The following is a 61,707-nucleotide window of genomic DNA, read 5'->3' as shown; positions in this document are numbered from 1 at the left end:
GAACCTGGGTTACTGGCCATACACACACACTCCAAGAGGTGCTCAGCCTGGATGATTCTGAGAGTCTCTATCTCCTATATAAGAGTTTCTCCCTTCTTCCCTAAGGTAGACAATGGCAGGGGAGAATGGCCTGCCCCTCACATGACACACATTACTGGAAGAATCACGAATTTCTTTTATTTGACTGTCCAGCTGAACCACAAAAGGAGAAAAGGTCTTTAAACAGACTAAGGAATAAGGAAAAATCATACCTCATGTAAGCCTTTTTTATAAAAAAAAAAAAAACAATTAAAATAGGCATTTTTCTGGACCAAAATTGAAGTGGTTCTCAGGTTTGTGTGAGAGTTTAAAATATTAGCAAAATGGTTGTATCCTTGTTATAAAAATGATTGTGGGACCTCCCTGGTGGTGTAGGGGTTAATAATATGCCTGACAGTGCAGGGGACATGGGTTCGAGCCCTGGTCCAGGAAGATCTCACGTGCCCCGGAGCAATGAAGCCCGAGTACCACAACTACTGAGCCTGCGCTCTAGAGCCTGTGAGCCACAACTACTGAAGCCTGTATGCCTGGAGCTGCAAAAGAAAAGCAAGAAAAGCCACCGCAGTAAGACCACACACCACAGGGAAGAGTAGCCCCCGCTCGCCACAACTAGAGAAGAGAGAGCCTGCGTGCAGCAACGAAGACCCAATGCAGCCAAAAATAAATGAATAAATTTACATTAAAAAAAGATTGTGTTGGTCCAATGTCTGCAGGTGGGATGTGAGGCCCAGCAGGTACACACGTTGCCTGGCCATCGCTTTTTTAACATTTATTTATTTTATTTTGGCTGCATTGGGTCTTCGTTGCTGCACACGGGCTATCTCTAATTGCGGCTACTCTCCGTTGCAGTGTGTGGGCTTCTCATAGCGGTGGCTGCTCTTGTTGTGGAGCACAAGCTCTAGGTGTGTGGGCTTCAGTAGTTGTGGCATGTGGGCTCAGCAGTTGTGGCTCGCGGGCTCTACAGCGCAGCCTCAGTAGTTGTGGTGCACGGGCTTCATTGCTCTGCAGAGTGTGGGATCTTCCCGGATCAGGGCTCGAACCCATGTGCCCTGCATTGGCAGGCGGATCCTTAACCACTGCACCACCAGGGAAGTCCCCACCACTAGCTTTTATTCGTAAGGAAGCGTGGGGAAGCAAACTGAGGAAAGGGAAGTGGAGGGGTAGAGAACAGGTAAATGTTTGGGGTGATATGGGAACAAAGAGCAAGCCACATCCAGGACTTTGAACTACACTGAGACCCAGAGGAGATGGCGCGGAGGTGGAGGAAGCAGGCACCTGGCACATGGGCAGGAGCAAGAGGCAAGCATGTGTTACAGTTCTGAGAAGCAGTGGGGCTGCCGAGCAGGCATGAGCACACAGCTGGTGTGACTTAAGAGGGCCGGAACTGCTCCGGTGTATCTAGTCAGGGCACTGAGCTTTAGACAAAAACCCTGCGTGAGAGGCAGGAGACGGGGTTTGCTGTTCTCAGGGCCTTTCTGGACTGGAACAGCGTAAGCTAACAGTGACACTAAATGCAGTGCATAGCTCACCACTTTTACCCCTGCCTGAAATGTCCCCCTGCCTATTCCCAGGCCCCTTTACTTCTTTGAGTCCTATTCTTCCTCCAAACCATCCTCATCCAGGAAGCTTTCCTGGATCATCCAAATTCTCAATTATTTCTCCCCCATCTCAATTCTCATAATACTTACCGTCCACATCATTCATTTGGCATCTATCACGTATTACTTTAGGAAATATAAATATATCCCATACGTGTACATGTAGATATGGATATATTTATATATATCCATATCTACATATACATAAGATATATGTGCACATAGATATATACACACATACATACATATATACTTTTTTTTCTTTTTTTTTTGTGGTACACAGGCCTCTCACTGTTGTGGCCTCTCCCGTTGCGGAGCACAGGCTCCGGACGCGCAGGCTCAGCCCCCATGGCTCACGGGCCCAGCCGCTCCGCGGCACGTGGGATCTTCCCGGACCGGGGCACGAACCTGTGTCCCCTGCATCGGCAGGCGGACTCTCAACCACTGCGCCACCAGGGAAGCCCCATACGTATATACTTTTATCTGCAAGAGACAAGAGACTGTGAGTGATTTGCTAACCACTGTAACCCATTCCTTCGAGCCCAATGCATGTGCTGGGAACCAAAGAGGTGAACACACACAGAATTCAAAGCTAGAACTCCTGCGTTTTAGCCCTAGTACCGCAGTTCACTAGAGGTCTAATTCCAACAAGGCACAAGTCACTTAATTAACCTCTCTAGGCCTCACTTCCTCCTCAGAAAAAGCGGCTAAAAATACTAACACCTCCTCACACAGTTCTCAAAAGCAACAAATTAAATCATGGATGTGGAAGCACCTTGTAAATCACTCTTCGGATTTAGGATAATATTATTATGCTGTTCTGAGTTTTAATCTGGACTCCTCCACTTCATGACGGGGTAACCTTGGGTAAATTCTTCAGCCCCTAAAATCCTTCACTTCCTCACCTGTAAAACAGGAAAGATAACGCCCAACTTGCAGAGTTGTTGTAAGAATTAAATGAAATCACATATATAACGTGGCTAGCACGACACACAGCACCCAGCACTCACTCAGAAGTCATGGTTCCTTCCCTCGTCTCACCAAGTGTGTCCTGTTTAGCCTTCTGTATCGTGTCCCTGACAGTACCTTGCACACAGCAGAAGTCCGAGGACTATTTACTCTTCTTGATGAAGCTGCTAATAATAGATAACATCTATCGACTATCGGTGAAGATGACTTAATGGTCATCCAACGCCCAGCAAGCCTGACTTTTAAATTGGAACGCACCCCTAGAGCAGCGTGCTTTCTCCCCCTCTCCTTTATGACCTGTGGGGTGAGGGTGGGAGGAGGCCTCCTGTCTAGCAGAGGCCCCTTTAAAGCTGTACCCGGGCTCCCCCTCTGCCAGCCAACTTGCTAAAAATACTACTACAGCAAAAGCTGGAATATTTGCCGAGAAAACTGAATTTCCTGCCACCCTCACCCCCTCCGCTCAAATGAGTAAAATCCTGACCTAAGAAGCCCCCAAATCAGCTCCACCAAAGGCACAGCCTCCTACTTCCCACCCTCGTCTTATCATGGAGTCCCTCTGTGGGCTTGAGCCAGGATGTTATGTTCAGAAAGTGCCCACTCCCGGGAGGGGAAGCCGCAAGAATTGGCAAATAGCTTGCCATGTGGTTTGGCTTTTCTCTCTGCTCACAAGGACCAACTCTCTCCAAATCCCCCTCCATCTGTCCCAAGAAGGATCTGTATCGGACCCCAGAAGCTTCCCACTAATCCATCTTTTATCCTCTCTTTTTTTGAACCATCTCCTCCTCTGCCAGCCTTGCCTTCTATTCTGTGCCCTCCTCCTCCACGCTCCATGCTGGGTCCAGACCCTGCACCCACACGTCCCAGCTCCCTCTCTAACCGAGCCCTTCCGGAGTTCTTCTCCTGTCCAGGCCTGCAGTCCTTCTCCTTCAATAGCTGGGGTGGGGGTGGGGGGGGCAAAGATAGAGGAGAGTTTTTGAAATCTCGAGACTCAAGGAGGATAACTCTAGGGCCCAAGCCCAGCAGGTTACTAGGTAACACTCCAAAGGCTGACCTTGGCCCCAGGCGAGACGCAGGGTGAGGCAGCCTGCTCCTTAAACCAGCCAGACCCGGCATTCCACACTGCTCCTGTCCCCTTTCCTTCTCATTGGTTCGAGAATCAGAGGCTCAGAGTTCTACCCAGCCGGACTAGCTGACAAACTCTGGCCACTTAGTCCAGATGAGGAACCCCTTACCAGGGGAAGTGCATGCCCTTGATGTGTGCTGGTGAAGGGGTCCACTTCCGTGCGTGTCTTTGGATGTGAGTGTGTGGCAAGGTGCCCACAGTATGTGTCTCTGTGGATGTGTGGACCCTGTGTGTGTCTGCGTGTAGGTGTCATTAAATAGGGCCATCCGTGTTGCTGCTCCTGCCTCTGGATATTTCAGTCTGTGGGTGTCTGTCTTCCTATCCCAGTCTCTGCCTTCCTGTCTGTCTACCTTTTCCTCACCTCGGGGCCTGCCCATCCCCCAGGACAAGCACTGCGGCCAGTTCTGCGTAGGCGCCTCAAGTGGGCTGTCGCTGAAATGGCTGTTTTGCCCATGGAACTGATAAGCGCGTGTACCTGTTCTCCCTTGGGCCCACTGGTGTTCAGAGACACCCTCACCCCACACAAAGGTGTCTTTTAGGAAGACGAAAGGGCTGTGCTACGTGTGAGGGGGTTTGCTGGGGGGGGGGGGGGCACATTTTAAAGATAGCCCCTCTTCAGCTCTGACCAGCAGGAAGAAGGGCCTAGAGGCAGTGCAGCCTGCAGAGGGATGTTGCCTAGCAACTTGGGAGACTTTACAGCAAACTCACTAAATCCTGAATTCCTCAGCTCTAATTTGGGAAGAGAAAAGCACGGAGTCCAAGCCTGATATCCAGTCTGCCCCCAGTGTCCTCCTTCCCTCTCTCCTCTGGAATCTGGAGTTGAAATCCAACGGGAACTGGCACAAACCAAGGCCCTAGATGTGCGCATCATTTAGGCAAGGGCTCGAGTTCCCAGGACATCCTGTCACTTGGTGGAGGTGGGGGGATGGAGGATGTGCCAGAGACAGATTGGGGAACAGATTTTCAGTTACAAGGGTGGGTGGGTCCCAAACATGCTGGGAGAGACACCCCTACACCCCAAGCTCTGGAATCCCAGCCAGCATCCAGCTCAGCTTGGGGCCCCAAGCTGGCTAAACCTGTCCCCAGCCAGAGTGGCCACTGGAATTTCCCTTCCGCTCACCTTCCCTTTGGCAAGCAAAGCCCGTGGCCCAAATATTCAGGTAAGAAGGAAGCGTGTGACAGCCATGCTAGGACTGGCCAGGGGCTGTTGGTTCACAGCAGTGCTGTTGCAGGATCTCCTGTCCCGACCAGAGCCACAGGGCATTTTCCCCCTCCTCCCTCTGCTTCAGTCAACAGGCCTGAAGGGCAGGCTTCCTTTCTTCCTTCCCTCCTCTGGGACCTCAGCTGAGAAAGGCTTTCTAGTTTTCTCAGAGGCGGCCCACTCTCTTCACTAACATGCCACACTGCCAGCTCTTGTACCCTGACTGGTCTGGGGAGGCTGGCGACCATGAAAGTGGCAGGCTGCTCCTCCACGAAGATCCTCCCCTATCTCCCCTTCCCAGGTCTCTCACAAAGCCCACATCCTTCCTCCATCATGGACCAAATATCCATCTGGATCAAATATCCATCTGATATTTTCCTATACGGGGTTGAGAGTATTTTTTTCCTCCCAGGGGCAAGGGTGAGAGTGGTCAGTTTTTGTCGTATTCAGAAACAGTAGATTAAGAGGTTAGGGAGAGTGTGGTTCAGTGAGTGGGAAGGAAGAGTGTCCATATCCACATATAAATACATCCATTGGGTGTTGTGCATGTATGACTTTGTCTGTTTAGTGCAGGGCATTTAGATGGATGGACGGATAGATAGATATGCAATGCAGACACTTCAGGTAGTGTGACTGCCTGTGGATATGTGTGCGTGTGTGTGCACATAACAGGGAGTCTGCATGTACCTGCTCAGTGTGTGTACAAGGTCTGTGTAGTTATTTTTGCAGGCTGTGTCTGTAGTGTCTGAATGTTGAAGAAATGCACGTTTTAGTGAGCCTGGGGAGTATCATATATGGGCATGTGGGGCTCAGGCGTGAGCTTTTGTGTTTATGTGTGCCCACCTTCTCCATTCCACAGCACAGTGATGACGATACCTTTAAACCGCACGTCTTAGGGGGCATTTCTTTGAGGACTGAGGGGGAGGGAAGGTAGAGGGAGCCATATTTGGGACTCTAGCTAGGTTGTGGAAGTGTGGGGAGGTGGGTGAGGGGTGCATGCTTTTCTCTATGTGGGTGGGAGGGGTGCTGTGCACAGATGCGAGTGTATTCGTGCCCGGGAGGTCGGGGTCCTCCTTCTGCCTGCGCCAGCATACATCTGCCTGGCAGTCTGCCGCCTCGGCAGCAGGGGCGGTGAGTTTGGGAGGATGGGGTGTGTAGGAGGAATGGATGGAAGTGTGTAGGCAGAGGGGTTGGGGCAGGAGGGGGAGCGAGCCGGAGGGAGCCGAGAGGGGGCGTGGTCCCCCTCCAATCTCCCCGCCCACCCTGCCGAAGGCTTCTCCTGATTGGCTTCTCGACCGCAGGGCTCAGGTTACTTTCTCCCGCAGGGCCGAGCGCGGGAGAGAGGACCCAAGAGCTGAGCGGCTGGTTTGGCCCCGGTCGGCTGCCTCCCCACTGCCCGAGTCCCCACCCGGCACCGCACCGACACCCTGCGCCAGCCTCCGTCCCAGACAAGGGCCCCCAACACCAGCATGGACTGCTGCACCGTAAGTTAGAGGGTCTGGGGGACGGGCACTCAGCTTGGCCTGGGGGAAGGGGCACCCGAGAAGCCCCTGGAGGGCGAGTGAGGGATGGAAGTGGGTGCAGAAGACCTAGCAGCAATAAGGGTGCCTGCTGAGACGTGGGTGGTGGGTGGTGGAAGGCGCCCGCCTGACTTGAAAGCCCTAGGAAGAATGTCCCTCAACTCGTGGGGGCGTCTGGGCGCGCATCCGCCAGGCAGTCTAGGTTGGTCTGGGAGCTCGGCAAGGCTCTGCAACAGGGACGCTGCAGGTTAGACGAGAAGAGGAACTTCCCCCAGAGTGACGCTGGAAACCGTCGCCTAGCGAAGCTACCGCGACTCCTTTCCCCTGGCTTTCGTCCCCCACCCCATTCCCCATCCCACTGCCACCGCCGTCGGTGGGCTGACAGGTTGACTCTCGTGACCCTCGCGCCCTGTACAGCGCCGGTGAGATAGTCAATTATTATTGGTTAGCTTAGTAGCGATGATGGGTTGCAAAGAGCCTAGTCCGTGTGGTTCTAGGGAGGGACTGGCCAGACCTCCAATGCCTTCTAGCCCTGGAGGGGGCTGGGTGAAGTGACCGCGAGAGAGCCCTGCTGGCGAGGGAAGGAAGTGTCTGCAATTGTCAGCGCCCACACGGAGACCTAATGCCAAAGCGGGTTGCTGTTAAAGTACTCTGGTATGAAAGCGCCTGGTACAGGACCAGGCTGCTGGCACAGTCGAGGAGTGCAGTGATCATGCATGTATACAATTTATTTGTTCATTTATTTGATATTTTAATTTATTTATTTTTTAGCCCCTACATATGGAGAAAGTCCTACTCCAAAGTCTTGTATCCTCAGCCTTTTGGTCAACCCAGCTAATGATACAAGAGGTTATCACTTTGCCTGCTTAGAAAAGTGAAAAAAGTGAGGTTTGGAAGGAAAGAATAGACCAGTTTAGAAGAGGTGCGACTTCCCTATGTCTGGGTACCAAGAGGCAGAAAGAACTTAGGGACAAGTGGTTGTGGTTGTTGTTATGATGTTTAACTCTTATTAATACAAATAATAGTTGTCAGTTTGTGAACGCTTACCACATACCTAACATTTTATGTTTAATCATCACAACAGCCCTGTGGAGTAGATATTTTCCCCATTTCACAGATGTGCAAACTGATGTTTAGAAAGATTAAATGATTTGCCCAAGGAGGCACTGCTTCTAAGTGTGGAGGTGGGACGCTAGCCTTGTCTGATTCCAATAGCTGTAATTTAACCTCTCCTATAAACATTTACTATATTTCCTCATTATAAAGGTAATATGGTCATAACAAAAAAATTTAAAAACTAAAGAAAAGTATAAAAAAGAAACATACCAATCATCTACAATCCCACCCCCTGGAGAAAGCTCTAATAACATATTTTCTTCCAGGCTTTCTCCTCTGTTTGTTACTCCCCAGGAAGCAGTTTTTGGTTGTGAAAGGAGGAATGGGCTCTTAATGGAGGTTCCTGGGCTCCTCACCCCCAGCAGTATTTTACAAAACAGAGAAAATAAATGGATGGTGGGATCTGGATACATATGTAAGGGAGAGGAAATACTGCCAAGATGGTAAGAATGATGGGGAAGGGAAGGTAGGAAGAATGGTCAGTGGAAGGAGGTGAGAGAGCAAAGACTCCAAGAAGCCAGGGAAGGAATGTAAATTGTCTCCCCTGGTACCTGCAGGACTAATTAGAGTAGGATGTCGTGTCCCTGCCTGTAGGCTCTGGTCTGCCCTGGACCATGCTCCTGGGTGCCCACAAGGCCATACTGAGGGATTGGTAGACGTGGTTGGAATAAGTGTCCCCTAAAAAAAGGAGAAGCTGCCCACCCAAACAGCACAGAAGAGGCAAATGCACAATTATCCCAGTGGCCCAGCACCCTGGGTCACCTCCTCCAGCACATTCTCTACACAGGAGCCTTCCCCTTTCAGGCCCTGTCCTGGGTCTGCAGGGCTAAAGAACTGAGCAAGAGACAGCACCATTGTCAGGCTGTGGGGGGGTGGGGAGGGGTGGCGTGGTGGCCAAGAAGAGGTAATGGGACAGAGCATAGGGGCAGGGCTGGCACTGAGCATCTTCCTACCCAACCCCATTCTGTGGAGGGCTCGGCTCAATGCTGGGAAGCAGCTGGGACATGCATAGAGAGCAGAGCACATCTGGGGGGTGGGGACCGGTCCCTCTTCACCTTCCATTCTGGGGCTGTCCTTGCTGACCATCCAGCCTGGTGTCCTGCTTTATTTTCTTCTTTCTCCTTTGTAAGGAGGGTCAAACAGAAATGAGAAGAAGAAAACAGATCCGCTTTTTTTTAATAAGAGCAAGAGCTATTGATTCAGATGTATCAGTTGCCAATTTACATAGTCTGACTTTATATCTGACTTTCCTGAATTCACTTAATATAAAAAGGCAAAGAAACATTTTTTTGGACCCATTTTTTGCTTGGTCTAGTTGACTTGGTCCAGCTGAACTCATAGGAATAATTACCTGCCCTGAGGTAGTGGTTAACAGCACAGGTTTCTGAATCCCATCACTATTTGTCAGCTCTGTGACCTTGGGTAAGTTACAAAATGTCTCCGAGGATGTGTCTTTACCTGTAAAATGGGAATTAAATGAGGTAATGTGTGCAAAGCGCTTAACACAGGGCCCAGCATATAACAAGTAGTAGGCAGGGATCGTTCTTAAAGCTTTTAGGATTTGGGGGCTGAAGGAGACTTTATTCATCTAGGCCAAGTTCTAGTTGTGGCTGAAGATATTGAGACCCTCAGAGGTGAAGTGATGGGACCATTTGGGACCAGAAGCCATGGCTCGTGTTTTGCCCACCTTTGTCCCCCTCCCCCTCCTACAAACCCCCCAGTTCATGCAGAGCTCTCAGGCACACACCACCAGATCTTGGCTTTGGAAGACACCAACCCAGGCACCATGACCCTTCCCAGATTCCTTTTACTGTCCCTCCATTTCTGTCCCTCCAGCTCTGCCCTGAGAATTCAGCTGGAGGGAGAGGGGGCTGATTCCGGGGAGGAGCAGCGTGCTGAGGGTGGCTCTGTCTGTTGTTCCATCCTGGATCCAGCTGGGGTGGGTGGTGGCCGCAGGTGGGCCTTAGCATGTTTGGGGGAAGGTACCCCTTCCTCCGCTCAACCTCTACAGCTGCTGGCCCAGGAGAGGGGCTCAGGAATGTTTTCTTGATCACCGTCCTCTTTTGAGAAGAAGCATCCCTATTCCCTGAGACATCCCAAGAAAGGCTTGAGCTCTGAGAATCAAGGATCCAAAAAGGGTTGTTTCTGTTTCTAAGTGGGGGATAAGATGTCGGGGGGCGAGCACTAGACCCAGAAAAGACAAAAAGAGTGTGTCAGACCCCTCCACAACCACACCGGCCCTTGATAACTCCTTTTAACCGAAGCTGAATCAATTGTGGACATCTTGAGCACAAACGGAGGAACTCTGAAGCCCAGGAAATGAAGACAGCCTTGGGAACCATATGAGAGGAAGCCATTTGTAAACCTGGGCTTAGGGCATCTGGGATGTAAATTTGTGCCTCCTAGGACAGGACCAGGCTGGGGCAGTGATCACTGAGGCCCCACGCACATCCATCCCAATTCCGTGAACCGGACAGGCGATAGAGCAAGGGGAAAGGAATAGAACTGAATTACTACTACTGCGTGAGACCTCTGCGGAGAAGCAAAGTACAGGGAAAGCAGTGGAAGTCCTCAGGCAAAAAAAAAAAAAGCAAATTCCTAGAAGCCAGAGGGTCAGTTCAAAGAAGAAATGCCCTTCTAACTCCACAGTACCCTTCTGCTTCCTACCCCACGTCATCACTGTGAGTAACGCTCAGCGAGAGGCAGGCTGGGGGTGGGGGTGCTGAGGCCCTCTCCGTTCCAGAGCCTCGACTCTGAAATGAGCCCCATCAATTCCCTAAGCCTTTCTATTCTCAGCTAGGGCAGGCTGCTGGAGAAACAGAAACCTGGAGCCTGTGGGTGGGTCTCATTATTTTTAGGTTGATCCCTATGAAATTGTTTTTATATGACCACTTTAGCCTACAAAAACAGCTCTTTCACATCAACTCACTATCATTTAAAGGAATCATAATAGCTACCATTAATCGACCAACTAGATCATGCCAGAAGCTTTCTGCATATCACATTGTTTATTCTTCCCCACAACCCAGAGGTAGATATTATTATCTGATTGCAGATGAAGGAACTGAGTTAGGAAAAGCTTAGAAAAATTGCCCAAGACCACTCAGTTAGCAAGTGGTGGAGCTTGGTTCCTTTTCTTGAATGCCTTTGCTCACCTGCAGCGTAGGGGTTAAAAATATCCTCTGGACTCTGACATACAAAGGATTGACTCTTTGGTCCACTGATAACTACCGGTATGACCTCAGGTATGGTTTCCACACTCCAATCAGTTTTATCAGGGGTAAACTGGGATAACAATGAAAGGTACATCATAGAGTTGTTGCCAAAGACTAAATAAAATAACGTCTGTAAAACTCCGTGATGCTGTGCCGGGAACCAGGGCAGTGCTTAAACGGTAGCTATTGTCATAATTCTTTTCTTTCTCTTGAGCACATCATGGAAAGGGCTTCTTGGTCCTGCTCTTTTCGTTTTGTCCTTTTTTGGAGTGAAGCCTTTTCTCTGTAGCTTCTTCCAGACCATCTCCTCTCTTCTGTTTGAGTACATTCTGAGGAGCAGTGCAAAATGGAGAGGCAATGGGAAAACAGTCTCTGGCCTCTCGCCCTGGGTGGAGGGAGGCTGCGTCGCTGAGGGGTAAGCCCCATCTTCACCCTAACTCCAGCTTTGAGCTCTGGTGTGATTTTACTTAGCGAAGGGACTGGCCTGCTGATTCTTCTGAACCCTCTCCCAGGGAATCCTGGACTCAGAAGGGACCCTTCTGAGCTGGAGGCACCCTGTGAGGATGGGGGGAAAGGCAGCCACATCCAGGAGTCCCTGCTGTGGTTTACTGTGCTCCTCCAAACCCACCCTCCGGTCAGCTGGGCAGCTCCCCTAACTCGGCTGCCGGCAAGGGGCCTTCGCTCACTCAGGGCTACCCGGCTGTCTTGTATCCCATCTACCGTGCACTTCTCTTTCCTGAGTTGGGAACACAACTGTGTCCACCTGACCCTGAACCTTCCTTTTTGCCTGCCGCTGCCCAGAAGACACACACACACACACACACAGGCCCTGCCTTAGCCCTTCTCTGCACTTCCCACTCCCGCGTCGCCCTCGTCTCAATCCCCCAACACTCTCCTCCTACCCCACCCTCGGGGGGCCTCGGCCCGGTCACCCCACAAGGACGCCCCCCCCACCCCCCAGGAGAGCGCCTGCTCCAAGCCGGACGACGACATTTTAGACATCCCGCTGGACGATCCGGGTGCCAACGCGGCCGCTGCCAAAATCCAGGCGAGTTTCCGGGGCCACATGGCGCGGAAGAAGATAAAGAGCGGAGAGCGCGGCCGGAAGGGCCCGGGCCCCGGGGGTCCTGGCGGAGCTGGGGGCGCCCGGGGAGGCGCGGGCGGCGGCCCCAGCGGAGACTAGGCCAGGTGAGGCGGGCCGCAGGCTCTCCTTCCCGACCCCGGACCCCCTCCTCCGAAGGAGCAAGGAAGACTGAGGGCGGCTGGGGGGTGGAGAGGGGTGTGGAAGGAGTCAGGAATGGGGACCTAGAAATCTGAGATGTGCGGGGGGTGGGAGGAGGCTGCGGACGCCGCGGGTTGGAGCGCTCACCTGTTTCTCTCTCTCCACCCGGCCTGCTGCCCCGCCCCGGACCAAAGAACTGAGCATTTTCGAAGGTAATGAATACGACTCCGAAGCAGCGGGGTGGGACCCCTGAGTGGGAGGAAAGGACCAAATCCCCAGCCCTTCCCTCCGCCCGCCCTCACCTCCTCCCAGCCAGGGAAAATGCACCTGCGCCTGCAGGCTTTCTGACACTTGGAGACGCCTGAGACTGCGACGGGGACGCACCTGGACCGACACAGATACCCAGTCACCCGCGTTTGACCAGCCCGGCCGGGGGCCATAAACACCCAGCGTCTCACACGTACCGGCCGCGGGCTCATTTCAGCTCAGTGACTCCGGGTGGGCAGTTCCGGGTGACCGGGGCTCCCTGGTGCTCCCCGCCCTGGTTCCTGGTTCTGGAAGGAGAGGGGAAAGGAAGTACAGGGAGAGGGCAGGTGCTCAGACTTTCTCTCTCCTCAGTTCCCGAAGAGAGATGGATGCCACGTCCCCTTCGCAGTGACGAGACTTCCCTGCCGTGTTTGTGATCCTCTCCTTCCCACCAACCTGCCAGCTTCAGGAGCCCTCTGTGCGTCCTCAGAGACTCCCTCACCGAGGCAGACTCCGTCGAGGACTCACCAAGGCCGTGCCCTTTTAGTTAGTTCTCCAGTCTAGTATGGTCCCCATTTGCCCTCCCTTCGACCCTAACCCCAATCTCCGCGCTCCCAAATCTTCCTTCTTTAGCTTCTCTCCCACCTCTCCCCGCACCCAGCATGCTGCTCTGCCTCCGCAGCCTCGGTGCGCTTCCCTTCGCGCTCTGCGGAGGGCGCCCTAAGCGTTGCCCAAAAACACTCCAAAAAAAAAAGTCCTTTCGATCTCTGCGCAGCTAAAGGGGGCGCCGTGCCTCTCTGCGCTGTTCACGTCCCAGCTTAGTCCCAGAACTTTGGATAGGGGAGGAGGGTTTTTATGGTGTCGGATACTCCTTGCTGTGATCGGAAGTCCCCATTTCACACCCCAACCCCACACCTGCCTGTAATCTGCCCTCCCCTCACCCCAGCGCACCCCGAGAGCCGCCTCTCCAGCTCTCTGCTTGTTTCTGCAAAGGCCGAGTGTGGGGGAGGCTCGGTAGGAGGAGTCTTCCGCGGCCCCGCCCCTGCTCCTGCTGGCCCCGCCCCCACGGGCTCCTGGGGCTGTGGCCGGGAGGGTTTTTATCTCCGTGTGTGCATGTGACCGTGCTGGGTTGGAATGTGAACAATAAAGAGGAATGTCCAAGTGTTCAGAGGGTGCCGGGGGGAGGGAGTTTGGGTGCACAAGGCCACCGTTCGAAATTTTGAACAATCTCCTTTGACCGAACCAAAAAGTGGAGGTGGAGAGGGGGAAGGGAGGAGAGGAACCTGGGTTAGAACGTACCTTCGGAACCAACCAGACTTCCCGCCTACAGCATCCCCTCTGGGACTTCAAGCCCGCTCCTTCCCTTACCGGTAACACCCTCTGGGCCGCCTAGAGGAATTGGCTATACCGGCAGAAAGAAGGAGACAATATGGTACCCAAAGGCTTTACTTCTTGATATTCCCCCTCAGGGATCGGGAGAGAAATCAGACAAGCATAGGGAGCTTAGACTTGGTGGTCGTCACAGTGCTGGCAGACGGGGGCCTCTCCAGGAGCCCATTGTTAGATTCGGCCCTCACAGAAGTTTGCTCAGAAATCCCAGGTGCGGTGGCATCCTCCCTGATAAACATAGGCAATTCTTAGTGAAGGCTGGAAGCATCCCTCAGAGCACCATCATCCTCTAACCCAGGGACTTCTAATTTTCACTCTGCATAGGAATCATGGTGGAACTTTGGTTGAAATGAAGATTTCAGGCCCCATCACCCCAACACACACACACACACACACACACACACAGATTCTGCTTCAGGAGGAATAGGAAGTGGCTTGAATCTGCATGTTTAACAAGCTCCTGGTGACTTCTGTTCGAGTAATCTGAGGACCACACTTGGAGAAATATTGCTCTGATCCCTATTCTGGACCCCATGACTGACAGCTGAAGTTGAGGACAGGCGGCTTTTGCCCCTCCTTTCCTTACTGCCCCCCACACAAGAACGAAACTCAGCTGGGTGCTCAGGACAAACAACTGGCCTCCACATCCTGTCGATGTGTATAAAAGACCTTAAATAGTGAAGAGTAAAAATTCTTCTAAGTGTGAGTAGGTGAGGGCAGCTCATGAGCCAAGCCCTCCGCCCTGCACACTTCGCTCACACGCTCAACTACACGGGCTGTACTGCCACTCCTACCACAAAAGCCCAGGGCTGAGCAGCACCCCGTGCCCTGACCGCCCCCCCACAAAGGTGTCAGAGTTTGAGGGCTGAAATCACCAACTCTTCTTTTTTTTTTTTCTATACGCGGGCCTCTCACTGTTGTGGCCTCTCCCGTTGTGGAGCACAGGCTCCGGACGCCCAGGCTCAGCGGCCATGGCTCACGGGCCCAGCCGCTCCGCAACATGTGGGATCTTCCCGGACTGGGGCACGAACCCGTGTCCCCTGCATCGGCAGGCGGACTCTCAACCACTGCGCCGCCAGGGAAGCCCTGAAGTCACCAACTCTTAACCCAAGCCCTTTCTTCGCACTCTGCACCGGCCCTCAGCCCTCCTGCTCACCGTAGGTCACTACCCCCGTATGTCTCCTTGGGCTTCTTCCTCCTGTCTTTCTGGAACCGTATCAGGCAGAACACAGCAACTGACAGGAAGAGCACGCCCAGCAGCACCCCGATCACAGCCCCGGCCACTCGGCCTTTGGAAGGCTCTAGGAGACACAGGATCCTCAGAGCTGCAGACCTTCCTTGGTGCTTCAGATAGCTTCATGCAGACCCCCAACCCAGGCCTGCCAGCCCAGCCTTTGCCCAGCATCCCCTACCAGTCACAGAGAGGGTCAGCTCACAGGATGCGCTGCCCATCTGGTTGGTAGCCACACAGCGGTAGGTGCCCGAGGAAGCCAGGGAGAGATTGGTGAGAATGAGCCGGCCGGACACCTCATCTAGAGGGTAAAGAGGAAGTGTTCCATCATTCATTCAACTCACAGTAAGCTATACTATGACAAAAGCATATTTCATTTCATCTTACAATAATCCTGTCAGGAAGGGACTAACCTCATTCTATTAGTGGGGAAACTGGCTCAGAAGGAAAGTAATTGTCCAAGGCGACCCAGAGAGGAAGTGTCAAAACCACTGCAACTTCTGCGCTCTTCCCACACTACACAGCTGCCTTTTCAGGGAAGGGGGAGACAGCACACACATGAAGGGTTCAGAAACCACAGTGGAATCGGGGTGGGGTGTCTACTGGCTGATGTCAGGTTCTTGGTTGGGGGAAAAGGGCTTGATTGCTGGAAACTGTGCCCTCTGGATGGCTCTAAGCTGACCCAAATGCTCTTCTAAGCTGCTTCTTACCTTCCCTTTAGAAGGAAGAGCACACATTGGGAGGTGATCTGGGGGGCTCTCCGGATTGATAAAGGGGCTTGCTGGGGCTGGGAGGAGAACCAGGGCACTGGAGCCAGCATGAGGAGGCTGGGAAGCCAAGGCTCTTAGACAGTCACATGGTTCCTTGAAGAAACTGGCTAAATGATTCAAGCCAGTCCATGCTACTCTTCCTCGGCTTCCTCTCTAGGAAGTTTGGAAATGACTCATGACCCTCAAGAAATCTAAAAGGAATCCCGACCCCCAAAATAGGCAAGTGGGAATCATAGAATGCCCCTGCCTTCCGCTCTCTTCCAGGATATCAGAAGTACATTTAGCTTGAGTAATGCTCCGGGGACCACGCAGCCACAGACTGTACAGGAAGACAGGAGGGAACAATAACAGAAGCCAGGGAAGAAGCAGGGGAAAGGTATAGCAGTGCGTCTCATACCTGCAAGCTTGGAACTCGTACTATGGGCGTGTGGAGTTTAGAGGTCAGATTTGCCCAGGTTCTGAGTCCCTTCTTCCTTGAAGAAGGTGGTGTGGGCCCTTACCTTGTACCATGCTGCCGGGAGGTGGTGTAGGAGAAGATCCAAGGCGGATCCAGTTGTACACTGGCCTGGGGGCTCCCTCGGAAGAGCTGCATCTCAGTGCAGCAGAGCCCCCCACGGAGGTTTGACCACTCTGACTGCACGAGGGGCTATTGGGAGGCACTGCAAAAATCACAGGAAGTACCTTAGCCATCTTCTAACCCCAGCCCCATGAAGTGCTAGGTTTCCTGCTTCAATACCTCCTATCACGTAGCGGCCCACCTCTATTCACATACCACTGCATCCCAGGGAAATGATTTCCACTATTGGAAATTCTGATTGTTAGAAAACTCTTCTTCATGTTGAACCAAAAATCTGTTAGTATAATATCCCAGTTGGTCCCGATACCTGCCCTCTGGGCCCACAAAGAGAAATGAAAAAAACTCTCCTCCCCACGACAGCCCTTCAGATATTTGAATGCAGCTGTCATACACCACCTCCTAAGTCTTCTCTTTTCCATCTAAACATCTCCAGCCCCTTTAATAGTTTCTTCTCTAGTTTGGGGTGAGATGGGTGTTCTGAACACAAAGTTAGTGCTTAGTGGCAGGGGCCCTTTTTCCTTTAATGGGCACTCCCCCCTCTCTGCTCCTGACCTAGAGAGGGCCAGAAACCCAGCTACAAATGGGAGGTTCCCCCAAAGATGGAGCTGTTGGGGCATGACTCAGATCCCTATCTGTGGGAGCGACTGAGGGAGGAGGCGTTCTTTGTGGAGGGTGGAGCAGGGGTAGGATTGGAGGACTTTGGGAAGGAGGCATTTTCCTTCGGGATCCCCAGTGCAGTTGTGCCCTTGGGCTGGAACTCAGGATAGGGGAGGATTTAGCAGGGCCAGTGCAATCTTTCAGGTTATGTGGGTGGCTGGTGGGTCCCCAGCCTGCCTCACCCAGCACAGTAAGGTTGATTAACCCCAACCCATTGGTGTAGAAATCTGGCGGGTTGTTAACATGGCAGAGGTAGGTTCCAGTGTCCGAGGGGTGGACATCAGTCAGTTTCAGGGTGGCCACTCCCCCTGTGGGGGGGTTCTGAAGCAGGCTGGCCCTCTCTGCCTTAGAACCAGTTGGATACAGCTGGCCGTTGGTGAAGTACAGGATCTGGGGAGAAGCAGAAGACACATATGTGCTTTTTGCCACCTGGCGTCAACTCTGTAGTCCTTCTTCAACGCGGGTATTAGAAGCCCCTCCCTTATGGTCGCCAGGGAAGCTGATACTCTGTAGCCAGAACCAGGGAGGTCTATCTGTCGCCAAATACCATCCCTTCCCAGGTGCTGAATGAACTACAGTCATTGCTTTCCGCTAAGCGTGCTCTCAGTCTGGGGGGAGGGGAAGCAAATATTCCCGGAGGGGGCAGCATTTTTATCCTGCTTTTAATCACAACAGCTTAGCCTTGGTGGGTTTACGAACTGACACTGGAGCGGCACTAACGTACAGGGGTTGCATGGAGGAACTCGGGGAGGCGGCTGGATACACAGGGCTGTATGTGTGATATAGCCTCACGGAGACTGCGTTCCTAAGAAGATCTAGAAAGATCTTTTTCATCCAAGCATACCGATCCACAAATGCGCCCTCTCCGACCCCCTCACCCTCAACGCTGGGTGGGTCCCCTGTTCCTGCCTCTCTTGGCCAAGCCCGCCAAAGGCAGGAGGGCCCCCCATTCCGCGCGGGTGCCCTCAGCTCACGGGTTGGGACGAGGAGACGGGCCTCCCAGGCTGCACGAAGCTCCACTCCAGGGCGAAGTTGTCTCCCACCGACGTGCTGTAGCTGCACGTCAGCTCGGCGGTCTTGCCCACCGGCGCGCTCAGGGGCTCGGTGGGCACCTTCACCTCCACGGCCAGCCCGGGGGCTGCAGTGGCCGAAAGGCCGGCGGGAGAAGCGCTCAGGTGACGCGGCCGGGGTGCCCTTGTTCCCCTGGGGCTCAACTCCCTCCGCTCCATCCCTCCCTTCCTGAAGCCTGAGGTTTCCAGGAGGGAGGAGCCCCCACACCACCGGCTCTTTGGGTGGAAGGACCTGAAAGGGCCAAGACTGGGCCCGGTCTGAGGGTGTGCTTGTCGGGGAAAGGAAAACAAAAGTCGGGTGGTGGTTACACCCTCCCGAGAGGCCCAACTTATCTGCTGGCCCAGCGGCCTCCTCTGTCCTCCACCCTCCCAGCGGCCTTCGACGTCTTCTCCCGGGCTCTGGCCCCGCCCCCTCCCACCGCCGTCCGCTGGCCCCCTCCTTACCACTCAAGCAGACCCAGCCCAGCAGGGCTCCGCAGAGGAAGGGCCCCTGGAGCCAGGCCATGGCCGCGTCCTGCCGGCTCTTGGTCCGTCTGGGTGTCTGGCTCTGGGAGAAGGTAGCGAGTGCCCACAGGGCAGCCTCCTGGTGCCGGGCCCCAGCGAGACTGGCTATCTCAGAGCAAACAAGGGGAGAGGCCTGGCCCTCAGGTAAGGAAGTGCTCCTCCCTCCTCCAGGCCCCAGTACAGGAATCATTCTAGCCCTACTCCCTTCTTTTGTCCCCTTCCCCCCAATTTCTGAAGCAGTCAGGCCCTGGGGAAAGGGCTGGGCCTGGGGTGGGCACTTCAGGACAGGAGAGAGATCAGAACTGGTGCTCTGTAGGGAAAGAGTGACCCAGGAGGAAGAGGGAGGCATTCTGATAACCTGGGAGCTGGCAAATGACGTCACCACTTTGGGGTCTCACACTGTGAGCTCGAGCCCCAGGCCAAGGCCCTACCACCCCCTTCAGAGCCTTGCTCCTTCTGAGCCCCTCAGCCCCTCTTCCAGTTACTCCTCTGAGATCCCTTCTTTGGCACCTCTATCACCACTTGCTGAGGCAGGAGTCTCCGTGGAAACTACAAGCCCTCCCCCCTCCCAGAGCCACCCCATTTCACGGGCAGAGAAACTGAGGTCTGGAGGAGCCCCTACCCTTGGTAGGAAAAGGTGTGGCAGGACTGGGGTGGACACACCGCCACCACATCCTGTGCCTGGCTCCCTCCCAGTATGAGGGGGGTCACTGCTGGACGGGCAAAAAGACAGGTAAGGATTCAGTGGTCTGGGAGAGGAGCAGAAGCCAGGTTCTTCTCCTCTGCTCTTGAGGAGGAAACAGGAGATAAGCGCACACACACCTGAGCTGTGAGCGCTCAAGCTCCCACAGAGAGTCACCAATTTTATCCCCTTGCTGCTCAAAGTGAGTGAGGGTCTCCCAGCCCCAAGCTCTCTGTGCCTCTCCACCACTGCCTGACAGCAAATGACCCTTTTAAAGACTCTAGAAGAGCTATCCTGAGCCAGTAAGCCAAGCTGGAGGCTGTGCGGAGAAGCCCTTCTGGGTCCACCGCCTGGGCAGGGTCCTTTTTGCATCATCCTGAGACTCAGCTTCTCTCGGGAATTCCAAGCTTGAAAAGGTGATTTGACTCTCACTTTCCACACAAACACAATGTATCTTTATTGAAGTTTGCAAAGTCAAAACAAAACCATGCATTTCAAGTTAGTATAAAAAATATCTTCCTTATCCCCTGCCCCAACAAAACCCAACCAAACCAGCAGGACAGGTTATATTAACGCTGGGAGCTGGAGGGGGGAGTGAAGGATGAGGTTAGGTGGGACGGGGTACAGACCAAGGGGGCCTGGAGGACTGGTTGACTGGCGGTCCCTACCAGGCCCTGGGGGATGAGGGTGAGAGGCGGAGGTAGCAATCTCAGCAGCATCCCACTGCAGTCTTAAGGGAGCCCGGGGCGGGGGCCTTCCTAATCCTAGGTCCATGTCCTCTTCTTCTACCTCCTCGAAGTTTGGGTCTTAACTGAGACTCAGTTTGCCCATAGTAAAGAAAGGTGGGGGCAGAGGACCAGAGGTCTGGAAGGCGGCCACCCTCCCAAGGCTCAGGCCTCTGTGCTAGGGGTGACCCCTGTAGGAAGGAGAAGCCGGACGCTCAGCCAGCGAGTGGCTGGGCCATCACACCAGAGACCCAGCCTGACTCCGGGCGGGAACCATCACAGGGACAGCACCCATGCGGCTCAGAGCAGAGGAAGAGACCCCCCCAGCGCTGGGGGATATTGGCTGAGGGCGGGCCCCATCTGTTCTGGGCAGCCTTGGTGAGGGCAGGACCTGACTGGAGAGGCTGGGTGTGGGGCTCAATGCACCAGGCCTGGGAGGGCCTTGGGGTGGCCGAAGGGCTCGTGCGGAGGTAACAGAGGAGAGGGTCCCATTCTTGGAGATTGTGTCTGAGCCCTTGGGCCAGGGCAGGGTCCTGGGAGCGATGGCGTCCTCCCTAGTCATCAAAGAAGCGATAAGAGGTCAGAAGCCGGAAGCGGGAAGGGGGAGAGTTCCCACATGCTTTGTCTTACTCTCACCTCCCCTCTTCTTCAACTCTCCTTAAAATCTGCCCACAGGAAGGATGGTTCAGCCACCGCCCAACCTTCCGTTAGATGAGAGCTGCCTGAATTCCCAAGGAGAGCCCTCATCTTGGCAGAGACCAGGGACACTTACTTGATATCGTTGGCCGGCTCCTCTAGGGCCTTGCCCCGGCGTTGGTACAACAAGACCAGCCCAACCAGGAGCCCCAATCCAACCACGGTGCCCACGACAGCTCCAGCAACCACCGTAGCCTCAGGCCCTGGAAAAACCTTGCCGTCAGAGGGGGGACTCTCAGCTTATTCCCTGGCCCTTTCCAACCCCACTGCCCCACTGCCCCACCACCATACACATTTTCTCTCTTTGTTAAGAAGAAGGTGACTGTCAAGAAGAAAGTGGTCACTGACCAAGCACCTGCATGAACATTTGACCAAGACAAGCTCCTTGTCCTGTTATAATGAAAGGCCTCCTCCCCTCTCTTGCAAACCCACCCCACCCCCGCATTGACCAATCTTCTCCCTAACCACACTTACCCCTCACTGACCTGTGCTCACTTTCAGGGTCACATTGCACTGGGCACTGCCCACTTCATTGTGGGCCTTGCAGATATACACTCCAGACATGGAAGTGGAAAGGTTTTTGAGGTTTAAAGACCCAGTGATGGCATCTGTGGACACAATTTAGCCGTCAGTCCAGGGATCCTCTTTCCCATAAAAAACATCCTGCCCCTCCTCTGGAATGTCCTCTTTGACTCCCTGGGACAGACTCCCTGGCTATCCGTTCCCTGAGGGAAGGGAAAGGTGTGACAGCCAGTGTGCTGGGTTCTGCTCCCAGTTGCCTAACTGCTGGCTCAATACCCCTCTCCATTTCTACCACTCAGTGTCCCCAAGTGATATCTGAAAAGAGGCTAAAGAGGAAGTGATGCCCAGAAAAACCAAAATCCAATTTTTACTTGTATTTCTGAATGGCGGAGAGTGAGAGAGAAAGGACATTGAGTGAGGAATTAGAAAACCTAGGATCCAGAATTGACCAGTCTTCTCCTTGGGAAGACTGGTCAATTGACTTTAAGAAAGTGACCTGCTATCTCTGGGTCCCAATTTCTTCATCTGTAAAATGGGGGTCATACGACCTACTTGATTGTGTTGAAAGGAATATATGAAGTAATCTAATGATTTTGACAGTTAAAGTTTATTGGCCGCTTGCTCGGCACCAAAGACTAAGTTCTTCACATGCGCTAACTTAGAAAAGTTTAACAACAAACCTATGAGATAAGCTCTATGTAAAAATAATTTTAAAACTTTTATTATAAAAATGGTCAAATGAAAAGTAGAAAGAGGGACGAAATAAAAATCCATATACCCACAACCTAGATTCAACAGTTGCTAACATTTTGCTATACTTATTTCATTTCTCTTTCTTCGGAGACATTTTAAAGTAAATACTTCAGCATGAAACTCCAAAAATGAGGAAGGACATAACCACAATACCATTACCACACCTGATAAATTAAGACTAATTCTCCAAGAGCATCTAGCACTCCATTTTAAAATTGTCCCATCGATTATCTCAGTCAAATTGAAAAAAAAAAAAAGTTCCAATTGCCCCCCAATGTTTTTTATAGCTGGTGTGTTCAAATCAGGGCTATTGATATCCCCATTTTACAGATGAGGAAGGAGTCACAAAGTCACACACCTAGTGAATGCAGATCTTCTAGCCCCAGCGCCTCTTGAGTAACCTAAGTCTGCAGCACGTGCCGGCACCTGGCAGGGCCTCTTTCTCCAGCCCCCCCCCCCCCCCCCCCCCCCGCCAGTGCTTTTCAGCATTGCCTCCCCTGGCACCCCGGCCCCTCTGGTACGTCATCTTTCCTCTACCCCAGCCGCACTCTCAGTGTCTCCGGAAGTTCCCTCACCTAAAACAGGTGCAAAGAAGACCTGGGAGGATGGGGGCGACCGCACCCACTGGTATTGGGCAGCGGGCTTACTCCTTGGGGACTGGCAGCTCAAGGTCACGTTGGTCCCCACGTGGGGCACGCCCCGGAGACGGCAGGATGGAGGAGCTGGAGGAACTGGGGGAGGGGAGACAGGTTAAAAACTCACATCCGGGGGCCAGCGGCTCCCCTCCCCCGCTCCCACACACGGACCCCCGTCACTCTGTTTGCCCCTCCCCCAACCTTCACACTCAGTCGCTTGGGGGAGAGACCTGCCCGACCTCCCACGGGTGCCTCTCACTTACCCAGCACATTGAGTTCTAAAGTCTTGCTGCTGTGACCTCGAACAGTGCCTTGACTGTCTTGCAAGTTCACGGAACAGAGGTAGGGTCCGGAGTCTTTCTCCTGGAGGCCCTGCAGCCGCAGTGACACATTCCGGGAGGGCATGGGGTAGACCAGGGATGCTCCAGGTTTGCTTGATGTGACCCCACTGATGTGCGCCAACACCTGGTGGGCGGGCGTCACACCTCCCCATTATTACTTGTCTGCTCTGTGCCCAGGGCTCAGCTATTCCCCCTCCCCCAAACTGGGGGTCTTCAAATGCCCCTCACCTGCACCACCCCTTCTAACCTCTACCAGCTCTCCATTCACCCCTGTCTCTCTAGCTACCGTCTCACCAACCCGGGTGCTCTGCACCAGAACAGGTCCTGTTCCCCTGGGCGCTGTCTCTTCATCTCCCACTTGGGGTGTTTAGAAAGTGGTAAAATCGTTGAGGGATAATGTAAATAGGGGGTAATGTATGAAAGAAACTTAGACTGCAGGGGCAGAGCCAAGAGAAAAAATATCCTTTTAAATTTTCTTTTTCTTGAAGATCCCCACCCCCCCCCCAGTGTATAAGCCCATGCCCTACCCCTGCAATCTAAGTTTCTTTCATACATACCCCCTACTTATCAAATGACCTCCTGAACACACTTTCTAGGACCTTGCAAGGAGTCCGGCAAATAAGCAGCTCTGAAAATGACGTTTCCTTGGCTTCTGGGTAAATTTGCCTCTGAGTCTTCGTCTGATGTCAGGAAGGAAGATAGGTGAGAGATTGTAGGAGGACATGTACCCTTGCCTCTCAAGGAGGTTATATGGGAGCCGCGGGACAGATAATCATTTGGAAAGAGAAGCGGCCTGTGACAATGTCCAAAGCACAGATAATGTGAAAACAGGAAGATGCTCAACTTTTAAAAGTTGTGTGATACATGCTCTAACCCTTCCTGTTTCCTATACCCTCAATCCTCACTTTCCCCCTTGCCCGGCAAAGTAAAATGCCTCTCCACTTGTCAGTGTTTGGTGTGCTCGAGTTCTAGGGAAACCTGGGAAAAACCTGGGGAAGCCTCCAAGATCAAAACAAAAATTGAACCGGTGAGGTGGACCTTGCTTTTCCCTGACACTCCTTCGAATCAGCCATCCCCTGGCCACCCCTCCCACCGTTGCCCGCTCTTCCCTGCTCCCCACCCCGCCCCGGGCCCCGCCCCACCTCCGGCGTAGCGAGCCTCCGGCCGAGACGATTTCCCTCACCTGGCTCATATTCATATTCTTCCCTTCCAGTAAGAACCATATCACGGTGGGCACCTCCCAAGGCTTGGGCTTGGTCGAAGCTTGGTCCCCTTGCAGGGTGTACCACGCCGGGAGCACCACTTCCGCTCCCTCTACCGCACGCAACTTGGTGAGGCCGGCGGGCACGTGCAGCTCCACTTGGGCCCGCGAGGGGGACGCTGGGGATGAGAGCGAGGAGGGTGAGCGCGGAGCCCAAGGACCCAGCTCAGCGCGGCGGCAGGAGAGGACGAACCTCGCGGGGTCCCGCCACCGTAGGCCTCGAAGACTGCCCAGGGCCCGCTGGCCTGGGATCCCATTGTCAATTTCATCAGCGCTTCTTCTCCCCAACCTCAGCCCGCTGGCTTGCAGCAGGGATAGGGACCCGTGTCTACGCATTTATTTGTACCCAGAGGCACAGATTTCCGCGCACCAGGAGGAGGAGGGGAGATTTCCAGCGAGAAGGGAAAGACATCCAAGAGGAAGGGAAGAGCTAATACTTTTTATCTACACTCTACGTAGGCCACTTGTTCCCCGAATTTTCCTGGGCGGGAAGGCGCCGGTCGGGATCAAGAGCGTTCCCATCTCCTGTGTTCTCAAACAGATGCGCGGAGGGGGGTGGGAGGGTCAATCGGTTACCGATTAACTCCGCGGCTCCTTCTGAACTACTCCGAGCCAGGGAAACCGGAGTGGCCCAGCGGCTAACCCGGCCCAGCGACGGCCCGTGCTCCCCGGCCTCCGGCTAGGTTCCCACACGTGGGCTTCCCCAGGAAAGTTCCCAAGGGCCCTTTTGGGGCCCAGGGGATCTGGGCCGGTCGCAGGGAATCCTGGCAGAGCTAGAGGAGAATGAAGGTCCCCTGACAATCAAGTACAAAGCAATCAAGTACAGAGCTTGCCTCTGCCTGTGACTGACCTTCAGGAGGTGCCCTGGGGTGTTGGTTTCAAGGAGGGGGCTGTCGAATCAAAGCTTGCATCATGGCGCCCAGGAACACTCACTTATTGCCCTTTGGAGAGGCAACGGAGCAGCCAGTCAAAAGCCCTTTGGGGGAATAAGCTTGGGCTTGTCCGTGGCCAGGCCTGAGGATGTTGGCCGCCCTAGTTCCTAAGGCCTGCTCTCACTGAGGCCCTGAGTCCTTGGCCTCAACACTCTGCCCTGGAGTCTGAGATGCCACCTCCACGTGGTAAGCAGGGGGCCACCGCTCGGACAGCGGCCGCGCACGGGTCCGGCTTTCCACCCTGCTAGAGACCGGCTGAAGGCCTCTAAGGGCCCAGGAGTGGATCCGGCCAGGATGCACACCGCCCCCGTGGCTTCCTGGCTGCGTGTCTTTACAGAACCCCCAGCCCGATTCCTTGGCCTTCTTAGCCCCCCCCTCCCCATTTCCTGGCAGGTCCCTGTGGGCCAAGCAGGAAACTTGTGCCCGGTGATAAGCCAGAAGACAATGAGGAGGGCGCCGCTGGACCGGAGGCTCTGCAGGCAAAAACAACCTCTGCCTCAAGGAGCCTGACACCCGCTCGGGACCAGCCTGCCGGCTGGGACGCACAGAGGCCTACGGGTGGTGCAGGCTCTGGCCCAGCCTTTCTGCCGCTCACCCCCAGCGGCCAGACACAGTTCCCGCCAGAAAGCGACCGCGGTCCCGGGAGAGGGATGAGCCTCCTCCTCCCTGGGCCCCCCGCGACCTCCCTCAGGTCCTGCATTTACGAGGTCACTTTGCCAAAGGTAGAGGGGTGGTAAATCAATAGTAATGCGGACACATTGGGGTCTGGGCAAAGGCCAGCTAGGAGCTGGAGAGGGCCCCAGGCTTCGCTGCCCTGGCCCGGGGCGTCTGCTGGAGCAGAAGCCCCTCAACTCTTCGGCCCTTTTTGCTCCCAGGTGCCACAGGGAGAGGCAAAGGGGGTGGTTGGGTCTGAGTGAAGGAGACGGGAGCCGCCCAGGAAAGGGACCCTTCTGGCCCACGCCAGACCAGAGCGTGGGGCAGGCTAGAGCACAGGAGAAGGAAAATGGGCCTGCTCCCCAGGGTTACTATTTTTAGTCTCCCTCTTTCTCTGAGAAACTCCCCCCGCGGGCTTCTCACGCCCCAGGGGCAGCATCGCTGAGCCACCGAGGAGCAAGGGAGCAGAAGGGCCTCGGCGGAGAACCCTGTCGGGCAGAGCCCAATAGAGCCTGTGCCACCCAAAGTGCTGACCATCCCGAGGGCCATTTAACCCTCAGTGGCCTCCCAGGGGTGGCCGGGTAGGGATGCTGAAGCCTGGGTCTTCAGTATGAAATCTGAGGCTCAGAGTTAGGATAGAAAGAGGACGGGTTGCCGAAGAGCTGCCTAAGACACCCTAGCTGCTAACTTGAATTTTTCTCCCTTTCTTCAGAGATCCCCAGCAGGAAGGGGGATGGGGAAGTTGGGGGTAGAATACAGAAGGGAAAGAGGTGTTGATGTTGAAGCTGGGACAGAGGGCCTGAGAAGTCAAGGGATCCTGGAGCAGCCCCACCAAGGGGCTGGTGGTCTGGTCTTGAGCCCCACTTTGTCTGGGGACCCTAATACTTCATGCCACAACACCCTTGCTGCACAGACTGGGCTAAAGGAGACACGGGTAAAAGTTAGGTGGGCCCCATCACTGTGGTTGAATTTCACTCTACATCTTTCCAAGTCTTACTTGCCCTGGCGACTTCCAACCTGAGAGAAATGAGGAGTTAAAGCTGACCTGGACAAACCCACCCTTCACCCTCATTCGGGATCCTTGAAGAAAGATGGCAAGAAAGCCTGGGAGGCAGCATGTGAAACAGCTTATAATGAGCTTAGTTCCTGTGGGTCCTTTGCTCCCAGATATTGCACTGGGCCACCCCAGCTCCTGGGCGCTCCTGGAGCCCTTCAAACACTCCTCAAGCACTTGCTCCAAGGAGGGGCCCTTCCTCTCTGACTCAAAGGCCCTCTTCTCTATTTCCTTTGTCCCTTTGGCTCTGGGAGCCAATGGGGGTGGTGGACCTCTTGGGGGGGGGGTCACAATTCTGCTCCTCCAGGCATTCAAAGCACTCCTCCATTTCCTGTGTCCCAAATGACCTCATGGTCGTGCTTTGGGGGCACCTCCCTTGATTCCCAGGGCAGGAAGCAGGAGGAGGAGGCAAGTGGGAGGATCTGGGCTGGGGAATTGAGGTGAAGTGCGTGTGTCAAGCCCGGGAACCAGGGAATTCCCCAGGGGCTCTTGCACATCAGTTTGTGGTGGGGTGGGGGTCGGGAGGGGGGCTGGAGTTAAGTCCTTAAGCTCTTTAGCCAGTGTCTCATCCAGCAGCTCAGCTCATCTGGCTCTGCTGGGTGGAGGTGGGGAGTGGGGGTGAGGAATGGTTCCAACAACTCACCCCAGGCAGTGCCCTAACCCTCTCCCCGACCACAAACACACCGCACCCAAAGTGGGAGCTGTTCCCCAACGCAGCAGGGACACAAGTGATGCCCTGCGTGGGGGGAAGTATAAGGTCGGGGAGGGAGAGAGTCAGAGACGGGAGTCCTGTCCCACCCAGTTCCTCATCAGTGCCCAAAACCACCTCCCTCAGGGTCGGATTCACCTCATCTCTCCCATCTCATGTCCCCTCCAGGTCCAGGGTTTCACTCACCGAGAGTAGTCAGCCCCAGGAACAAAAACCGCAGCAAGCTGGTCGCAGGGGACCCGGGCAGGGAAACCATGGCCTTCCCTGGCCCCGACGGAGTCAGGGTCGCCGGCTCCGGGACACACCAAGCGACAGGTGCTGGGGCCGCACGACAGCCGGAGCGGAGGCGGGAGCCGGGCCACTGACACCAAGGGCGGCTCTGGCCAGAGTCTGCGTGCGTGTGGCGGTGGTGGGGTGGGGACCGACGGGGACTGGGGGCGGGGCATTCGAGGGGGCGGAGAGGTCGCCGTCCTCGCGGGCGGGGCTCGAGGGTGACCCGCCGCAGGGGGACGCTCCTCGCGCTCCGATGGCCGGCTCCCGCGGCCTCCACCGGGTCAGGACGCAGGGTGAGGTCGGGTGAGTCGTGGCGCCCTCACGGCCGGCCGGGGGCAAGGGCAGAAGAGAAGAGCCCTAACTCTCAGACTACGCCATAGCCTTCCCCCTCCGCTAAGTGGGGTAGGAAGGAGAGCAAGGAAGGAAGGGAGGTTTGGGGATTATCCGACGTCCAGGGGCCACCCGTACCCGACACCCTAAGCGGCCGGGGCTCCCGCCCGACCAACCGGCTCCGAGCTTGGGGGTAACGCGTTCTCAGCCTAAGCGGAGAGGAGGGGAGCCGCGTTTTCCCGGGGCCACTGGGGCTCCGCAGTGTGGGGCTTGAGGCGGCAGGAAAGGTCCAGAGTGCCGGCCGCGCGGGCCCGGTTCTGCTGCCCGAAACTACCAATTTCCCAGGGCCAGGGGCGGGTTGGGCCGCGGGAGCGGGTAGGGAGAGAGGCTCAGGAAGGGAGGCGGCCACGCCCACCCCTGCACTTGCCGCGTGGCCCCGAGGCTGCGGTGGAGGATGCGCCGGCGGTGGACCCGAGGACCGTGTTCACCTGTGGCCGGACAAGACGGGGCCTCTCAGCAGGTTCTCGGAGACTCCCTAAAACCAAGGCCCGAGGGTCACCCGGAGCTTGCGCCGCAAACCCGAGCAGGGAAGTGACTGGCGCGAGGAAACCCCAGGAGCTGAGCAGGAAACTGAGGAAACAAGATCCCGGCTTCCCGCTTAACTCATAAGGCTTTTGCCTTATGCAGACTGGGGAGGAGGGGGCAGCTGCGGGAAGGTAGACTGGACCAAGTCCCTCCATTTATTTATCCCCATGTCTTCGCTGCCTCCCATCCCTCCTCAGGCCCGCTCTGATCCTTTAATTCCCGGGACTAGATCATGTTCGGGGTGAAATTTAATTTAACCGTCCCTCCCCGCGCCAGCCGGTCACAGGCACCTCTGCGCCCTCTGGCGGCCGCAGCTTTCTTACAGAAGGGCACGCACCCATTCTGGCTTCTTGGTCGGACAGCCAAAATAAAGATGCTTCAAACATCCCTGCACGGCGCAACCACAGAGCAAAGGTCACCGGGGACAGAAAGCATAACAACGAATCCCTGGCGCTGCCTGCTCTAGGTGACAGTTGACTGGGTAGAAAAGCAGCCAGGCCTCCTGGATTCCATTTACTCCACACGGCCCTGCTCTGTTTTAACACTGAATGTGGTCTTTGAGCCAGCGCTGCCCAAGGTCTTTTTCTACACAGCGCCCCGTAGACCCTCTCAGCTGCTTCTTCCTAGTGTGACCTGCCTGGCTGCTCTTTAACTACCTGCCATGCAGTGGCTTTGAGAAATGGCTATGCGAACACTAGACTGCTCATGCAACCCCTGGAATCTAGTATTTGGCGGCTCAGTGACAGCAAAGGCAACAGGAATAGGTAACTGCTAGTCTCATATCCTTATGCAGGGACCTACAAACTTGGAATTGTCAAGTAGATTGTGTGTGTGTGTGTGTGTGTGTGTGTGTGTGTGTGTGTGTGTGTATGTATGGGGGGGAGGGTGCTGTTGGTTTGGTTTGTCTAGTCTATCACACACTTTTTCCTTTTTTTCTTTTTTACTTTGGTCTTCACTGCAAAGCACCTCTTGTAAACATCCCTCCTTTATTTCCAGGTCAGGCCTAGGTTACCCCAAATAAGTAATTCCTTCCAAAAACAGCAGTACAGTGCTCTTGGTTGTATCCCAGGAGCACCAAAGCATCTGATTACAGAGGCTGTGCTCATCCCTATCAAGTGCTACGTAAGGCAGGGAGGGCCTCAGCATTCACTCAGTAGCTAACCTTCCAGAATTTGCACCCCAGATAATTTACAACATCACAAGTAAAGATACAAATAAAGATTTGTAGGCAGTGCTTCTCTCCATGTGACACTGAAACAGTCCCTTCAGGACTCTTCCACTGCTCTCACCCAATCAAAGAATTTTCTATACTATCTCCTACTCCAGCCACTTCTTTTCTGCTGACCCTGAGACAGTCAAGTGGTAGAAGTTAGCAGAGCACTTCTATTACTTTCTGGAAGTTTTTGCTGAGATGCAGTTTGCCCTCTACCCTTGTGTAAAATGGGAATGTTAGTGCGGATGATCTGTGAGTGACCTGAATAAACAGGTTGTGTGCAGGAGCTAAGTTCATAGTTTCATATGTTAAGAGACTTGCAGCTCACTAGTGTTTCTCCCAGTCATACCTCATCTTTTATCTCTACAGTATTTTTTAATGCTGATTCTTACATTTGAATATAGTGTCTCCATCCTCCTGGAATCAGTTATAAGGCTTCATTAAGGTCTAAATAGTCTTTTTGTTTTTAGAAATGCTCATATAGTTATCTGACACCCTGCTGTCCTCTTTTCTAGATTGTTCTGGCCAAAGAGAATGGATATTCAGTATCAGGAAGGTACTTTCTTTCCAAGTCGCCATTTCCCAGTGCCCAGCTTTGTCCTCTTGCCCCTACCCCTCACCCATCCCAAGCCACATGGTGAAAACACATATTGGATCAGGCTTTGCCATACACCCTGTGCCGCTCACAGTGGTCTAGCAATGCCCTATTCTCGGTAACGTTAGGTAGACCTCAGACATCCTCACTAAGTGTTCCCAAATGTTCTGCCCCTGCTAAGTAACTAACAGCAGTGAAAAGCGGGATAGGGGGAAGAAATGAATGAAGCATGATGTTAGTTCCAGGGCTGATCAGTGGCAAAGTTTGGGGGATGCCATGTACTACTCCTGGTGATAATGCTTTTTCTTGCAGCACTTGGCACTAATATTATGAGATTATTGCTACAGAATGGTCAATGAAGCCTCGGTCTTTAGGACTATAATTCCAAGTTCCAAAGAAGAGCAAACTCATGAGAATTTCCTAAAGCCCACACCTACAGCCTGTGCCCAGGGAGAAGAGGCGCTGCACTCAAATAGTCCAGGGTATTTATTTATACTCTCCATGAACTAGCAGCCACTTTTAGCAGCTCACATCAGGAAACAGCCAACTCCATAAACCTAGACTCAAATGACATTAATAAAAGTCATCCCATTGGTTATAACTCTCTAGTCACTAGAAAAATAAATAAGCGTCAACCAACCAAGAGGGATCAGAATGAGAAAAACCACTGATTTAAGACAACTCAGGTTGCAGGAAAGAACATTTTTTCAATCAAGATGCAATTTTATCTTCAATAGTACAGAAAAACGGGGAGAATTATAGCTCTTACCTGGGTTTGCAGTCCATTTAAAGCAGAGTACCCGAGAGATGCTGGGGGAATCATTAAAGATAAATAACCAATCTAACAAGTCCCTGTCATGAGACCAAAGTGACCCTTGACTACTCCACTAGTAAGGTAGTTCTTAGCCAAGAGTACTAACCTCCAACTGGAGTGCTAGTTGACCCACAGAAATCACTGAAAGATCTAAACCTGATTACCCTCCTAATGGACTGATACCTTACAGTTTCCTATCCTATGGATCACTTAAAATTTTTGTTCGGATGTTTCTATTAGATCTTCTCTCCTTTCTTACAGGAAGTATGATGACATCAATTCTCCACCTGTGCTCCTGAGAGAGCTGCCCCTGATTACTGAGTGTCAAGATGAGGAATGAGAGTCTCTTACAAATTCATGTACGTAGGGCCAAAAGGAATATCCTTTTGTAGCTTTTTAAAAAGTAGCACAAAATGAAACGTCCAATGACCTTTGTTACTCTGACAGGAGATAATGACATTGGTCAGTGGGGTACAGAGAGTGAAAGGAAGGGAAGCTGCCCTACCCTGTTGTGTTCATCCCTAGCAGTAAAGTCAGAGCACAGTCCCACTGCCAGCGCGACCACACTCTGCGACAAAAAGCTCCACTAGTACGCCAAGAGGCCAGGAATTACTTTAATGATTTTTTAAAAAAAAGTTTAAATGGCAGCACAACCGTAAAGTTGGTACATCACAGAAACAAAGGTCTTTGCAGGCAACACTGATTGGGAATAGCAAAACACTTGATTGGTGAAAAAAATGCAACTCTAAATTATATACAATAGTAGCTAAGGGTAATATTGAAAAACAGTCTTATTTACTGTGACTCAAGATTTAACTTGCCATTATCTATTGCTTATTTATTCAAGGTTGTAAATAATACTTATATAGAGACATAGAGATGTGTAAAAATGAAACATCGTGAAAAAAATACAATTTTTCAATTTCATATGAAACTCAAAGTATAAGTTTTGTCCAATATGGAATGTACCTACATTTGTTTACATCAGGGCTCTAAAATCCATTTAAAAATTGATTTTTGTTTTTAAAAAAGAAACAACTGACCCACCATGCAAGTCCGCTGTACAGCTTGCTGGCTCAAAATGAGCATTTTCAGGTGAGGTCTGTTTTTTCTGCCCAAAGTCTACTATGATTTCTTAGTTGTACCGGCCCCATCGTGGAAAGAGTTTCCATGAAGTCTGATGGCAGCATCCGGATGAGGGACAGTCTGGGTAACAGGATGCGAGTAGAGAAGAGAGAGGTAAGAGCCCAAATCCTTATGAAGGATGACATTCAGTTGTTAAACTTTAAGGGGTAGCCAATGGCTTTTTCCAGGCACTCAACTAAAGAGCCAGCGGAAAGAAAATCCCTCTCTACTTCTACAAATTTGATATAGATGGATTTGGGGGAAACTCCAGGATCCACAATACAGTTCTGAGACAAGAACCCATTAATACCGACCCAATCTTTGCTGAAGGTTTTGGTATTTGCTTGGAAATGTAAAAATAAGCATTGCTGCAGAGTCCTGACCTCAGCGATCCCGAGGTAGCAATAGATAATTCGGGTAGGTTCTATTTCCACCTGTAGTGAGGCTTGTGCTGAAAGGGTTTCCAAGTCAACCCGGCCCTCCTTTCCTGGGTCCAGGGAATGTCGCTCCATGTGGGGTGAGGGGGGCCTCTCAATACACTCTTCGTAGCCAATGGCATAAAGGCCTGGGCTTTTGGGAATGCCTCCCGGCAATAAATACTGAACAACGTTCCCACCGGTTGGTTTGGAGTGGGCAATGGGTATCCAGTCAACTTCCATGTGCAGCTCCAGGCACCGTGCCTCACTGATAGTGATCTCCAAGAACTTGTAGTAAACGTTTTTCCAGTTCATCTTCTGCACCCGGGTCATGATGATCCGTCCCTCAGGCTTCTCAGAATTGAAGTACTCCCGGAGTCGCTTGCCAAGGGGCACCTGGGAGCTGATCTCAGCATAATGGTAACGGATATCCTCTTTCCAACGGGTGTTATAACCAATTCCAAAAATGGCCAGTTTATTAGAGAGATGAAGCCTTGAAAAGTCTGTCCAGCTCTGAAACAGTTCCCATTTCAACTGTACTGATTCCAAAATCTGTATGATATTCTGCATGATGTCTCTTTTCCTGGAAAGAGAAATGAAAGTCAGATTCTTCAGGTGTCTAGATGGGCACCGTCCAGTAGAAGTTTCTGCAATGGTGGAAATGTCCTGTGTCTGTGGCTGTCCAATACGTTAGCCATTGCACTTAAGATGTGGCTAGTGTGAGTGAGGTATTAAGTTTTTAATTAATTTTAAATTACATTTAAATAGCCATAGGTGACTAGTGGCTACCATATTGGACTGTGCAAGTCCAGATAATCATAGTATTAAAATCTGAGACATGCTCACCCTTAGGAAGTCCCTAGGAACTAGTGAAAAACTGCTTTCCATAACTTCTAAAGTCTGGCTGTATTCCACTTAGTAACTATTGATACATAAGACCCCAGGATTTCAGAAACCAAGGATCATGTACTTTTTAAAGTGGCTAGTATAGTGCATATGATGACCTTCAGACCTAACTACCAAAAGCAGGTGAAGGATGCTGTATTTAGAAAAGTAACCAGTAGGTATCACTTAAAAGAATGAACACATTCATTTCTAACTTGGAAATTCTGAAAGTTCAATAAGTTTGGCCCATACATGCTGGCCATAGGAAAATATACAACTGATTATGACTATTGATCTGATACAAAAACATGAAAAAAGGACATTTTCTTCTATTTGTCTGAAATACATTACTATTCCCAAATTTAAAAGAACTGTCAGTTTAGCACAGAATTAAGATCCGAGAATTCAGATGAAAAAGTTCCATTATTAAGCTTCAGTTTCAAGAGAAAAAAAATTCCAGATAATGAATTGAGATTTTTCTAAAATATATTTTATAAAGGGAAGCAAAAGTATAGAAATTATTTCAGTTTTGATTTGGACAGTTAACAGAAGAAGACAAAGTACAGGGAAATTCTGGTTTCACGTGCTGCTTAATTCATGTAATTCCAACGGATACTTCATGATGATTCGTACATTTATATGAGGATATTTCTCAGGTAGGGTACAACTTTGATGTTGGAAGACTGAGGTTTGTTAAGTATCAACTTAGCAACAAACAATTACACTCGACATCAATCATACGTTTAAGCTACAAAAATACTCAACTACCACACTCACATACAATCAAACACAGGCAAGAAAAGAGGGTGTAATGGTGGTCTGCTAACAGCTTCTTGGAAGGCGACAGATCCTGGAAACTTTATTCTTAAATGCTCATACCTTCTGGAAGAGCTTTTGGAACAAACTGGGGAACCTTCCACATAGTCATTCTCTCTTACTTTCCTTGATTTTCTTTTCAAGATGGCAAAGAGCTAATGTTTTGTTGTCAGTTGCTTCTTGAACCAAAGACTGCCCTGGACTTATCCTCCACACTTTAGTTTGTCTTGAAAGCTACTCAAGTATCTAAGTGGCCATCAGGATGAAATCACTGCATTTCTGGAGATTGTTTCTCTTCTCAGAGTACACAAAGGCACTCGATCACTTTTCTAATATTTAGATTGTGGTGCTTGTGAGGCTAAGACATAGGACCATGTTTCTGCATGGGTCAATGCCTTGAAGCAAAATTATCTTTCCTAGCTACCATTCTTCCTGTCCTCTTTTAAAATATTTTACTGATCTCAAGGAGGACTCGGCTAAGGAGGGGTGGGATGGAGAGCAGAGCTTTTTGTCTGTTTTGCTCACTGCCGTACTGCTATGCCTGACATACAGTAGGTATTGGATAAATCAGTGGTGACTCTTCTTCGTGGGTGAAGGATGGTGTATCTGACTACAGGCTATATCAGCTAGTTCAGGCTAATCCCACCTAAACCTAGAGTGAAAAGATCCCGTGCCCAAATGAAGTTATTTTATTCAGCACTGTCATAGCCCTAAATCATCAATAAGGAACAGTTCGGAGGAAACTGTTGCATTGGGAAATGAATTGCCTCTTAGAACCCTCTCACCCCGTGAGCTGAAACCTGGAGTAGAGGCAGCCACACAGGACATTTCTGCAGAGCCTGTCAGTTTCCTGCCCCACTGATCTGATCTCGGCCTGAAGCTCCCTGGGCTCAGGCCTCAGATGAGCTATTCACACCTATGGAGCACAATGAGAACTAGATCCAGTTATTGAAACAGTTCCTGAGAACTGTCTGTTCTATTTCTGAAGTTCCAACCGTGGGAAAAGTTCAGGGGGTCTGAGACTGGTGACACCAATTCTGTGAAGCTTGAGTTCATCCCTAGTTACGTCAATTGGGCCTCCCCTGTAGTTCCTAAGCGCTTGCTTTTTGAGTCCCAAAATGGAATATTATAAGGAATTTAAGTGTCCCTCTGGCCCTCCTATCATTTCACTTAACCCCAGACAAACTCTGGGCCCTGTGACTTATCTCTGTATCATATTTAAACATCCAAATACCACATGCACACCCAGGAAAATACCATAAACACGCTTATTTTCATATATTTATTTCTTCTTGTTGTATACAACATTCTCAACATGTTGGATTAACCACTGGAAAGCTTAGGCTAAAAAGATGAGGAAGAACAACTAGACATGCTTTCTCAGTGGCATGGCTGTAACTCTCATAGCATGCTTCATTACAGCAAGACTTTGGTCATTATTTAGGTAAATACACTTTGTAGAAAGGTGGAACATCTACTTACTGTGCTTCTTCAGAAGACTCTTGTTTTATTTTTAATGTTCTCTTTGTGACAGGTATTTCATCTGAAAAACAGAGGTTTGGAAAAAAGTTATATTTTCCTAAGTGGTGGCATACATTTATGTAGCTAAGTAGCTATATGTCTACTGTTTGTTCCATACTTTCCAACGCAAGAACTTAATTCTAGTGTCAAACACTGTCCAATGCCAGATTTATAAATATAACTCTTACATAATGAGATGCATACATTTATATGCAAGATCAGAAACCAGCTCTACAAGTATAAAATTCTTCAAGGTCACCAGTGGATTTCTAGCTAGGAGCTTAAAGCTTAATTTCATGGCAAACATGATTTTTAAAGGAACGAGAATGAAAATAATTCTGTTCTATTTAGACTTTCTATGTAGGTTTTAGAGAGCAATTATTCCCCTAATATCAGGATCAATATATACTATGCATGTCATTTTTTTCCCCAAAGGTTTAGGTGACTTAACTCTCTCCAGCAAAACCAGAGTTAGAGGATGCCAAAGTAATTTAGATCTTAGTACCGTTTTGAAATTAAGAGGTAGTGATCACTTAGCATCTGCCCTTCTTATTCTTCTAGTCATCAATTCTCTCTCTTACGTTGTGTTAGTCTTACAGTTTTATAACCTCTTCGCTCCCTCTCTCTTCTGATATTTGAGAGATCCCTTTAGATACAGCATTCACAAGAAATATTAACATTTAATCCTTTTTTTTTCGAATTAGGCATTTCTCTGTCATCAGGAGTTCTGTAAAATAGTGCCCATTGGCTTTTGTCTTAAGCTAGGGAGGCACATTTATAGTACCAACCCTACTTATCCTTCCTTGGGGGCTACCTGAGTATTTCACTGGAGAGCAAGAACATTTACTTATAAGTGAGCACTCATTACACAACTTGCTATGAATGTACAAAGGTTGCAGCAGAAACTTGATTAGTACTTGCAAATTATGAAAATTAAAACTGGAGCATTTATGGAAAAGAAAAAAGAAAAACAACTACATATACCCTCTTAATTAGTCCACACAAGTTTAGATTTGATGGCCAGTTTTGTTTTCCATTTTTGTGTGTGTGTGTGTGTGTGTGTGTGTGTGTTTTGTTTTGTTTGTGTTTTTTTCCATTTTTAATGTGAAGACTGGGAATAAATCATTCCAGCTGCTGTTGGGATGGGATCCTTTACAGAGTGTGAAGGAGTATGATCCCTGATAATGTTCAAATATCAGCTCCTTTCAAACCAAGGCTTCCCTTCATTGACTGTTCAGACTGAAGCCTGGAAAGGGACCTTTTGCAAATCACAGTCAGGAAGAATAAAAGTATTGGGGATAAAGGAAGGAAACGACAGTTATATCTATAGCAGTCGAGCCAGGAGCCAACGCGCTTAGCAGTCACCTTAGAACTAAGAGGTGCTGGGTATTTTTAATCGTGTAGCCTGTCACTGAGCTTCCTCATGCAGCTCAGAATTAGGAATTCTTCTGTGTCTTTAGGAACTTTGTGGAACCCAAGTCACTAAGCACTAGGCTGGTAGTTTAAGGATGCCCAAACAGACTGGCTATACGCGTGGTGTTGTCGGTGGGAACGGTATAAGCAGATATTACAGATATGAAGTACCTGTGCACACATAAAGACATGTATATGCACGCGCACGCACGTGTGCGTGCACACACACACAAGCAACATAGATACTGGCTCTCTTACCCAATTCCTGATCTGTTGGATAGCCGTGCAGATCCTGACTGTGGTTTCCCCAGTCCTCCTGTGAATACTCCTCCATAGTGCTGCCATCTGACTCCAGCTCCTGGTACAAGCCACTACTGTTAATAAGTACAGGCTGGCAGGGCTGAGCATCCCATCCTCCCTGACCAAACACCTGTTCCAACTGTTCAAATGTGTAACTGCTCTTTCTTTTCCCAACACCATGTTCTTTCACCCGACTGTAACACCTGCGAAGGGTCTAAGACACAAAGTCTTTTGTTATTCCTTTAAAGCTGTACTTCCTCTTCCAGGTACGGACCACAGATATTAATTACTATTAGACAGACACAGACAGACAAACACAGACACATTGTTACAGGAATGCTAGATTTTAAATTCATGATTATATTAGAAAAAAATACTAATTTAGCATTTACTCAAACATGTTATAATTCAAACAATTACTTTGCAATTAATTATCCATTAAACAACAAGAAACATTACGACATTATTGCATGTGTCCCATACACGTATTTGTACACCCCCACCCCCATTTTAAAAGAGGAAGAAAAAAAAAAAAGGAAAACAAGAAATACCAGCCAGCCAATAGGATGCACACCTGCCACAGAAAAGAAAGAGCTGCTATTTGTGCCCAGAATTTGGAAAAAGTGAGGGGAGGGAGGACAGAAAGAAGAATTTCCCAAAGCAAAGAATATAACCTTCCTTACCCTTGATAAGAAGGAATACGGGGTAAAAACAATTGCCTAAACAAATCAGCTGGTAAAACTTGTTACTTACATAGTCCATAATCTATACTAACTCACTCTGTCTTTGGGGAAGTTGCTAAAATTTAAAAGAGATCAAATCAATAATGCTACAGATTCCCAGTCTCAGACATCAATTATCAAGAAATACACTAATACCTACATCTAAAAATTAGCCAGTGATAATACTAGTCTATACTACCAACTCAAACCACCAGCCAAACACACCAACAAATGAAGCCCATGATTTCCTTTTGCGGGGGAAGTGAGGTGGAAGGGTGTTATTTCACTTCTTTTTTGTGGCACACAGCAAATATCATTATGCAAATCCACAGATGAAACCTGGATAGCTTTATTATCTTGCACAACCCTTCAACTTGCTTTGTGGTCTTCTAACGCGTATTTCTGATGATTTCCTTAGTTTCATGGTACATCTTATACTATCTTACACGACATTTCAAAAGATAAATCAAGGACTTAGTCCCAGTCCTTGTGCCTTAGTTCCAAATTTAGTTTAGTTACATTCGTCCTCTGTCCCATCGCTGTCTCCTTTTGTTCCTTCTACTCTCCTCTCCACTCTACTAGGTTTTACTCTGAGGATTTTCGTGACAGACAAGACCCTTTTTCTCTGGTGCCTCCAAATACTTTCTAACTCAGCTGTGCCAAACAAGTCCACCTCAGGCTTACTTTACACACATTAGCCGGACTATAAATTTCTCCTGAATGTGAGATGACTCTCCATATGCCAGTATGTCCTCTATTCTCGCCAAACAAAGACAACTCTGAATAATCTTTATCGGGCCTCCTCGGAAGTTCAGTACCTTTAAATCGCAGTTGATAAGCTACAGGAAGACACTCTGTCAAATACTTTGCAGATCTGTCCCTCGAGGCCAGAAATCCAGATGGGCAAAAGGAATAATAAACCTAAGACACGGATGATGATCTCCCTCTGACAAAAGCAGAGGAGTGGCTAGAGTCACCCCGTCCTAAAACCAGCCAGCCTATCCCCTGCCTCATTCTCCCTTTCTGGAGATTTCTTCTGGTGCCTCAAATGATGCCTTAAAGAAGTTAGGTTTCTGCCACACTTTAATTAGTGTTCCTCCTCTCTCTTTGTAAAGGAGAGTCACAAGTACGTAACACACAACTTTCTGGAACAAACCAGAAATGAACCTGGGAAATGTGTGATGAGCAACCCTTCCAATGGAAGGAGACAAATGCCTGCAGCAGATCTCATCTGACTTCCTACACACTCCCCTTCCCGGTGCCCTCTGCCCTCCCCCCAGGGACTGGAATTTGAATTGCAAACATCTCCTATTTATTTTTATCTCACAATGTCTACTTTCTGCCCTCCAAGAACACCCCAGCCACTCTTCTCAGCTCCTCCAAGGACCGTAAATGGAGAGTCCCAGCCATGTCCCTGTCACCCTTCCAAGGCCATAAATGGAGATGGAAACCATGCCACTGCTCACTACTTACTGGCCGCCTAGAGAAAGGCATTCAGCACACAAAAGAGCCCAGCTGGATCTGTCATGGAGGGTTATTTCAGAAGTCAGGGAATAAAACTAACATTCCTTTGAAGGAAGGGGCCACACTTAGGACGTGACCTAGGCGTAAGCAAAGCCACCAATCTTTGACACTATATATGGTGGGAAACCACAGAAAAGATTTACTTTCTCTGAAACCACCGAATCGAGCTTAAAATTTCACTTGGCTTGTGTAATTATGAATAAGGAAACTAGAAATATCTAAGCGTTCTAGATATGGAAGAATAGTCAGATGATATATTTTATATTTCATCAAAAAAGCCTAACAGATCTTGCCACCTCTTACTTTGTAGTGTACTTTTGAAATACACTTTAATAGTGCAATATGCTGATACGTAAAATATCTATTAGGCGTCTGAATGCAAAATGTTTGGTAACTCCTAAATGCATATGATAGGCATCTGATGTGTTGAAAGATTTCCAAATTGACTTTAACTCTCTCAAGACATAAATATGCAAAAGACGTATCTTCTGGATTCAGTAAAGGCCACAGATCCAAGGAGAGGCTGTTTAAATAGCACATATCAACTAAGAAAAAAAAGCAAGAACTTAAACGTCAGCTCGACTGCTACTATAAGAAACACTGGTATTTAGATAAACGAGAGGGACTTTGGAAATGGATAAAAAGGACATATGGAGACCTTCCAATTCTTATCATCCATAATAAATCAGAAAAGGTTACACTTTCCACACTCTACATGATTAACCAAAGCATATAACTAAGTGATTGTGTGTCTCTGTCAACAGTCCTAAATAAACCAACGTAACACCTACTGTAAATCTTAGATTAAGAAAATGCTCTGGAATCTAGGAAAAACGAAGTCTTGCCTCCCATTTTGGACAGCTGTACCAAACCCAACAAGAACCTCAATTCAGCTTCCTTGGAGAACCATTTCCTGTTCAACACAAAAACCTTGTTTCTCTTCCTTCTTCCTTTACCTCACTCATCTTAGAAAGTTATAGTCACTTAGCTCTAGCATTTTTTTAAAAATTAAGATCTCAGAAGGCAAAGAATTTGCTTGAAATTATTAAAGACTATTCTAGTCACAGTGAAGAAGAACACTTTCCTTATTGTTAGGAATGTCCGTGGTAAATCAGTGTTACTGTCTCCTCCCTGGGACAAGAGCTATGAGATAATACTATATCCTGAGTGAAGTTATAAGGATAGAGGTCAGGAGAAGTCAAAAAAATCTGAACAGAAGAACTAAAGTATAGGAGACAACCTGACCACGTGGTCAGATCAGAGAAGTCCAAAGGTAGATCTGATGTAGAAGAAATGCCAAGTGAATGCTTGGTAAATCCACCGTGCCAAGTGTTCAATGACTAGGAAAGGAAAAGTACCACAGGAAAGACGTGAAGGACGTCCCATTACCAAAGCAGGGAGAAAAATCAGATGGCTGACAACTGACAATTTATAGACAGAGGGAAAGTTTTGCCAAAGTTTAAGATTACAGTGAAAGAAAATGAGAGAATAAAGATGACATTCATTGTGGATGAACGTAAGGGGAGTCTGGAGGTAGGGGATGGGGCAGGGAAACAAAGGCAGGAGTTTTAGATTGGCAGGATTGGGGGTTTAACGGCAGCAATGCAGAGAAAGACCCAGGGTTACAGTACACGTAACATTAAATACAGTGCACAATGCAGCTATCTTGCCAAAGTAAGTAAATCCAGTATTGGGTTGTATAAGCAGAGGAATCACATGTAAGCTATGAAGGTGGCTCTTCCTCTCTATTCAGCACCGGTGAGGCCACAGCTGGAGCACAGCATTCAGTTCTGGGCATCGAACCAGCTACAAGAGAGGGAAATTGTAGAGTTCAGAAAAGGGCAAATAAAATAATGAAAGGCTTGGAAAATAAGATCTTTAAGTAGGGCCAGTGGTTTCATCAAAGCCCTTCCTGATATTATATAAGCTACTTTGGGGATACAAATAAGGTTTCTTTTGTTTCAGTGTCCTCTAGTCCCTCCTTTGACTTTCAAGAAGTGGGGAGAATAGAATTCCTCCCTGGTATGGCAAAGTAGGAAGCAAGCTAAATAAATCATATGAGCACATGCCAACCAATTCTGCTGCTGGCTCAATCATTTTCTCAAAATGTGCCCCATTTCATACAATCATAAAGTCATCACCCTGACAAAACCACTGTTCTAACAGAACTGTCTATCGATGGAACAGGGTATATAACAGGGAGGAACGGAAATAAGGCATAATTGCCATATAAACGTGTTGCTTAGAAAACACCGGCATGATCAGTCTAAGATGTCAGATGAAAACAGTCATACTGCAGGGAGGACAGCTTAGTTCTAACAGCAGGAAACAGTGTTATAAGAAAAAACAAGCAGTGAAACAGATTTTCAAATGTAGTTGTCAAACTGCCATACGAGAAATGACTTACATATTATAGTTTATCTTAACCCTCTGCCAACTAAATATGATTAAATTTAAAATTCTTTAACCCAAATGATTAAATAAAGAATATACTTATTTGCAAACAAAATCTTAAAAATCACATACTATATTCCACAAGAGACAGGGGAAATTACACTGGGAGCAAATCTCCAGTGACTGTTTATAAGTGTTAAGAACAGTACCTCAGCCTAAGCAGATGTGTACTGCAAAGCAAAGGAAGCTTTGTGAAACAGATCTATCCTCTTCCTTTAAACTAAAGCTACTGCTTTACTGTGTTGCAATTAGTTGCTCTTAGTTAACCGAGGCAACAGAACAATACTGAGTTTATTTCAATATCTCTAAGAAAGACTCAAGATTTCTTAAGTTTTATTTTCTGTGAGCACAAATGCAGGGGGGAAAAAAACCCTGAAATGGCAGACAACTGTAAAAACATTTCTGCACAGTAAGAGGGATATTAAGGACATAGTATAAATTGCTATATATATTTTTGACACAGAGCTGTAACTAATGATGAGGAAGTCACTTAAGGTAAAATCCATCTGGGGCCAGTAGCAGCTTTACTACCTGCTTTCTTAGGTTTTCTGTACATTAAAATTTGGCAAACTGACTTGCCAATCACCTAATCCTTTAAAACCAACCAACCAAAAACCCCAAGAGGAAAACCAAAACCAAAAACACAGCACTTGTTTCACACTCCCCGGTTCTTAGTGCTACAGAAGTTTTGGCAAGTGAGAAACCTTTTTATTCTTAAGATTTCCTTTTCCTTTTCCACTCCAGAGCAGAGGTTCTTAACTTCTCTGAGTCCTGGATTCCCTCCCCAGAAGAACACACATACAAAACTGTTCCACACAATGTCATGGGGAACATGGACTCTCTGAAGAGCTCATACAAGAACCTTTGGTTAAGAAACTCAGCTCTACGCCATGTGGTTGTTTCTTCCGTAAAAAAATATAATAGGTATTAGTCAGAAACCCTAAAAATGAGGTAGACTTAGTCTGTGTCATAGGTTTCACAAGAGAGTCTGGAGACTGGGGCCAGTTCAAGAATAACTTCTCCAGTTTCCTCAGTATCCTGCTCATTTAGATAAAGCAGCATTAATATTTGCTTTAAGAGGTAAATTAGCAAAATTGTCATTTCTTGAAAGAAACAATTTCTATCAGTAAAAGCATACAAGGATATCAACTTACTCTTCACAAAAATATAGCGCTTTTTTTCTACCTGCTGGGGAAGAAATGTTTTTTGTGAAGTGCCAATTAAACAATAATAAATGATTCATAACATGTTGATCACCTGTTCCAGTTGTATCACATAGTACTTGATCATTCACTATCTGATTAACTTATCAATAGAGATGCTAGATAAATTACCTAAGGTAACAACTTAGGGAAATGCACACACCTAGAAACAAGTATAGGAAAGTAAGTCTTGACTACCTTCCTTAGTGGATAATGGCTAAGCCTTAACATTTCCCCATTTTAACACTGCCTGAAGACTAAAGGGACTCAAAAGGAATAGGCAATGTCTACACTAATTCAATCCTTAACTCAAGGGGATCAAAATCTGATCCGTTATTCCACTGAAACTGTCATGGTCAGCAATGCCTTCTTAATTACTAAGAACAACGGTCCTCAAACTTTGTCCTTAACTCATCTGACTTTCCTGCAGCACTTAATACTATTAATTACCTATCTGTGTCACCATCCTTGCCAAGTGCCTCTTTTCTAAAACTTTCTGTAATACACTGATTGACAGAGAGCGGGTGGAGCTGCCCAAAGCTCTGATAGCAAACCAGGTTCCAACCTCCAAAACATTAGAGAAGTTTTGAATGGAAAAGAACTTTAGAGATCATCTAGGTCTAATTAACAAATGCGGAGTGGAGGCCCCAAGACAAGTGAGTATTCCTTCAAAAGGCATTTGCATAGAAAAATTACTAAATGCCACTCACAAAATGTTACTGTATCCTAAGAAAGCTATTCCACTAGATTGTAAATTCCATGAGGTAGGGGTTATGTCTACCTAGTTCGCTGTTTCCCGGAGCCCAGAATAGTGCCTATCACATAAGGATTGTTCAATATATATTTATTAAATGAACTGAGGTAATTTTAAAGTAGTAAATCACTACCAAGAAGATCAAAAATTTTTTAGCAAAGAAAATCAGGAAACTCATTGGTTAACCACAACGATGGATTATATTTATAAAAATCAATAAATCCAAGGTAGGTAGGACTCCTAAAACCGTTTGAAAAAAGTAGGAGCCCTAAAGGGTATAAAACAGTTACAGTTATAATTAGCAAAGCAAATTAATTTCTTTGTAACAAAGGAGGACTAACAACAGAGGGCAAGGCTATTTTTAAATATCTACCATGTTACACTTTCTTTGCGGGGGTGGGCGGGATTACCTGCCAAAGGGAGCTCTGTAACCCTGTCCAAATTTTATTATTTCTTATGCCTTACAAATTGAATAAATAAAATATTCAAGAATGTAATATTCTTTGACAGTAGTTCTGTCAAAGATAGAAAAGGAAAAAGGATCCAACTGCTTCCTGGATTTTAACAGGGTCAGATAGAAGAATGACCACCAGAAACCAAGAGCTCCTGCCTCTCTGGAGCCTTGGTCTTTGTGGGGAACTGTCCAGGATTGAATTCTATCAGCTGCACTTCTTCCCGAATCTGCCTATCAACGACTCACTTTTGTGTCTATAACTGGTCAGTATGTCTTCATGAGGGAGAAATACTTGCATAGAACAAATCGTTCAGGAAGTTTTGTTCTCACTGAGTATCAACTCCTAAGCTTTCTAGCTTCCTCCATGCTAGGAGCTGAGGGTCTTAATCCATTCAGATTATGAAGAAAAAAGCCCTCAAGGAGGACAATACTAATTGTCAGAACCAAATACCTTTCGTTGCTCAAGGAACTATACTCATATGGCCATAAAGCTTTTAACTCTACTCTGTATGTAAATCATACAGATACTCATACAAAATCTCATATTGGCAGCAATACTAGATAATCTATACCTAGTATGTATGGTCATGTTTAAGGGCTTCTTTGGGATACAAGAACCCTTCTAGACATCTTCAAGGGCTTCTCCATTTAGAACAAGACAGGTAAAAATATTACGGTTTACTGAACTACTTAACTATTTCAGACAAAAGCAGCAGGTAGTCAGTCATCAAACATAGTCAGATAACACTATGTATCTAGAACTTCCCACCTAAAAGGGAAAAGAAATCAGTTGTTTGGTAAAGCACTGACTTGAATTAGAGGTTATTTTCATCTGACCTCCTATATTACCTCTGACGTTGCTACATTAGCATCTCTGTTGAATCTTTTCTCAGTACTTCCCATCCCACGGCACCACCTAGAAGTAGTATTTGGATGATATTAAAATGGTAACTTTTATTAGTACGTGAGAACTAGAAAACACACTCAAGAGAATTACCTAAAATATATCTAGGATAGCAGTGACAGCCATTCATCTTTAAAGTCCTGCCATACACACACCGTGCATCACGCAATGACTGTTCTGTAATCAGCGGTGTCTAAAGGTTAGGCATTACACGTGCACACATACACACATTCCAAAAATCCTCACGGACCTTTACCATTACAACATTGTATGGCTTCCCAAACAGCAAGGTACTTTCTTATACTCATGAGACCAATGTTTATGCAGAGCAGGCTCACCCCTGAAATAGGTCACTTGATTCCTTTCATATGGTGACCATGTGATTCTCTGTTTTGTAGTTATTTTGTTACTAAAAACTACCCATCTGTGATGCAAAGATAACTTACAATACAGATTTTTTTTCCCATTAGTAAGTTTTATGTATTTGGTTGTGAAAAAAAGTAATTTGGACATCTAAGATAAAATCATCTAAAAAGTAAGGTTATTAGAAATCCTCCATCAAGATATCTGGGTACAAGCATTAAGTCAAGATTCAGTCGACTGTTAAAACCTGGTAAATATTAACTTACTTTAAAAGGGTTTAAAAAAATTTTTTTTTGCATTTACATGGTATAAACTATAGGTAATAAATGCATGAAAAGAATACATCTTCACATCCTGACATATAAACTTTCTATGAAAAATCTGAAAATAAGCCTGTTTTAAGTTTAGGCGCCTGTCCTTGGGCAACCTGAACTTATTTAGGAAGTTGTTAGAAAGAAATTCAGGTAATCATAACACTTTTTATAGCTCATTTGGTAGCATTTTTATATTTTACTCTTACCTTTACGAGGACTGCTAAAAGCAATCACCATATGAAAAAATGTCTTTACCTTCTACAAAAATCAAAACATTTCCACAGGTGGCTCAATGTCCCATGCAAAGAAAGTAAACCATAACTACCATTTTCTCAGTGCCTACCATGTGCTGAGATTTGGGGTAAGCAGCTTACACTTATTATTTCTAATTTTTACAATAAGGCTAAAAGAGAGGGTCCCAGGAAACAGACGCTGAGGAGACCGTGCAGGAGGCTTAGAGCAGAGGGCTCTTCAGAACAGCACTTATGAGCAAACGAGGAGCAGGATGGGGTAGAGAGACGAGTTGAAGTAACTCACGGTTGCAGCGGAGGCCTCGGTTAATCCTAAAGTGAGGTATGGAACCTGGATGACCCTTCAGAGTTGCCCTGGATTGAGGCAAGGAGGCTGTACCTTTGTATTTCAGCACTGACCAATCACTGGGTCCCGGATGCCACTGGAGAGGGAGCCTAACCTTGGGCAACGGGAAATTCCTGGGAGAAATCCAACCAGAAGCCATCACCAATCAGTGCTCCAGGCAGCTGGTGGAGATGCACCAGTGTCTCATTCCTGGAGGAGGGGTCCGGGCAGTATATTACATATCACAGAAGATATGTGATGCATCGCTATGTAAAAGAAAAGAGAACTAAGAGAAAGGTAAGAGCTTATCCAAGGTCACTATCAGAGTGTCCTTAATGCAAATTCATCTTAGCTTTCAAAACTAGTACCTGGTATGCTTCTCTCCTGCAGACATTGAAAAGTACAGAAAGTCACTGTATTTACCTTTTTGCCATGGTTGCCGGGAAGTTCATAGCTCGTTTTACTATTTAGCTGAAGTAACCATATTTACCTGCTATACTCCCTGTACTCTGATTTCTCATTTTCTGATTCTATTTTTAGCTTTCTTCATATGCATATTCCCTTATTTGTATATCTATATTATACAAGACAGTGTCTCATCCTCATCATCTCCAAGAAGAGTATCCAAATCATTTACACATCAGGTGAACAATGGCAGGCATAAAATAATGGACACTCCGTGGCCTCCTTTGGTAAGCCACATCCTTACCCACTTTTACTGTCAAAAAGTAATTCTACTTTGTAAATGTTTCTCCTTCTATAATGTCAAACTTACTTCCTTTAAGAGCAGCTGGTAGTCCAATAAATACCATCATGTACATAAAGGCTTGAATGAATGACTGAATGAGCCTTCTACAATAAAAGTCTTATGTTTCAACATTTGTTTTAAATTCTTCCTTGGGACTTCCAAATCAATGTTTCTCACTGTGTTTACAATCTGAGGACACCATGAATTATCTGCAAGAATTTTTTAAATTTGTGTTTTCATTTCTATGACAAGAAGCATGTATGAGCACAATGATGTCCATCTGGGTGTTGCTATGTGATTTTGGTATTTTTGGCATTTATGACTTTATGATTTCATTGTTGCCAAAATATTAGTTCAACTGTCAAATTTTAATAAAGGGGGGCTGATAATTCACAAGGTGACAGTATAATCAAGTGGTTAAGAGCATGGAGTCACACTCCTTAGTCTGGCTTCACCACCTGCTAGCTTTGTGACATTAGACAAATTAATCTCTCTCTGCCTCAATTTCTCCATCTGTAAAGTGGAGCTAAAAACAGTACCTCCATCATAGATTTGTTGTGTTAAATGAAAAAATTCAAGCAGAGCACTTAAAACAGTGTTTGCTTAATAGCCTGTACTCAGTAAATGTTAACTATTTGTTATTATTACAAAAATGATAGTCCGACCATTTGGAGACCAAGGTGCCTTATGTAAAGGTCAGTTCAAGTAGAGAAAAAGTAGCAGCAAAGTTTTATCACTAAGCACATGGTAAGAATAACAAACTCAAAAGAACCTTACTGTAGCAGTCAGTATCAGAACCGTGTTTGGAAAAGCAGGTAAGTTTCAGCTGAACTACACCATCCAATATTAAAAGAATGCTCACTTGATTTTTCTGTTTTTTAGTTTTATTAGCACTTAAAAAATATTGTATAAAGTTGGTTATGTTTAATAACATGTGAAATCTATAAGTAAAAGTTTAGATTTAGGTTTGTTACATGTTAAGTAACATTGTTGTACAAACATGTTTTTGCCACACATTATTCAAGTTTCATAAACACCTGGCTTTGTCATCACAGCTTCAACTTCATATTTATTCTTTTATAGTTAAAAGCCAATCATTTAACCATTTTCAAAGGTTTATAGTCTTAGCAAGAATATGGTGACTAACACATTGATACATAAACAAGGGAGAAAAAAGGAATCCTAACTACCCATCCAGAGTGAGGATTTGGTCTCACTCACTGCGCAACCTGTTTGCAAGAAGCAGGTGGCAGGCATGAATCAAATAAGAAGTATAAATGACCTTTACATTTTCTTGGAGTTCAATAAAACAAAAAGCATGTAGACCTCTCATTTTTGGTGCATGGAAATTTTACTGGAATTAAAATCAGATTCAGCACTTCTTGAAAAATAACATTTCACAGATATGTAGTTATGCTACAGTGGAGAAGGTAAAATTCTTCCCTTGCTTTTTTCTCTTAATTTTGTAATGTGGTTTACGTAATTTATATTAAAAATATTTTATATTGTTCTAAAATTGGCACAACTCTAATTTCTCAAGCCCAACTATTAACCATGTTTCCTAGTTTGCACAAAAGAGAAGGAACGTTACCTATTTCTGCTGAAAACTGCACCTTCAGGACCAGCACAGACGTGCTTATTATCTAATGACTGCATGAATACCAACAATATGGCACTTTGCTGCTTGGAGGGGTAAAAGTGACAACTGAACGTATCACAATAAGAAGGTGTAATATGAAATCATGTAAATCATTCTTAATAAAGCCAAGGCAAATGTATTTCTTATGCATAATGAAAGGTAGAGAGCTCAAACTTTCTAAGGTCAATGAGGCTGATATAAAGGAATATCATATTTGAGCGGTTTTCTAATTGTGTTGTTTTGAATTAACATATTTAAAATATACTGTTTTCTACCAGAATATAAGCTCTTTGAAGACAGGTGGGGTTTTTTTTCAGTTTTATTCATTGAAGTATTCCCAGTACCTGGCACCCAGAAGTTCTCAATAGATTTTCACTAAATGAATGAATAAATGAAAACTCCTTAAGACTGTATGTGGCAGTTGAGAGGTCAAATATAAGGTCAAGGTACTTTTTGACCTATCACACTCTTCTTTCTAAATCATAAACCAGCTCTATCCACTTAGAGAAAAGTATTTGTAAATTTTAAATAATAATGATAAAAGCAGGTTTTGGTAGGTATGAACTTTATTCTGGTTTTATTAATATCAAGTACAAACATAATTGACTTTTTGGATAAATGAAGTAATCTGAAGGTAGATAGTAGAGAAACAACATTGTGAGTTTCAAAAATTCAGGCTATTACAACAAAGTCATCTTACACAGGCTGAGAAAATGCAACTAGAAAACATATCTAGGTAAATAACTTCCATTCTACTGTATCACTTTATATTGAATGAAGTATTATTTGGTAGCTCAAAAAATGTAATTTATGAATACAGCCAAGAACACATATATAAAAAGATGATGGCTGTTATTCCTAAGATGTCTGAGAATAAACACAGGTCTGTATTTTACTAATAACACCACATCCCACCCACTAAGTGACAAGGTAACACTCACTTGATTGGTGCCAAGAAAAAAAAGTATTTCCATTGGCTCTCAAGGACTCTCTCAACTACAAATAGGTAAGAATTATACAGATTTAAATACATGCCTTATTCCAATATGAAGACATTTTTCAATTATTCAGAACAATATGGGGGAGACGCCACTTAGATTACAAACCCCAGATAATTTGTAACATATGCAGCACACGAGGTACAGAGTCATTAAGCATTCATTTTGAACACTGAAGGGAGTTTTTGCAATGGTAAACAGCAGGCAGAAGAACACATTGCATAATCCCCACAACAGAAATAAAATTAAAGACTACCTAATAATCAATGGGCAATCCTAACAACTGTCTAAAATCTAAAGCTTTTTATGGTACTGGTCTTTGTTTTTGAAACTCAAGAAGTTTTTTCTCCCATTTTTTTTTTTTTAACATTTTGTAAACATTACACAGATACAACCATCCAAAGGGTAGGGGACGGGGGACTGCTATTCCACCTCATCCTAGTGATATGAGCAGACTTCAGAGTGCCTGCATGACAATTAACATTTGAAATTTTAGATCTCAATCAAGAGAGTCTGTATATAGCCTGGATGTAACAGACAGGACTGCCCTAAAACAGTGCTTTAGTTGGATCTCATTGGGTTCTAGAACCAACTCTAGGGAATTCCCTGGCAGCCCAGTGGTTAGGACTCTGCGCTTCCACTGCAGGGGGCACAGGTTTGATCCCTGGTCAGGGAACTAAGATCCCACATGCCATGTGGCAAGGCTAAAAAAAAAAAGAACCAATTCTTAAAACTTCGGCTATGAGGTACTGTGATGATCTCTGAGGACTACAACTAAGAATCCTCTGGGTGAGTTGGTAGAGAAGTACATAGTGAGTTGTGTGCCAGGTTAAGATCTAATAAATCCGATAAATTAGAATTTTCTGATTCTCCGAAACAGCTCCACTAGTTTTGGTATATCTGAAATCCGTTCTCTTCTCTTCGTTTTCACTGCCACTGCTTTATTTCACCTCCTGTCTAGCTCACTGCAAGGAGCCTCTAAATGGTCTCTGTGCTTCCAGTCTCACCCTTTCCAATTCATTTTCCACCTTACAGCCAGTTCTGGAACCTAAGATGAACCATGCCACTCCCCAGCTGAAAATTCTTTGATAATTTAGGATAAAGTCCAAACTCCTTAGCCCATCATCTGACCTCGTGTTTATGTCTCCCGTCTCATTTCTTACTGCTTCCCACCTCCTTTCACCCTTTCCCTCAAACCCTAGGCTCCACCTGTCTAGAACTACACAGTATAAAATTTTTCACCAGAATATCTGGGACATGACCTGTTCCAAATTAATGATGTTTCTGGAGTTTTGATACCTTAAGTCTAAAGTAGCACAATGATCTCTCAACTTGATCTCACCTCATTCTCTTCCATTCCTTTCTTATCTAACTGCAGGTTCTGGCCCATCAGTACGCTGGGCAATTTTAATGAGCTGCGGGCACTTTTCTAAACACCCCAAGTGGGAGATGAAGAGACAGCGCCCAGGGGAACAGGACCTGTTCTGGTGCAGAGCACCCGGGTTGGTGAGACGGTAGCTAGAGAGACAGGGGTGAATGGAGAGCTGGTAGAGGTTAGAAGGGGTGGTGCAGGTGAGGGGCATTTGAAGACCCCCAGTTTGGGGGAGGGGGAATAGCTGAGCCCTGGGCACAGAGCAGACAAGTAATAATGGGGAGGTGTGACGCCCGCCCACCAGGTGTTGGCGCACATCAGTGGAGTCACATCAAGCAAACCTGGAGCATCCCTGGTCTACCCCATGCCCTCCCGGAATGTGTCACTGCAGCTGCAGGGCCTCCAGGAGAAAGACTCCGGACCCTACCTCTGTTCCGTGAACTTGCAAGACAGTCAAGGCTGTTCGAGGTCACAGCAGCAAGACTTTAGAACTCAATGTGCTGGGTAAGTGAGAGGCACCCGTGGGAGGTCGGGCAGGTCTCTCCCCCAAGAGACTGAGTGTGAAGCTTGGGGGAGGGGCATACAGAGTGACGGGGGTCCGTGTGTGGGAGCGGGGGAGGGGAGCCGCTGGCCCCCGGATGTGAGTTTTTAACCTGTCTCCCCTCCCCCAGTTCCTCCAGCTCCTCCATCCTGCCGCCTCCGGGGCGTGCCCCACGTGGGGACCAACGTGACCCTGAGCTGCCAGTCCCCAAGGAGTAAGCCCGCTGCCCAATACCAGTGGGTGCGGTCACCCCCATCCTCCCAGGTCTTCTTTGCACCTGTTTTAGGTGAGGGAACTTCTGGAGACACTGAGAGTGTGGCTGGGGTAGAGGAAAGATGACGTACCAGAGGGGCCGGGGTGCCAGGGGAGGCAATGCTGAAAAGCACTGGCGGGGGGGGGGGGCTGGAGAAAGAGGCCCTGCCAGGTGCCGGCACGTGCTGCAGACTTAGGTTACTCAAGAGGCGCTGGGGCTAGAAGATCTGCATTCACATAGGGTGGAACATACCAGAGAGTACTGCACAGTTAAGTATAGTGTCATTATGTGGGTTAAATAAGTTAATATTTGTAAAGCACTAAGAACAGTGGATGACACATAGTAAATGCTATATAAGCATTATTATTTTGTGAAATTTGTTTCAGTTATACATATACATGTATATATTTATGCACATATATGTATGTTATGTGAGTACTAGGCCACAGGGTAAAATACATTTCTTCTTCTTGTATGTTCAAAAAGATGCATTGCTTTGTTTTTTCTTTCTAGTATATAAATTAAGGAATGAGCTAGATAATGGGTATTTGCATAACTGCAATTCAAACTATAAAAGTTATTTATCAAAACATATAAATTTCTAGAATTGGTATGTCCGCAGTTATCCCAAAACTACCGGCTCCACCCTTTGACGAGGTCCTTGATGACACCACCAGTCACTCATGGTGTCTACAACATACCTTCATGCGCTACGGCAAACTGTTCTTCAACGGAAAGGCATGACTTTTTAAATAGCTGATCACTTAAAATGTTTGGAACTGCATTATTTGGATGCTTCCAACTTTGGATTCTTGGACAAAATATATTTCACTGTATCTGCAGTTTGCACCACTCTAGGCCATGCTGCCTCTGGGCTTTTACCCCAACTAGTGATCCATCTCTATTCTCTTCTGCCCAGTGTAGTCCCCCCTCACCTTCGCGATCCACCTCCTGAAAGCCTAAATTGACATGCCCTCCCTGTGTGTGCCTGCGGCACCATGAGCCTAATGTCCACACAACACCCGGGCCGTGGTCACAGTACTGGCGCTTTAGCAGCCTGACTCCTGCCCTGGAAGGCGGACGCCTTGGCAGTAAACGGTACACTGCTGTATTTCCAGGGCCTCCCACAGGAGGCACTCGAGTACCTGCTGGTTAATAACAAAAAAAAAAATGAAGTCCTTATTTCAGACCTTAGTATTTAAAGAAACCCTGTGATGAATCTGTCAGATGAGTCTGATGACAGGGAATGGGTAAGATTTCCAAATCCTCCCCCAGGTGCTTGGACTTCAGCCAACCGTTAAGCTCCACGCCTCTCTCCTGTTTCCCATGGGCAGTGGAATTCGAGGGCCCAGGCCCTCTACATCTGCCAAGAAGGATATCGAAAAGACGCTCAAAGTTCTAAAGCAGTGGTCTTTAATTGTGGTACCTATATGCCTTTTTTAATGACAGATCAAGGCACCTTAAACCTTAGGGATTCCTGTCATTCTCAGTCTTGCATGTATTTTTTAGGCATGAAGCTTGGCTGCTGGATTTAGAATAGCCAGAGGAATATAGGTTAGCGATATTGTTTATTTTTAAATGTAAGTGTAATACTGTCTGATCGTCAACATTTTCAACGTATATTTGACAAAACCTATAGATAAGAATTGGAGTGAATCTTTCAGATTCAGGGTACATTATTCAATAAATTTTACAGCCAATTCTCATCTTACTCATCTTATACTAGATTTAATATGTCCTATATCCTGTTAATTTCCCATAAACTTTCAAACATGTGACGAAAAAATTTTAATGTCAGCTTTAAAATGTTCAAGAGTGCACGGATTTCAAAACTCTTTGGGGAGTACATAAGCAAAAAAGTTTGATCACCATTATTCCAAAGGTGTTCTGGCCAATGTAACTGCCACTAGCTAGCCACATATGGCTATTTAAATTTAAATTAATTGAGATTAAAAATTTGGTTTCACAGTCACATTTCAAGTGTTCAATCACCACCTGTGGCCAGTGGCTACTGCACAGTGGCTGCTGGAGAGTGTAGATACGGAACACTCAAATCACCACAGAAGGTTCTATTGGACAGCACTGTCCTAGAGAACCAAGAATATGACATGGTTTGCTCCAGCCAACTGAGGTTATAATACTTTATTCCTTACAGGAAAAGTTCCTCTTCCTGTGATGGTGGACCATATCTCTTGACTTCTACGAGGTTCCTCCTACTCAGGGGTAAAGAGACAGGGAGGGCAAGAAGAAGAAACTTTGAGCTCCTTTTGGAGGTTTGAGTGTGTAGTCAAGAGAATCCTTTCATAAAATAAAGACTTCTTTAATATTCTGAATAATAACTTTTTACCTACATTGTTCAATATGGTAGCCACTAGCAGCCACATGTAGTTATTTATAATTTAAAAATTAATTAATTAAAATGAAATATAATTAAAAATTCAGTTCCTCAAACACACTAGCCACATTCCAAAAGCTCAGCAGCCACATGTGGCTGGTGACTATCACACGGAACTGCAGCAAACACAGAACGTTTCCATCATTACAGAAAGTTTTATTGAACTACACTGTTTTGTACTATGGATTTTCTAATTTTTTTTCCTTTTATATATCTTCTTAATGAAGGATCCAGAATATTTCACTCCACTCTTCAGTAGGCTTCCCAAAATGCCAGGAAATAAACTCAGATGCCTGCCTGTTCATGCAGTTTTAACATGTGCTTACTAGATCCCTTACCTCCAAAACTGAAAGCCTAAATATAAATGTGTGGCTAGGAGTCTAGGATGGTCTATTCTTTTAGGATACATATCAAGCCTTTGTCAGATTCACAAGCAGACAAAAACACTGGAACACACAAGCTTTCGGGTGGCAATGACTTCAGAATAACAGAAATGGAAGGAGACAAATCTCACTAAATCTTACGAACTCTCTGAGTGGTATACCGTATTTCTGGAAAATCTTTCAACGATAATGCAGAAGGAAAGTCTTGTCTGCAAACACCAGAGAAGAGTCCTCAGAGATACACAATCTTAAAATGCTTAAACAGGGACAATGGTATCTTTGGGCTCCAAGTTATCTTTGCCCTATTGGTTCTCACAGACAAATAATGACAAGTCTTGATAGCTAAAATGAAGACCACATATACTATACTGTGATTTGTCTGCTAAAGTACAATATTTGTTCCAAAGATTATGATGAATTATGATGAACAGATCTAAGCAAAGTCCCTAAAAGATTAATCATCTTGCTTGCTAGGCAGAAGACTCCCTACCACTTTTAAATTTACCTGATGGGCAACCAGCATTGATCCAGCAAAAACAAGTTTTTCAGGTCATACAATCACCTTGCATTTCAACTTGAGGGAGAGCTAAAAGTACACATCTGTTTCAAAGACATAAAGCCAAACCTCAAGAGGCAAATTTTTGGAGAGCACCCAAAAATATGGGACTTGAGAATGGGTTTTGCAGTGCATCAGATTAGCTGACTGAACTGTGAATACAGCATCTGGCTCAGAAGTGAATGCTTTCATGAATTCCAAGTCTAGATAGGTCTTTCAACTACTACAGTATGGACTGTGCTGAGATCTCTCCCTCCTTTGCAGTTATCACACTTATTGTCTGCTTCTGTCATTCGACACTCAATCAAGCATACTATCCCCTGTGTTGTCTTGTACAGCTGCTTAACTTTGGTTGTGTGTTTACAGACTTCAACTGCACTGTAGGCTCTCGGACTGTACATTACAGTTCTTTTCTTCGTCCTAACATCTAGCAGACAGTAAACACTCAAGTATTTGGCGAATGGAGATATGAAGACAAGGTCTACAGAAAAGAACAGAAAACCACCTATTTGTTAATCTGACTCCAAAATTAGGCTGAAATTGCTAGGAGACTAAATTTCTTCTGGCAAACGAACAAAAAGCAACAAAACTTTAGAATCAAACAATAACATGTGTAGCAAGGCAGTCTCAAACACATCCATTTTATCCAAATGGCTGAACAAATACCAATAACAGGACATGTCAGACTTCAAAATCAAAGTCTTTGCAGCAATAAAAAAAAAGTTTATATCTGACTTTAAGTTAATATTCTGTGTGCTTAGAAATATACATATTCGCTTGGAGAGTATTTAAAAATAGTACTTTGGTAGCAAAATCCAAGAGTCATTAATTCAATTTCAATATTTAAAACTTTAATACTTTCACTGTATAGATAAGAGGACTGAGGCACAGTCCAGAGAAGGGAAGTGACGTGCTTTAAGGTTACCCAGGAAGGTGGTCTGCGAAGAGGCTGGGACAGGACTCAGCTTGCTGTTGCCTTCACATGATGAGGTGAAGGATGCTACAACAATATATTGAAACTATGATTAAGGGCAAGTTTCAGGGAAAAACTGAAGTTACTATGTATCATGCTTCCTTTCAAATTTAGAAGAAATTATTTACTGGGTCTACATAATTGAATTTTGATAGATATTTAAATACATTTGACCAGAAATGTAATTGACGCACATGGTGTTCCTTCCCTGGGTGCCTCTGACATGAGTTCACACTTAAGTGAGCTACATTAGCCTAAACAAGATGTGTTTCCAGGTCCATATCTTACTGCACTACTTTGTTTCTATTTTTCAAATTCTAAAGCAAAAAGGATTACTTAATTTCTTTTTGCAGTTCTCATTAACACGATAAAGTGAAGGAGATTTCTGAATTACTTGTTCTAAATTGGCATTTCTGGAACTAGGATCGAAAGATTTGTTTCAGGGGTTTGGGATTCTCTGAGAATTTTCTAAGGCTGTGTTTTTATTTTCATAAATGTAATCTGGAGTACTTGGACATCCACCTCATAATTGTGTAAAGCTATGATTTCAGTGACTACATGTCCTTCTATGCTTAAGATTATAATTCATATTAAGCCTCCTAGAGGGACAGAGCTTAGTTTTTAATGCAGTTTTTTCAAATTGGGTTTCAAAGTCTATGTTTTGGGGTTAAAGTTTGAGTAACACTGCTCTAGATTTCTATACTTTCCAAAATCCTCCTTCTAGACTTAGTTTATTTGGTGAACTTAACAAATATGTATCCAGTGCCTACTATGTGCTAGGCACTGGAAATACTGTTGTGAATAAGAGAGACCAGAACTTGTCCTTACGGAGCTTATAATTCCGGCAGGAAAGACCTACATTGTTAATGAAGAAGTCTGGTTCCTTGGTTGAAATCAGACTTAAGGAGTAGAGCACTTAAAAAAGAAAACAAAAAACAGTTATCTACCCTCCTTGCCAACTGCTGCTGTGGATCAGAGAACCCATCACCATCATCTATATAGTCTCAAAATAGTCTAAGAGCTTGAGGTCAATTTGATCTTATCTGTTTGGAGACAGATAAGACAATCCTCTTTTAAAAATTCTTCAGAGACACTTTATCTCCTTTCCTTGCTTTAGGTTATGTTTCTCATAACCAGACAAAGATGCAACCCAACTAAAGATCTCCTGGTTATTTGAGAAACAATTTTATCATCAGTGAGATTTATAAGTAGTGAGTTTTAGATAAGACACTGTTTCCTTTTGATTGGGAAATTTCTATGGACAAAAATCAATAAAGCTAGAAAAATTACAAATACCTAAAGTGCACTTCTAAACTCAAGAAAAGTTCATGGATAGATGCTAAACAGTACAATGCAAAAACTCTCCCCCAAATTTAACCTTGAACAGAACAACAAGTGAGATTCAGAGAACAGTGGCTACTATTAGCTACTACTTGAATCCTACCTATTAACCATCACTTTAATAACATCCTTGTTCAAAAAAGGCGGGGGGGGGGGGACGGAACCCAGAGGTACATGTTATCAGGTAAACCAATTTAGTTTTGTAAGTGAGAAATGGGTGTCAAATTCCCTGAACAACAGTTAATAGGTTTGAAATATCTTGGTCTCTGGACCAAATTTTCTAAGCAACAATGTCCTCAGATGAACACTACTTGAGCCAAGATCTCTGGAACTTTGGAGCAATCTCCTTCTCTAGTGTGAGTATGATAGTTCTCACTGGGTTTCTACCCGCCAAGGAGTTCCCCAAAAAGTGTCATCCCTGCCAGAAGCACACAGATACTATAACTCTGAACAAGAAGGAGTTCCGTGAAAACTGGGAGAAAGAATCCTACCAGAATCTTTTAGCAGACACTGTGAAGAGGGAACCAGCTTACCTAAAAAACAACTCCGTATCTGCCAAGACTACAAATCTGAACTCCTAGATTAAAAGTCAGTAGCAAGAGCAAAACGATAACCCGGCTGAAGGTGAAATTTCTAGCCTAAATTAACACAAGGATGGCCAGATGCACAGTGAGAACTTTACTTGTCACCGCAGCCGGCACAACAGCTAAAGCAGGGGAAAACGGGCTTTCAAGAAGGAGTTTAGTCAGAAACATAGCTGGGCCTCAAACCAACCTAACTCTGCAAGCATCACACTCCAAATTCCAGACCAACTACCAGCCAGGCTAACTGTGTGCTCCTAACTCCAAGAAAGCAATACACTATCTGGCTACAACCGAGTCTTTCCAATTCTCCAAAGCACCTCAAGACTTGGTCGCTCTTCGAGTTAGAAGCAAGCTCAAGTCGGAAGCAAGACGACTGACACAAAGGCCATCGTCCGAAGGCGCCTTTCGTACGGCTCTGCCCCTGCCACTCACTTGAAAATTCCTAAACTGGGGGCTCAGCGGCCCCGCTCTTCTACCCTTGCCCCATCCCGCCCCATCCCGCCCCGGCCGGTAAGCCTCTGCCTAGGAGCCCCCGGCCTAGAACAAAGCGAGGGGCCCCAGCGGTGGGGGCGAGAGGCGCGGGCAGCACGGGGACCGCCGCCCGCCGCACAATGAGAAACTACCAACTTCAGAGCGCAAGAACATCCTCAATTGGCAAGAAAGAGGGGCGGCGGCAGGCACGCCCAACTTCAAACTCAGGAAACCTACGGGCTGGCGGCCATCTGGAAAAAAGCCCCCTTCCCAGGGAGAGAAGAAAAAGGCGGAGGAGATGCGAATCGCCCACCGGGCCCCGGAGGGGAGCCCTGCGCTCAGACCGGCCCCCGCCCCCGAGGCCCGCTTCCCCGCCTTCTCTCTGCCTCTGGTTCGCTGCCCCAGGCCGGGCGGCCGGTTACCTTGATGCGCTCCCGGCACTGGGACGGGGTCCGCTCGTAGCCCAGCTCGGCCAGGGCCCGGGACACGCGCTCGTACATGGCTGGCCCGGGGGCCTTGCTGCCGAACACCGTGCCGGCTCCCTCCAGCTGCTGGTACCGCGCCTCCACCAGCCGCTCGTTGCCCCACACTGCGATGAGCGCGTTCGTCTCGGCCGGCGTCCACGACATGCCCCGGCAGGCGGCGGCGGCGGCTGCCGCAGCCCCGCCACCGCCGCCACCAGGGGAGAAGGAGACCGAGGACGAGGCGGCGCTGCGGCCCCCCAGCCCCAGCCCGAGACCCCCGGACGCCGCTGCCCCCGAGCCCGCCGCACTGCCCGGCCCGAGCGGGGAGGCACCCCGAGGCGTGGAAGGGTCGGAGAGCGATGGATTTCCGTCGCTTAGGCCACCAGGAGAAGCCGGGGAGAGCACCTCCATCTTCGGGATTTTTAGCGGCGAGTTGGCGGGCAGCTCCGAGCCACAGGGCGCAGCCATCTTCCAAGCGGCCGCCGCTGCACCGCCCGGAAGTGACGCGCCCGCGCATCCGGCCGCCGCGGACTCCGGGGCTGCCCTCGGGCCTGGCTCTCCAGCGGGCGGACGGCTGCGGGCCCTGGCGGCCCCGCGGAGGCCGCTTGCCGCCCCAGGCCTCTCACCGCGAGTCCGGCCGCGCCGCCCGCTTCTCTCCCGGGGCGAGGGGCGGCGGTGAGGCGCGCCGAAGCCCCGAGCCGAGGAGTAGGGTGGGGGCATGAGGGCGCTGGTGTGAGGAACCGATTGAAGCCTTCCCACTTCCTCTCCAATCTCAGCCCCTGGGAGGAGGGGTGAGGCCCGCGAGGGGGCCCAGAGTTAAGGAGGACTTGACCATTTCGCTCGCTCGCTCGCCTCTCTCCCTCCGCTCTGCCGCTCCCCACTCGGAACTGGCCTCGGGGTGCAGAGGCTGACGTCCAGGGCGGAGGCTGGGGAGCCCTGCGCAGGGCACAGCTAGGAAGGCGCCGAGGCTGCCGGGGGAGGGTTTCTGGGGAAGACTTTAAAAAGCATTTGGGGACCAGGGTTAGAGTTCCTGCGGCGTAGCTTTTCAAGAAATCCAAGCGCATTATTTGAAGAGCAACTCTGATTCCAGTTCCGATCTATTTTCTAGTTAATCTGGGTGGGTGTGACGATTTGTAGAATAGTTAGATGTCTTTACTGCGCTTGCACGGTTTGTCTACAACTTAAATAGGTAGGAACTGCCGAGCTCAGCAGAAAAGTTACTTTACAATACCATTATCCATCCGCCCTAATTTGGGAGTTGCATGTTTTTGCCACAGTGTTTCATGCTCTCAAGTGTAAGGAGGCTAAAAAGAAAACTGTCAAGTATGACAGCTGTTGTGACCTCCGGTAATTAGTGGTAAGCGCGCCTGGACCCTCCATAAGATGCTGCAGTTTAATGAACATTAACGCCCCAAGTCCAATACATCACTGTAAGGTATTTCAATATTCTTCAAAGCCAAAAATCGAATTGTTTATCTTGGAGCTTTAACTTGAAGGCCCTAGCTGATTTTTTTGTTCAAATATGAATAAGCTATGCAATGTTTTTTTAAATAGCAAATATATTTTAGGTTTTTTTTTTTTTTTTAAATAGAGCTAAGGTCAGCTACATTTTAAACTCAGAATCACTCCAGAGAATGACATGGTTGTCATTGGAAAGCCAAAAGAATAGGCAATAGGGTTGAAGTAGAGGAGATAATTGTCTCCGTATGTCATATTAAAATGTCACTGTAGTTTATGTTAGCAATATGAAGAAACAAAGAAATTCCAACATTTATGCTATCTCTTCCTCTTTTTCTAAGAAAAATATATAGTATATGTATAACTGATTCACTTTGCTGTACACCTAAAGCTAACACAACAGTGTAAAGCAACTATACTCCAATAAAAATTAAAAAATATATATTTCACATCCTTCCAAAAATAAATAACTAAATAAAAGATATAGTCTAGCACCTCAGTTAAGTGTATGAATTCTAGAGTCAGAATACCTGGCTTCAAATTCCAATTCTGCAACCTCAGCCAACT

General features: G+C 47.5%; 4 protein-coding genes across 7 annotated transcripts; 1 reads left to right on the top strand and 3 right to left on the bottom strand.

The window, feature by feature from the left end:
- Window positions 1–6,229: 6,229 nt before the first annotated feature.
- NRGN (neurogranin) lies at window positions 6,230–13,410 on the top strand. The gene is made up of 4 exons (XM_065882878.1): window positions 6,230–6,414; window positions 11,743–11,969; window positions 12,198–12,215; window positions 12,622–13,410. The coding sequence occupies exons 1-2, from the start codon at window positions 6,400–6,402 to the stop codon at window positions 11,962–11,964; spliced, it is 237 nt and encodes a 78-aa protein (XP_065738950.1). The 5' UTR covers window positions 6,230–6,399; the 3' UTR covers window positions 11,965–11,969; window positions 12,198–12,215; window positions 12,622–13,410.
- A 271-nt stretch (window positions 13,411–13,681) lies between these two features.
- Window positions 13,682–18,562, bottom strand: VSIG2 (V-set and immunoglobulin domain containing 2). Its single transcript, XM_065882327.1, has 7 exons — window positions 18,388–18,562; window positions 17,848–18,011; window positions 17,056–17,263; window positions 16,140–16,298; window positions 15,051–15,170; window positions 14,795–14,939; window positions 13,682–13,866 (listed from the first exon to the last, which is right to left on the bottom strand). Exons 1-7 carry the CDS (start codon window positions 18,446–18,448, stop codon window positions 13,734–13,736), a joined length of 990 nt encoding a protein of 329 aa, XP_065738399.1. The 5' UTR covers window positions 18,449–18,562; the 3' UTR covers window positions 13,682–13,733.
- A 999-nt stretch (window positions 18,563–19,561) lies between these two features.
- Window positions 19,562–27,808, bottom strand: ESAM (endothelial cell adhesion molecule). 2 transcript variants are annotated; one of them, XM_065882848.1, is made up of 7 exons: window positions 27,598–27,808; window positions 23,985–24,181; window positions 22,724–22,925; window positions 22,401–22,556; window positions 21,036–21,158; window positions 20,627–20,753; window positions 19,562–20,408 (listed from the first exon to the last, which is right to left on the bottom strand). In XM_065882848.1, exons 1-7 carry the CDS (start codon window positions 27,665–27,667, stop codon window positions 20,093–20,095), a joined length of 1,191 nt encoding a protein of 396 aa, XP_065738920.1. In that variant the 5' UTR covers window positions 27,668–27,808; the 3' UTR covers window positions 19,562–20,092. The 2 variants fall into 2 exon arrangements, with proteins under 2 accessions (XP_065738920.1, XP_065738921.1); XM_065882849.1 differs by having other exon boundaries at window positions 20,093–20,408; window positions 22,724–22,928; window positions 23,994–24,181; window positions 27,598–27,667.
- A 4,013-nt stretch (window positions 27,809–31,821) lies between these two features.
- MSANTD2 (Myb/SANT DNA binding domain containing 2) lies at window positions 31,822–60,422 on the bottom strand. Of its 3 annotated transcripts, XR_010656124.1 has the most exons (5): window positions 59,641–60,422; window positions 41,660–41,749; window positions 37,656–37,911; window positions 35,946–36,006; window positions 31,822–33,345 (listed from the first exon to the last, which is right to left on the bottom strand). XR_010656124.1 is itself a non-coding variant. In XM_065882743.1 (4 exons), the coding sequence occupies exons 1-4, from the start codon at window positions 60,148–60,150 to the stop codon at window positions 32,493–32,495; spliced, it is 1,680 nt and encodes a 559-aa protein (XP_065738815.1). The 3 variants fall into 3 exon arrangements, 2 of the variants coding, with proteins under 2 accessions (XP_065738815.1, XP_065738816.1); XM_065882743.1 differs by lacking the exon at window positions 41,660–41,749 and having other exon boundaries at window positions 32,493–33,345; window positions 59,641–60,150; XM_065882744.1 differs by lacking the exon at window positions 41,660–41,749 and having other exon boundaries at window positions 32,493–33,345; window positions 37,656–37,755; window positions 59,641–60,150.
- Window positions 60,423–61,707: the final 1,285 nt, after the last annotated feature.

Source organism: Phocoena phocoena, chromosome 8 (genome assembly GCF_963924675.1).
Source record: "Phocoena phocoena chromosome 8, mPhoPho1.1, whole genome shotgun sequence".
NCBI classification, from domain to species: Eukaryota; Metazoa; Chordata; class Mammalia; order Artiodactyla; family Phocoenidae; genus Phocoena; species Phocoena phocoena.
The sequence above is the reverse complement of the archived record's forward strand: the minus strand, read 5'-3'. Positions and strand labels throughout refer to the sequence as shown.

What these genes read in the sequence shown, in the direction of transcription:
- ESAM (XM_065882848.1), bottom strand. Translation starts at nt 27,667, where the DNA reads ATGGTTTCCCTGCCCGGGTCCCCTGCGACCAGCTTGCTGCGGTTTTTG. An exon ending in CTTCTTTGCACCTGTTTTAG is followed by an intron (nt 21,159 to 22,400) that starts GTGAGGGAACTT and finishes TTGTGTCCACAG; the next exon opens with ATGCCATCACTGGGTCTTTA. An exon ending in GACCCTGAAAGTGAGCACAG is followed by an intron (nt 20,754 to 21,035) that starts GTCAGTGAGGGG and finishes AGGTTTTTCCAG; the next exon opens with GGCCTGAGGCTACGGTGGTT.
- VSIG2 (XM_065882327.1), bottom strand. Translation starts at nt 18,448, where the DNA reads ATGGCCTGGCTCCAGGGGCCCTTCCTCTGCGGAGCCCTGCTGGGCTGG. An exon ending in CCGTCTCCTCGTCCCAACCC is followed by an intron (nt 17,264 to 17,847) that starts GTGAGCTGAGGG and finishes GCTTCTCCCCAG; the next exon opens with ATCCTGTACTTCACCAACGG. An exon ending in AATCAACCTTACTGTGCTGG is followed by an intron (nt 16,299 to 17,055) that starts GTGAGGCAGGCT and finishes TGATTTTTGCAG; the next exon opens with TGCCTCCCAATAGCCCCTCG.
- MSANTD2 (XM_065882743.1), bottom strand. Translation starts at nt 60,150, where the DNA reads ATGGCTGCGCCCTGTGGCTCGGAGCTGCCCGCCAACTCGCCGCTAAAA. An exon ending in TCCAACAGATCAGGAATTGG is followed by an intron (nt 36,007 to 37,655) that starts GTAAGAGAGCCA and finishes TCTGTTTTTCAG; the next exon opens with ATGAAATACCTGTCACAAAG. An exon ending in GAGTCTTCTGAAGAAGCACA is followed by an intron (nt 33,346 to 35,945) that starts GTAAGTAGATGT and finishes TTCTCTTTCCAG; the next exon opens with GAAAAGAGACATCATGCAGA.